This window comes from Triticum aestivum, chromosome 5D (genome assembly GCF_018294505.1).
Source record: "Triticum aestivum cultivar Chinese Spring chromosome 5D, IWGSC CS RefSeq v2.1, whole genome shotgun sequence".
Lineage (NCBI taxonomy): Eukaryota > Viridiplantae > Streptophyta > Magnoliopsida > Poales > Poaceae > Triticum > Triticum aestivum.
In genome coordinates this window covers 111,185,672-111,257,760 of record NC_057808.1, presented here as the reverse complement: position 1 = coordinate 111,257,760, position 72,089 = coordinate 111,185,672, and positions in this window count along the sequence as shown.

Below are 72,089 nucleotides of genomic sequence, written 5' to 3'. Positions count from 1 at the left end.
ACCATCGAAGCGCTCCTCCAGCTTCCTCACCTCATCTACGTAGGCCTCCATCAACGGACTCTGATAATCTTTGTTGACTTTTCTGATGACAAGCTGCGAATCACCCCTGATGATGAGCTTCCTAACCCTGAGGTCTGCCACGATCCTGAGACCGGCAAGCAGCCCCTCGTACTCAGCAGTGTTGTTTGGACATCTCCCTGGGAAAGTGCATCTGGATCACATACTTGAGGTGCTCTCCGATGGGTGCGACAAGCAGCACACCGGCACCGGCGCCTTGCAGCGAGAAAGCCCCATCAAAGTACATGATCCAGTCACGACTTGCTTCCTTGCCGGGGAGAGCGGTCTCCTGGACTTCTTCATCGGGCGTTGAGGTCCATTCTGCAATGAACTCTGCCAAGACTTTGCTCTGGATTGTCGAAGTACTTTCAAACTACAACCCAAAGCTTGACAATTCCAGGGCCCACTCCACAATCCTTCCGGTTGCATCTGGGTTGTGCAGTATCCGTTGCAACAAGAGGCGGGTGACGACAGTGATCTCGTGGGCTTGGAAGTAATGATGCAGCTTCCTCGAGGCCATAAGGAGGCCGAAGAGCAATTTCTGCACACCGGAGTACCTTGACCTAGCCCCCTGCAAGAGGGAGCTGACAAAGTAAACCGGGTGCTGCATCATCTTCTTCTTCGGCACCACTTCACTTGGCTGCGTGGGCCCTATCCCGATGGCATTAGACTCTGCCGGGGGCCTTGCCTTGCCGGCACCAGGCCCTGCCGGGGGAATCTCTGACTTGCCATCCGCCGGTCCTGTCGTTGCCACTGCCTCCTTGTCGACCTCCCTCTACGCCACCAGCGCGGCGCTGACCACTTGACTCGTCACCGCCAGATACAGCAGCAACGGCTCTTGCGGTTTAGGCGCCACCAGTACTGGTGTAGAAGAGAGGTATTTCTTTAGATCCTGCAGTGCTTCTTCGGCCTCCGGGGTCCACTCCATTGGGCCCGCCTTTTTCAAAATTTTGAAAAAGGGAAGGCGCACTCGGCAGACTTGGAGATGAATCGGCTCATGGCGGCAACGCAGCCAGTGAGCCGACGCACATCCTTGATCCGCTTGGGCGCCTCAATCTGCTCGATAGCCTTGATTTTGTCTGGGTTTGCCTCAATCCCACGCTGCGACACAAAAAACCCAAGAAGTTTGCCGGATGGAACGCCGAAGACACACTTCTCAGGGTTCAGCTTGAGGTTGATCTTGCGCAGGTTGGCAAACGTCTCTTCTAAGTCTTGTACAAGAGTCGCCCTGTCTTTGGTTTTGACCACTATGTCATCCATATAACACTAAAAAAAATACACTTCCGTGATGATACGTGTTTGTCACAGTAGGTCGCGTTTTTTGTCATGCATGTACATCCATGACGATTTTATGACAGAATTAAGATAGTCATACCTGTGCTGTCGTAGAAGTGTTCCATGACATTACCAAAATTATCATCACAGAAGTGTCCACTTCCATGACGATAAATCGTGCGTCACAGAAGTGCTTTCGTCAAGGGTGACCGGCACGTGGCATCCAACGTAAGGGAGCGCCGTTAAGCTATCGGGTCAGATTTTGGATCCGATAACCCGTTAACAGCCCTGACCAATGGGAAATTTCCACGTGTAAAATTCTGATTGGCCGAAGGGAACACCTGTCAGCTCGTCAGTGGGCCAGATGTCGCCCGTCCATTGAAGGAGACATGCCTATGATACGTCGACACGTGGCTGGTCCCAACAGAGGCCCATATAGGTTAAAAAGGTCGGCCCAGTCAAAGGCCCGTAGAACTTAATCAGGTACTAGTGGGCCAGCCCAATAACGGCCTGCTTAATAAAGGCCCATTTACGGCCCGAAGCCAGATCTGGCCCGTTAATTGTTCGCCCAATATTTGGGCCCATTTACGGCCCGAAGCCAGATCTGGCCCGTTAATTGTTCGCCCAATATTTGGGCCCATTTGCGGCCCGAAGCCAGATCTGGCCCGTTAATTGTTCGCCGAATATTTGGGCCCAACTACAGCCCAGTGACTTTCGCCTGTTAGAGGCCTGATGTAGACATGGGCCCATTTCAGCCCGGTGTGACTTTCGGCCTGGGAATGGCCCGTGCTGCCCATGGGCCATATATGGTCCGACGGGACATCGGGCCCACTAACGGCCCGTGCTAAAGGTGGCAACAGTTAAGCCCAACATGACTTTGGGCCTGTTAAAGGCCTGTCGCGTAATTCGGCCCGTTGATGCCTGTGCTAAGCTTTCGGCCTCTTAAAGGCCCATGATATCAGTGGGCCAACTAAGGCCCGAGATATGTTTCGGCCTGGTAACGGCCCGTGAGCTAACTGGGCCCAAGACGGCCCGGTCTACATTTCGGCCTGCTGAAGGCCCGTCGACGACTAGTGAAAATTGAGGCCCAACATGCATTTTGGCCTGCTAAAGGCCCGTGGTTTCATCTCGGCCGTAACAGGCCAGTACAATATTCAGCCTGTTAATGGCCCAACGCTACCTGGGCCAAACTAAGCGCTGGGTCGACAAAAGGCCCAACTAAAATATAGGCCGGTGTAAGTTTGGGCCTGGCGCAATGTGTGAAGGCCCCAATCATTCGGGCCCAAGAAAGACGCAGGCCGCCCAATTGTGGCCCGCTAAAAACCTGGCCCGTTAGAGTCGAATGTTTCGGTCCGGTCGACTACATCTGATTTTTTTCAGATAGCGAATGATGGCAGTAACTAGTAGGAATTAAGAACAAACCTACTCTATACAATAAAGAAATTACGGCATAGTAACTAAGAATAAACCTACACTATACAATAAAGGATTTAAGGTATATTACATCCACTGGGCATCGAAGTTCGCCACCAGTGATCATAAAGCGCAACGAAGAAGCAGATTACAAAAACTGGGCACCATTGCAGCGTAACAAAATAATACTGAACCGAGACCACTTCCAAGACAGTTCAAGAAAGGTTAGCCTTGCGGGGGAACTGCTGCGCAAGCTGCTGAGCAAGGCTGTGAGACCGGCCTAGCATGTCGGTCATAGCTTCCAGGTGTAGCTGTTTAGCGATGAGGTTCTCATTGGTGTTCTCCGCAATCTTTCTTAGAGATAGGACTTCAAGTCGAAGTTGAGTTGCAGAATGCCTTTCTGCTAGAACTTGGGACTGAAGAAGTCGAACTGATTCAGACAACGAATTCTGTGAGCTTGTCTGACTGTTAGTCTCAAGTAACTTGAACACTGCATCAAGACAAGACTTTGGGGTTGTCTCGCTATCTTCAAGATGTTTTGCCTTCTTTGCTGCAATATATGTTGGGTTTGTCTCACAGCCTTCAGCAGACTTGTGCATGCCATCAGGCATATCACCCTGAAACAAAGCAGAGAGATGACAGGTTTTGCACGTGTATAAACAAAGATGATAACTGTTCTGTCAATTCTATCCAATTTCAAATTAGAAAATAAAGAGTAAGTTCAAAATATCAATAGCATAATTTGGCATTGTTCATAATGCGGGGAGCTTCACCACACTACTGGATTACCATGTCAACATAACAAGCATAGATGAAGGGCAAAGAAAATCATTGTATCTATTTTGGATAATGTGCATGGCATGTTGTTCATATCATCAGCCACATCAGTAAGATAAAACAGGAGATGACAAGGTGCAAACGTGGGCTGCTTCACCACACACTGGATTATAGATCCACAAAAACAAGCATACATATAGGGAGTATTAAGTAATGTGCATGGTATGAATAAGGAATTTGGTTTTACAAGTAAAACTTAGAACTTACGGTTCTTACGAACATGCATTTTGGTAGAAACAGCAAACTAAACAGCAGTAAACGATAGGGAGTATGAGCAAATTAAACAGCAGTTGAGGATAAAGGCTTTAGAAGGACTGACTTACATTAACAGTTAACACCGGCTTTATAATGCCCTTCTCCATGTCAAGGGAAGGATAACTCAAGAATTTCAGCACAGAATCTTCTTCATAAGCATTGCCTGTACTCTACATTTTGTAGAGAGTAATTATAGATATGATAATACTGGAAGGGATAGAGGATAATGAAGATAAGATGCAGATTGATGCTACATAATCAACTACCAATCCCTGGAAGTACAAGCGTTACAGGACAAAATGTACTGACAAGAGCAATGGGCTACACTTCTGCACTGGCATTGTCTGTGTATTCTACTTGTTGGTAAGATTAAATATAGATCTGATCTTTTTTAGTAAATGGTGGGCGAGGGAGATAAGATGCAGAATGCTACAAAATGAACCAATCCCTCTTCCCATAATACAAGAGTGTTTTGAACACTGGTGTACTGTACAAAACGTTCTTATATTATGGGACGGAGGGAGTAGCTGTTAATGTAAGTACAGTGATAGACCACGTTCAGTCCTTACAAGAGGACTGCAGAGCTAAACCTCTTCAAAAGCATTGGGTTGATTCTAAATTTATGTAAGAGTCCATACGGATCTTATAATGTCCACCAAATGGACGATTACGAGGCTAACATGTGCAGTGATGCTACATAATCAAACAGCTATGAAAGTAAGTATGGTCATACAGGGCAAGAGGTACTCACAAGAGCAATGCAGTGTGCAGTATAGTTGCGAGATTCTGTGGTCCCTTGAGAACGAATGTTCTTCTGCTAACAGTTTTCGTACAAGTGAGACATTAAGGCAAATGCAGAAATGTAGTTCAAATTGTGATGTGATATCATAGACAGTACCTTACGCTGCAGCCGAGACCAATGTGTAACAAGATTATTCCAGTCACCGTCGGATAAATGTAGCACCGGAGACTTTACAGAAATTTCGTTCAGAGGCTTGCCATCGAAGTGCGCTTGCCTCAGGTAGGAACGATACTTCATCAACGAGTGCTTGAAAAGCGCAACCAACCCTTGCTCGTCATCACAATCCAGTTTGCTCCTCGCCTATTTAAAAGAATGAAATCTTGTGTCTTCTGTCAGCAGAAACATATGCAGTAATGACCATGAATAACATTAGTACATTACTTACGCGTAAGTTGCGGAGGAAGACTGGAAATTGTTCTGTGTCTGCGGTATAATCTTTCCATGAAGGAAAGATGCGCACAAAGTTCCTGACAACAACATAAGCTTCGTCTTCTAAACTGGGAAGAAATGGAACAGGGGTCCTATTTGCTGCAATTGGGGCTCTCTCTGGTTCGAAAAGGGATTTGGCAACTGGATTTGGTGTACTCTTTGCTGGAATGGGGGTTTTGCGTCGTACAGCTGGTGCTATGTCAACTGGCATAATCATACTGTTTGCTGCAGTTGGGGTCTGCTGAGTTGGGGCATCAGAAATGACCAGTGTAGTAGGGCTAGAGTCTGCTAGAGTTGGGGTATTTTGTGGGTCAGGTGATATTGCAACTACACCTAATGGGCTATTTGATTTATCAGGTGCCACTACCTTTTCCAAATACTTTGCTTGTGCTCCTCCACGATCAGCAATCGCCCTCTTCCTTTTGAACGTCTGATACACAAGAACAACATTTGAATGGATAAATATGGTATGATGACAGATGGAATATGTACTGAAAATGGATAGGCAGGGCGTATTCACATACACGATGTGTAAACTAAGCTAATGGCAGTTCAACAAAGTAGAAGCAATGCAAAGCATCAGTTGCAAGATATGTGCGAGCAATGTAACCTTGGAAAGTTAGAGCAAGTACCTTGATGGGTGAATAAGATAGGGCATCTTCCTCTGACTCCTCCACTAGGGAGCTACATTGACTTAGGTCTCCCTCTAGCTCAGAATCACTGTTAGGATCATATTCTGAGCATGAATCTGTAGGTGGAGAGCGTTTGCATTGCATTGCATCCAGACTTGATTTCAGTCCCTTAATGCCAAGTTTGACAGCCATGGCATTGTTCTGCTTTATTCTTTTCATGCGCGCAAGCTCATAATCATTATGATGCTGTTCAGAATCTGAGATTCATGAAAACATAAAAAGTAGTCAGATTATCTATGGAATGCATTGCGGATTCAACTCGGAGAGTGTCTCCCTATAAACCCCTGCATATGCAAAGTTCACCTCCCCAACCGTGCTGACCAGACCACACACAGAAATACAAACCCCTTATGTCTCTATAACAGGCAGGCACACATTTCAAAACTGAAGTAGGAACATTAGAATCATATGAAATTCGTATTTGAACAAATAAACTAAGCAATTATGAGTGGCGTAATGTTTAGCTTCAAGGGTGGAGTGTTGGTAGTGCGACACAAAGCAAGTAGGCAGATTGTATTCCATGTAAAAGATCGAAACCTATGTAAAAGCTGGAAATGACACTTTCTTTCTATACAATGCAGTGTTCGTTACCCACACATGATGGAAGAGATCACATAGAGAAATACTATTCACTCATGTCTACGGTTCCAGTATTTAGAAACAGGGTGGTCCACCCTAAAAGAATATTGACAACAAATATGACAAGGCAAGCATAGATGTAGTGAATCAATCATTTACTTGTGAGCTTACTAGGACAAGTATGCAGAATTGTAACTGCAGTAAGAGACCGTCCAAAATCTGAATGAAGAAGTTTGTCTAGCACTTATTGTTTGCAACTAATCGACGTGAATAATTGGATATTATATCGAATGAGTAAGAAAGACAAGTAAAATTGTCAACAAACCTGGCTTGCAGTAGTAATCTGGGTCAATGTCACTACGACCAACAATCCAAAATGACTAGTTTCTGTTCCGAGGGCCAGAATTTTGAAAACCCTGTGAACTTTAGAGGTACTAAAGATTACCGAAATACATCTGAACCATTAAGTGTAGGTAGCACTGAGCACACAACAAACCCTAATGACAGTCCTTCCTAATGAGTAATGAATCAATTAGAAAATGGGTGATGAGGAGTGGTTGCTGAGTGTTGAGGACGTATCTCAGGATAAATCGGGTTGGCTTGGTGGGTGCTGCACGCCTGAGCCCTAAACGGACTGGGAAGGTAGGCACGGCAGTGCGCCCGGGCAGCGGTGACGCTGTTGGGCGAGCGGCTCCTCGCCTCCTGTTAGTCCGGCGTCGCCTCCTAGAGTCATGCCGTCTGGGGACGGCAAGTCGTCGCCGAGGCAGGCGGCTGGGGGCGAGTAGAGATCGGAAGCGCGCAGCAACAGGGAATCAGGCTGGACGACCCAAAATCCCAGGGTGGGCCGGCCCACCGTGGGCACCCTGTAGAGATACACACCCGAGCGGCGAACATGCATTTTCGAAACTAATTTAGGAACATTTAGCTGACCAATTAAACAACTCTGTTTTAATAATATCAGATTCGTATTTGAACAACTAAGCTTGTTTAGCTTGATGGGTGGAGCAGTGTTATTATGACACGAAGCACGTATTCTGATCGTATAGTGATCATAAAAGGGGGAAACTCTAAGCATATTTTTTTAGCAAAAGAGGGTTTCCCCTCCGATTTCTATTAAAGAAACCACCACGGAACCAACATGATCAATTAAACCCTAAGCATGATCAATTAAACCGTATTATGGCTGTGCCATGGCAGATTTGAAGCTGCAAACCGGAGAAATGATATTTAGCATCCATTGTTTGCTTCGAACTAAGAACTAAATTCTAAGAGCTGAAAAGAAAGTAGAGTAACCAAGTTAAGATCTATTTTCTGGTTGAGATCAAAAAGTTGAGGAGATATGAAGTACCACCTCTCTTGCGGCGCCGTGTAGGCATCGGGGGTGCGATGGCTGTCGGTGGCGTTGAAGCAGATCTGCGACGGTAGACGGGTGCATCGGGGGATAAGTCCCGTTGCGGTGGAAGAGAAGGTCGTGTGAGCGGCCCCGGCAAAGAGGACGACGGCGCCGATGAAGCGAGAGGACGCGATGCAAGGCTATTGGTCCGTCGCCGTGGATGAGAAACGTCCATCTCTAGCAGTGGACGACGCGGTCTTGGTAGGCGCTCCGGCATGGTGGAGGACGGTGGCGATGGATGTGGTGGAGGACGGCGGCGATGGATGGGGTGGCGGACGGAGGCTGGTGTGGGGATGGGGTGTTCTAGCGCGGACGGTGTATGAATGGGAAAATGGAGGGAGAGGTACGGGGAACCATGTTTTTGGGACGCGCCTGTCTGAAATATGGGAAAGTTACGAACTTAGCCCCCGTTTAAAATTTGGACGTCTCGTCGGTTGGGGATAGGACGGTAATCTCGCATCTCGCCAATATTTGCCCAGAGCGATTTCGGGCGAGGAGAGGGTGGTTGGCGCCCATGGTTGGCGCCCACGGTGTATGAACGGGGCTGACAGGTAGGGCGGTTGTGTCACGTCTGAGTGAAGTTACAAACCTGCCCCTATTGAAAATATTTGCCTACATCGATTTCGGCCGAGTCGAGTTTGTTTTGCCGCCCACCGTGTATGAATGGGGAATGGAGGGAGAAACAGAGGTCTTTCGGACGAGCTTGAATCAAATGAGTTTTGCCGCCCATGTTTGACGCCCACCGTGTCGGAATGGGCTCAGAGGCGGTCGTGTCACGTCTAATTGAAGTTACTAACCTACCCCTATTTAGAGCAGTGGAAATCGGGCCGATGGATTGTCCGTGTAATGGGTAGACAGTAATTTCCATCTCCCAAACACTTGGCTTCGGGCAGCCGACGTGGGAGTGGACATTTTGCTGCTTCTTTCGAATTTTGGGACAATAAGCATCCACGTTTACCCTGGCAACTAAATTCGAATCCATTTTGTATTCCTATATGAATCTTTATAAATCATTCTATGTGTTTTTATATATCTTCAAAAGGACGACAAAGATGTATTCCACTGTCATATATGAATATGGTTTACAAATGCCGATACTCAAATTCAGAAACTAGAATCCAGTTTAAGGTGAATTCGAATATTTGGAACACTTCATGTCCAACTCAAATGTCACACGCAGCATAATGTGTACTCCCATTTAGATATGTACACAAGCGATGTATCAAGATTCAAATACCGAGTCAATCAACCAAGAATGTACAGAACTAACAGACATATAAACACTTATAGAGTATATGGATCAATAATATCAACTAACATACATAAGCCAGGCCGCTGTACTTTTTTTGGCTACAACAGCATCCTTTTTTAGCCAGCATCTTGGCCCTTTCCGATGCGTGCCACTTATGGTCCATCTATACTACTACTATTGCTGAATGCACATTCAGCCCGATTGGCATATTTGTAGGTCTGGCACAGCAATCCAAATGAAATGTCTCCGAGTCTTATCAATTAATACAGACTTGTGCTCAAATAAAATTACAAACCAAAAACAAAAAACAATTATTACATGATCTCTAAAACAAATGGTTTGATTGATTACATGAACAGACAACACAAAGGTTATTCAACTATGGAAAGAACATTTCACCTATGATTTACCAAGTAGGAATTTAATTTCCTTTTTTCCTTCAGGACCTTAACAATCTGGTCAGTCTCAGCTTGCTTCGTTTTGAAATCCACCAAATATTTAATGGTTGTCTTGAGTACTGCTTGTGATTGTGCTGTTTGCTTCCTCAACATGTCAACTTCATCTCTAAGTGCAGAAGCAGAATCTCTTTCTACCACTAGTTTAGCCTCTAGAGCATCAGCAGTTGGCAATTCATAATGCACGATTGGGCCGGTGCCACTGCTGTGGGATGATGCAACGTCCATGGGGACCTCGCTCTTTGATCTTGGGCTAACCTGTTTTGCCATTAAAGTTCCGATTGGATTCAGAAAAGTTGAAGTTAGCAAAACATCTCAACTGGGAGTTATAACAGCAAACCAGTTAAACAAACAAGGAATTAAAGAGTTTCAATTGGATGCTGAAAAGTAGTTATTAACATCATTGTAACCCGCTGTTGCAGCAGCAAAGCAGTTAAACAAACAAGTAGATATTTAAGTTAAGGCAAACAGGTAATTCTTAACAGTAAGTATCAAACACATAGATAGGCGCAGTCTACAATATGATTAACAGGCTGTGCCATTATGTAATCAGTAGCAAACTAAATTAAGCCAAGCAACGTAATTGAACAATTTTGCAATAAGTGGCTAACTAAAATTCCGAGAAGCAGGTAACTGAACTTACGCTAGTTCTTTGTACAGGCACACTGCAACTTCTTTTTCGCTTACAAGGTTGTACGAAGGAGTCCATGGCATCAATTGCTTGGATACGCAGTCCCAATACTTCTTTCTTCCCACACTGCATGGGTAAGTCGAATGGTTAATCTGGTAAGATGGTGCGTCCTTGATATGTTATATGAGGACGTGTAGTCAGACTAGTTGTAGCCAAACACATCACACTGGCTTTTACTGTATATTTCATGCGATTACTTTTGGCATATCGAGATCTAAGCAATCTACAATAGGATGAAAAGACTGGCATCCTTCACATTATTGGCGAACTCAGTTCATAGAAACAAGCAATTCAACCATTCTGTGGGTAAATCAAAAGCGCCACTGGAATATTTTTCACTATCCAATCATACACGCAAAAAGGGGCGACGCCACCATAGGGGCTGGTATGGGCGGCCGCCTCAGGTGGCTGGAAAGTGTGCACCTAGTTTGAGTCGTCCAGGTTGGCCCACGCTAGTTTTGTTCGTCCCAACGCACGAGCAGGCAATGTAAAAAATGAAGAAAAATGTTTCAATTTGGATGGGCCAATAACATAAGTGCAAGGCAGGCCCTATAGCAGGCTCGCGGCCCAAACGAGCGCCTCCCATATCGATCGACAGCAGGAAAAATCCCAATTCATTCGCTCCAGCCTCCAGTCTGGTTCGCTCCTAACCTAGCCGCCGCTGGACAGACCGACACAGCACTTCCTCGCGCCCTCGTTGGAGGGCGGTCGCCGGGCTTCAAGCGAACGGAAGGACAAGAAGATGAAGATCCAACCCTGGGTGTAGCCTGCGTGGGAGGCAGCGGCGGCAGCACGGGCATGGCATCGAGCTTGCGCAAACGGACAGTCGCAGCTTGCAAGAGTAGCATGCGCAACGAGCAGGTACATCACATCCCTGATTATATCTAATTCAACTCTTCAATTTCTGGCCAATAGTTAAACCTGACGGTGTTGTAAAACTGCTTGTATGTAGGGAATCTATGAGAAAATGAAACCAATTTCTACTTATTTTATAACTCCCCCAATCAATACTGAACTGACTGAATCTGATGTATCTAATCAAGTTTCCGGTGCAAACATACAAGCTCATGTTGTTCTTGAGCCTGAAGTGTCTAATGAACAGACTGCTAATGAAGGATTTGATGCAAACATTTTACATGCTCCTGGTGATGAACATATAGTGTCTAATGAGGGATCTAATGCAAGCATTTTGCAAGCTCATTGAAGGATTTAGTGTCTAATGATGATCTACTATGTTGAGAGAGACAGAGATTTGCAGGCATTGATGACAAGCAAATTATAGTGCATTTTCATAGCTTGAGGAAACGTCGAGGCCATCTACCAGAAAGTCCCCGTATCATGACAACATAGCATAAATACTTTTCTAATCTGTTGTTTGAAACTATTGGCATACTTGTGCAGGATAGATATATTGATATGCAGTTTGCGCACTGGTTATACGTGCAATTACACTTTCGATATTTTCAGCCAGAGAACGAATAATTCAAGCAGGTACAGACCATGTTTGTAGTCCTTGTACACCATGTTGCATTTTGTGTTTTTTGGTGCTTGCATCATTTAGTGTTTATAATCTGAACTACTTTGGATCATTAGCTGGTTTTCAAAGTGCATGTAGCTTCACATTTCTCAAGTTATGTTGATTTCCGGAGTGCAAGTGCCTTCGTATTTTTTAAGTTAAATGTTCGCCCCTGGTAACTTGAATTCGTGGATCAGCCACTGCACACAAATCATACACGAATGCCAGTACGAATTAAATGAAATGCAGGGACTTACGCTAGCTCGTTGTACAGGCTCACTGCAGCTCTGCTTGCGCTTGGGATGTTCCATGTACAAGTCCATGTTACCACTTGCTTGGATGTGCAGGCCTTGTGCTCCTTGCATCCCCCTCTGCATTTTTGACACGGCGAATGGTTGATCAAATAAGAGGAATCGACCTTGATGTTGTACCGGAGGACAGATACTTACAAGGTTATACGGGTGTGCAGGATGTGTACCAGATCCCGTAGCGCCGTCATGCTTCGCTAAAAAATGGATTTGCTTGTTTCAGATGATATCTCCAGAAGAAATAAGAGTTAAAGTCAGAGTTGCATAGGCGTGTAAGCTAAGAGAGCAGTGAAAGGATATCCAAACATCGTCGGAACAGTGCACAAGGGAGTGATGTGTGGATACCTAGTTCGGGCCGGCGTTTGGGCATGCTCGCCTAGCTAGAGTGCGGGTCACTTCAGAGCCGTTGAGGGTGATGCGCTGGCGTTGGCTGGCCGCGCACGGATGCAGATCTTGAGTGGCAGCGGAGCGCTACGATGCGGTGGACGAGACCGTTGGTGAAGCCCCAACGGCCTCGGGGGGCGGAGGTGCGACGATGTGCTCGGTGAAGTAGCCCCGGTGAGCTGGGAGACGGCGTCGGTGAAGCGCACCTGATGCGGTGGAACTCGGTGTCTGTGAGGCACGTCGGTTGCGGCGGCCGACGTTGTCGGTGGACCACCCGGTGCGGTGGACGAGGGCGTAGATGAGGTAGCTCCGGTGCGGTGGTGAAGCGCGACCGTCGTCTTCGTCGTCGTCGTCCGGCACAGAGGTGGGGAACGGTGGGGAAAGAGACGAGACGAGGGGCGATTCGAGGGTTGGCGGCGAATTAGGGATTTGAGCAATCTGGGCGCGGAAGGGGACGGTGGAGAAGAGAGATTTTGCAGGGCTGGAATTGGGGCCGCCAGATATTTCAATCCGAAACGTGGAAGCGCGAACTTATATTGTCGTCGTCCTTTTTTGGGGGGAGGGGGGTGGGTGGCTGGGTGCTACGCGTCCGTCCGACACACGCGACCACCCCGACAGGACTATGCTTCGGTGCCTTAAGGCACCTGCCTTTGTGTCCATGACATGTGGGCCCAACAGGTGGCTGGCCCACATGTCAGTGACCCAAAGGCAGTTGCCTTTAAGGCACCGAAGCAGCGTCCACCCCGACACGACCCTGGTCTGCCTGGTGCGCCTACATTTGAGAATGCAAACGAATCTTCTTTCATTTGCAAACGAATCTGTATGTATTACCATGCCCGTGTTTTCCTTGCAATAATTAGTCATTCGAAACGAGATACTCCATCCGTTCACTTTTGTAAGTCGTTTCAGACAACTTAAAATGAACTGTTTTGCACATTGTCTGAAATGTCTTCAAGGTCTTATAAAAGTGAACAGAGGGAGTACTATAAATTAATTAATGAGGAGTTATTTGAAAAAAATCGAAACGGTACCCACGCTAACGTGGATTAGAGTGTGTGTCACATAATTAGTTATTTGAATTAGAGTGTGTGTCACGTAGTTAGTTATTTGAATTAGAGTGTGTGTCACGTAGCGATCTCCAATTCTAACGTGGATTTCGCATTTCACTGTATCCACGCTACTTTTTTAATACAAATTCATATGTATATGATGAACACCATGGTAGTGAGAAAACTTTTGGATGGATTCAAACATATGACCTACAAAATAGCACAACAAACTGAGTCAATGTCAACTTTTCGAAACTTAGTATGGCACGAATTCGAAATAATTACCCGTATGCCTGGTCCTCGGTTCAAATCTTACAATGTACACCGAATTGAAACATCCATATTATGTATCGTACTATGTACATTCAAATGTTGTTTTTAGCCCCCCCCCTCCCGCACAAACGCTACATACTTCCTGTATCGGTCAATCTTCCTCTCCTAACCACCTTAGGAAGCTATCGGTTTCCAACACACGTTCATTCTTTCTCTCCATGTTTCGATCTCTAAGTCTCTCAACTACACAACCCCTTTTTCCACTCTGTTACCAAATGTATTTACCTCACACACCCGCCATTGCACCCCATGCCGAGCTCTCTCTCTCCCCCCTCTCCCTCTCACCCTCTCGCGCTAAATACATGCATTGCCTATCTAGCCCCCCAACCTCTCCTGCGCACGCACGCACGTTGTATATCTAGGTCACTCCCTCGAGACTGTCTCACTCTTTCTTCCGCACGGCGGGCCACACTCGCTCAATCTCGCTCTCTTTATCTGAGTCTCGTTTAACCTTGTTTTCTTTCACACACAAATGATATATCTCCCTGTTCGGGCCTCGATCGACACACTCTATACTCTCTCACGCAGATTGTCTATCTAGGTCAGTCCATCCAAGCCGCCGCCACTCTTTCGACCTCATGGTGGGCCACGCTCACTCAATCTCTCTCTCTCTCTCCGTATGTCTCGATTGACCTCGCTCTTTCTCGGACAAAAACGATATATCACCATGTTTGAGCCCAATTCGACCTATTCACATTGTATACTCTCTCACGCACATCGTCTATCTAGGTCACTCTCTCCAACCCGTCTCACTCTTTCGATCGCACGCGACCCTATGTGATCGGTTGACCTTGCTTCCTCCCACGCACAAAATATATCTACACGTCTGTGACTGGATCATCTCTCAAGCTCTATCTTACAGCCCTCACCCTTGCCAAAAAGCTCAATCGGACAATATCTCTCCAGAGCATATATATTTGTTCAATGAATGTCGGACCACACTCACTTTGTCTCTCTATCTATATGTCTCTCGATTGACCTCGCTTTCTCACACCGTATCTTCCACGCGTTGAAGCTACTACCTCTCCATCCCTCGCAAAGCCGGAGCTATTTACATTGCGAGGGGCACTCCAACCTTGGATTAATTTGTGTAGGCATTTATTCCGGTCGGTTTAGATTATATTTTCGTAGCATTCGGCCCACAACTACTCCAAACACCGTTGCAACCCACGCAACTCCCCTAGTTGATTTCCCTCTGGCTCGGTCATCGCTCTCTCGCACGTCCTTTCTCGCCTTCAACGTCGCACCATGGTATTATTGAAAAAACTATGTTGTTCTCTTTAATTATTATAAATAAGCTACAAAACTACACACCGATAGTCCACTTGGAATGGAACAAATTTCGACCCACAAATTAAAGTGCTACAAACTACACACCGAGGGGCCCACATGTCATGAAACAAATTTGGACCCATATACAAATTAAAAAATAAAGGACGAGGATCGAACATGCGACCGGCCTTCAAGCCGCACGTCAATAGGCAACATACGTAGAATAGCAATGTTTGTTGTACCCCCTTTGTTCACATAATGTTTTTATATTACCACAGCCTAATTAATGGATAACATGTAATATTATTTTTAGTACTATTCGCCTTCACTTACTGGTGGGTTCCATGTGTGCTCTCTCTCTCCTCCCCTTCTGCGTTTAGACGCACGGGCAAACAGGAAGAACTCGCGGGCGATGTTGCCGTTGACCATATCTGGACGCGTTCACAAGTCACGGCACCAGTTTCACATACTAGCAGCACTAGTCAGTGTGTACGTGCAATGCACGTTAATTTGGAAGTATATTAAGTGCATGTACTAGGATATTATTTGCGTGTTGTCATGTGATTAGCACTATTTTTGGCATGAAATTAACTGCACGCTAAACGTGTTGAGCGCTCGACATTGAAGCAGTCTAGGTCGTTGGATGACAAGGAATACATGTGGCTTGATGACGTTTTATATTTAATTTGATACGGCTCTAGCAGAACATTCAATCGATCAAACCATACATTTCGTTCAGTCTGACTCCGACTTTAAATTATACGACGATCGATATAAAATAAACGGAAATGATAAACGTTCGGATTTTAAGCATGGCAATCCGAACGTTTTTCATGGCAAATTTAGATTACGCGGCGGCGGCGGGGGCGTCTCGCGGTGGGAAGCGGCTCCTCTGCCGTGCTCTGTGTGTCGTAGGGCCACTGACCGACGGCGACGGCGGCGTCTTGCGCCGTTGTTGGAATACTCCTGGACGTTGGCCTAGCTTCAAGGAAGGCCAAAATGTTATGGACTTCGGAGCGAGTCAACTGGCGGGAGGAGGCGACTGGCGTTGGTGCAAGGAAGCGGTCAACGGCGGCCATCCATGCCGCTGAGGGGGGCACTGGCACCCGCGCGGGGACAGGCGCTGTCAACGGCGCGGCGGAGACATTCGTGTGCACGGGCACCGGCACAGGCGCGCACGTCAGTGCACGCGCAGGCGCATGCGCTGGCAGGTGCACGGGCACCGGCACGGGCGTGCGCGTCAGTGCACGCGCTGGCAGGTGCACGGGCATGTGAAAGTCGGCGGGGACCTCGTGGAATCCCGTGGGATCAAGCTCGGCGACAATGTGCGGCTCCCAGCCCATCAATGCCACGGGGATGGGCGCTGGCACAGTCAGGGCGACGGGAGCCGAAACGGGAGCGGGGACAGGCGCGACGTCTTCCCGCAAGGCCAGTTCAAGCTCGTCCCAAAGCGCCTTATGTTCTTGAGACTCCGGCTGGGTGTCTTCCTCAGGAAACTGGAACACTAAGGGCAGACTATCGTGATGTGGCATGGTGTACGTTTAGGTCAGGCTAGTTGGAGGTAGACGACAGGAGAATCGGAGTGGAAGAGAGAGGATTGTAGCGATACCGGGTAGTGCGGGGTTGATTTTAAACTGCGGCGCCGGCGACATTAAAAGTGGGAGCAGTTGGGACGACGGTGGGCGGCGGAGCCTGGTCAAAGGGCTCGCCTCCCGGTGAGCCTACACAGCGGTCTGCTCGCACGCCTCCCTGACAGCCGGCACAGCGGTCTGCTCGCACGCCTCCCGTCGACTCACACGCTTGCTCGGACGGCACCTGCCGATGAGAAGCGGGGACTCGTGGCGGCACGTAAACGCCCACGGTTTCAATAGTGAAAGCGTTCGCCTTAACGTGACAAGTCTTTGTTCCAAAATACCTTGGCTCTTCATTTGTGCAACTTGTCATAAGCAGCTTGTCTCAAATTGAAGAAAAAACTTACGAAGTAATATTTGTGCCATATCACGTGACCATGCTTAGTTTCAAGAATTTACGCTCACTTTTGGATTTTCTGAAATTTAAGATCCAGGATTTGAAACAATATCATAACCTGCATCATGCAATAAATTTTCAAGCCGTACATCTGTCCTGTTGTATTTCTTAAGAAAGGATTTGGTCAAACATTTTGCTTAGTTAGACTTCAGACAAGTTATATATGCAGAGTAAAAGGATAATCCCTCCGTACCAGTGCATTGCCTGATATATTAACTCAAGTACTAGGCACGAACAAACGGGCTCAATTCTGTGCTCATCCTGGTGTAGTAGTAGTAGTACTAGGCAATGCAGTTGACGGGTGACCTTGACGAGCGGCGGCCGAGGGAATTGAATCGTGCTCGGCACGGTAGGTAACGTTGTCTAGTTACTAAAGCATTGCTCTGTTGTTCATTGGTAGTCATTATGGACCGGCGACATGAGGGGAGTTTCCTAGGGCTGGAATTCTGGCCGCCAGACATTTCGACTTGAAACGCTGAGGCTCGACTGGTTGGGGTTGCCTAATGTGCGTACCACGCACGCCACCGAAGGACACGAGCCCGGTTTTTTTAGGATCAACACGAGCCAAGGTGTAGCTGGTACGCCGTTGGGTCCTACCATTCGAGAATACGAAAGGAACCTTTTAAATTGCCGAATGAATCTATGTGTATTACAATACCCGTATTTTCCTTGCAAATACTAATCTCAACGAGGTAATTGATTTATGACGAGTTGTTGAATTAGAGTGAGTTTGTGATATAGTGATCTCAACGTGGATTTCACATTTCATGGTATCCCTAGTAAGTTTTCCAATGCAAATTTAAATTTAAAAGATGAACAATATGGAGGTGAGAAAACTTTGTATGTATCAAGCATATGACCACACAGACACACACAGAGAGAGACACACACGCACGAACACAACAACAATCCAATAAGTATAGTGCATCTATTTTTCCAAACCATGCATGTATGACACGAATTCAAAAATACTCCTTCTATTCCTAAATATTAGTCTTTTAGAGAGTTCAACAAGTGACTACATACGGAGCAAAATGTCAGGACCCCGATTCCAAGTCACATCGATCTAGCCGGTAAGACCTCATATCACTTTGCGGCCTCACGCACGGTATTCCCACGGGTGTCACCTTACCATGGCCCGGGACCATTTGCGTCTTTTGGCCCACGTATATGATAGTGTCGCTAGCATCCATATGACAGAGAACCCGGGCCGACATGACTAGTCGTGAACCCAAAGTGGCACTAACTTACGGGGACAGGCACACATGAATCAACATCGAGCATGTCGGTCAGCAGCGTGCGAATCCGGGCTGTAGCACTGGGCTAACAGGACTCCGGTGAACCGGGCTGTAGCAGGCTAGGCAGGACTCCGGATGTCACCGCGTGACATTTCCCCGAAGGGACAGACACAGGAACGAAGTGAATCACATGCCGGCCAGTCAAGTGTTCCGGAGCAGTAGTGCTGGGCTAGCAGGACTCCGGTGAACCGGGCTGTAGCGGACTACTATGGCTCATGGAAGCACAAGACTACATTTCCCCATAAGAGAGGCTACCAAGCATAAACAACTAGGTTGTCGGATCCCACACATACCAAGCATTTCAATCATACACACAATATGCTCGATATGCGCAAATACAACATGGCATCACAACAAGACTCTACGACTCAGAGTATTTACTCATTAGGCTCCGAAGAGCCAGATATTACAAACATGGGTCTTATGACCCGACATTCAGAGCATACAAGTCAAAGCACATGCGGAAGCTTAACATGTCTGAGTACAGACATCTACAAAAGAAAAAGACTGCGAAGCATGACTATCTACAAGACCCTGCCGAGGGCACAAGATCGTAGCTGAGGTAACAAGCTAAACGTCGAAGTCCACACGGAACTACTAGCGAGACTGACGTCTCTCTGCAAAACATAAAATAAGCAAACGTGAGTACAAATGTACCCAGCAAGACTTACATCAGAACTAGCTATATATGCATCGGTATCAACAAAGGGGGTGGTGGAGTTTAACTGCAGCAAGCCAGCTTTGACTCGGTGGCTATCCTAACTACGACTGCAAGTAACTCTTTTGAGGTGGTGCACACGAGTCCACATATTCACCATATCAATACACCACTATGGATCCGCTCCCGTCTCCCTACGAGAACGCCATCCTTAGCACTCACGCTTATCTTGCGCATTTTAGAGTATCCACTTTCACTTGTCTATGAACTGTACAGGCAACCCAGAAGTCCTTTACCGCGGACACGGCTATTTGAATAGATCATATTAACCCTGCAGGGGTGTACTTCTTCACACACGCTCTCGCCACTTACCACCATGTACACGTCATGTACCTCGGCAACCTTCAAGCGGAAGCCTGGCGAGGGAGTCGGCCACGACCTGACTAACCACACAAGTCTCTCGTCCAGGTTTATCGCCTATTCGGGTTCCATCCGCAAGGAGATCCGGCCGGGGTGTCGCTCACGGCCCCAAAAGATGTGTGCAGGGTTCCCAAGCCCACCTCGACGGATGGATCTATGCTTGGTACACCGTGCCACGGTGCCTAGTCTGTCCCAAGCCCACCTGTACCGGGTGCCACTTGGTAGACTACTAACACTACCTACAAACACTAGAAACTAGTTGCAACTCCTGGACAGAGATCGGGTTGATTAATAAGTCGAGAGGGGCACTTAAGCATTCCAATGTGTGGTAGTAACTGTTCATGGATCACAAACACAAAACTCAGTTCCTGAGGACGGTTTCAATGAGACAACCCACCATGTAATCCTACATGGCCTCTCACCGCTACCTTTACCAAATCGTGTTCACACCCTTAGCTCTCACACAGTAGGACATGTTCACCACTTTCCAATTCATTCCCGATGAATCAGACCTGACACAACTCTAAGCAATAGCAGGCATGACAAACAAGCATGAATGAGTAGGCACATCAGGGCTCAGACAACTCCTACTCATGCTAGTGGGTTTCATCTATTTACTGTGGCAATGACAGGTCATGCAGAGGAAAGGGGTTCAACTACCGCAGCAAGTAACAGATGAAACGTTGTTGTCCTAATGCAGTAAAAGAGAGCAGGAGCGAGAGAGTGGGATTGTATCGGAATGAACAAGGGGGTTTTGCTTGCCTGGCACTTCTGAAGATATTATAGTTCTTCATCGGTGTCATCGAACTCATCGTCGGAACGTCGTCTACTGAGAGGGGACAACACCGGCAATAGAGAGGAAAGACAATCAATGCAATGCAACAATATGATGCATGAATGTGACATGGCAATATGCTGTGAATTGAGCTAATGCAGCTAGCAACAAGTGCAAGGGAGTCCATTTGAACCAAAGGTTCAAATGCAAACTCTAGTTTGAGCATTTAAAATGCCATTTGAATGTTTTCACTTATACAGCAGGTATAAGTTGGTTTTTCATGCATGAAAGTAGCATAAATGGATAGATTGGATTTTTCTGATAATTCTTCATATATAAATTATTTCATTTGGAGTTACGGTTGATTTACTATGATTTTTAGAAGTTTGGGGTATTTTCCGAAATTTATAAATCATTTCTGATTTATTTTAATTCCAGAAAACTTTACTGCGTCAGCATTAAGTCATGCTGGCGTCAGCTGGTCAACAGGACCGTCCAGGTCAAACCTGACAGGTGTGGCCCACCTGTCATTGACTCAGTGCTAACCAGGGTTTAGTTAAATCCTAACTAAAGTAATTAGAAGGGCTGGGGCCCACAGTCAGCGAGTCAGTGGGTTAGCTAAAATTTAATTAGCATCTAAACTAAATTAGCAGGGCCTCGGGCCCACATGTTAATGACCCAGGGGGGTCAAACCCTGGTCAACTCGGTCAAACATGCCGGCGACTCGACGCCGGCGAGGCCAGACGCGGCGAGGCACCTCGGGTTTCACCTACAGGGCACGGCTTGTGACACAGTTGGGTTCTACGGCGAGCTGGGGCTCGTGCGCATCCAGCGGTGGCAGTGAGAGGGCGAGAGGTGGTCTGTAGCGGCGGCAGCGGCAAGTTGGGCGGCGGCCGGAGCTTTGGCGTCGACGGAATCGACGACATGGCGCGCGGGAGGACCAGCGTTTTGTACCTACGTGATCTACGAGAGCTCACGAACCCAACGGAGGCACGCACGGGACCAAATGGCCACCGGAGCCTCGTCGGCGACGCGCTCGTGCGGCGGTGTGCCTCGGCATCAATGGAAAATGCAGCTACAGCGAGCGCTAGGCCGCGGGATTAGGGGGAAACGACGGAAAAGCTCACAGTGATCACGAAGAGGGGCTCGGCTTGCTCGGGGACGGCTTGGCGACGGTGAATCGATGTCGGCGGTGACCGGCTCCCGAGGTTGAAGACGGTGGCGATGACGACGCTACGGAGCATCCCGGCTGGCTTGGCTCAGTGGAGATGACGAGGAAGACGTCGCGGAGCTCGTGGGCACAACAGAGGGCAAGGGGGTAGCTGTGGCCGTGGTGGTTCTCGTTGGCGGTCTCGGGTGCGTACGGTCGGTCACGGGAGAGAGAGTCAGAGAGGGGATGGGGACGAGCAAGCGGGCGAGGGACGCGCGAGAGAGTGCGTGGCGTCCGAAGCCAGCGTTAGGCGTTCGGCGGCAAGCAGGAGGTGGCCAGGCGCGTGCCAGCGCGCCGCGGCCACGCGCTCCTGTCCTCCTGGCGTGAGGAGGGAGATGACTGGCAGTGCCAGGTGGGCTGGGCCCGTAAGCTACGGGTGAGCGCCAGGTAAGTTTCTCTCTTTTCCTATTTTTCTTCTTGTTTTTCTATTTATTTTGCTCTGTTTTGATTTAGTAATAATACTAAACCATTTGTAAAATTCTAAAACTTCTTATGGGCACAAACTGAATTATTTCAGAGACCCTCAGAAAGTTTCAAAATATTTGGAGCTGTAAAAATATTTATAGAATTTTAAAGCTCCAATTCAAATACATATTGGATTAATTCAAAGCCCATTTATGTCCTGGAAAAGTGTCCACCATTTTTGGTTTAGGTTTTCATCTTGTTCCATAAATTATGAACATTTTTGAAGGGCATTTTGGGTTCATTGAAAATATTTTTATTGAACCTAGTTGAATTCATGTGGTGCTAGGGTTTCAACAATCCCCATTTCAAGACTTGACAGCTCACCCCCACTAAACAAGAATCTCGTCCCGAGATTCAAGACGTGAGGTAAGAAGTCAGAGGGGTCACAAGCTAACACGATCTTCATGATCCAATAGCCCTTCTCGAAGATGTTGATTCATTGCACCATCTTGATCTTGACATCTTTTCTTTCGAGAGCTTCATCCAACTATGATGACGGAAGAGAGGGAAACTCTACAGGATCGATCTTCTTGAAGATCGGGCACTCAAGATCAACTCATGGAGTGAGACGTTGGAGCAACTCTTGAGCTGAGACAGTGGATGGAAAGAAAACAGATGACAAAGGTTTCACGTAGCGAGGAGAAATTGACATGACTCCATAACAGAGCACCTTAGGAAAGGTGACTCATAGAATTATTCCCTTAAGTGGCAAAAAGAATTACTTTTGATACAAAGATCGTTGAAACTCTTTATACCAGCCTAAGGCAATCACAAACGATCGTGTGAACGAATTCGAAAGAATGGCATACTCATACTAGAAGGAATGATGTGGACTACCTTGTTGAAGACAACACCATGGATGATTTTGCTTATCATCGGGGATGGATGTGTCCCATAGTAGGACCACTTTTGAAGATGATCCTAAATAGTAATTACTGAGGTGCAAGCTGGGAACAAAATGCAAATGCTGGGTATGATTCTGGTAACTGGGGATAACTCAACGAGAGTGATTCCACTATTGGATGGTTCTAGCATAATCGAGGAAACCGAGAGCACAAGGACCCCTGAGGATCAACTTCTAGAATAAGTTGCACTAAACCCTCATGGAGAAGATGGTTAAACAACTCAATCAAGATACTACAATGATAGATCTTCCGGCTAGGTGTGTCGACCAGAACATCAACCTTGTCGGGACCTACATCATAATCTTGGAAAAGTTCCAACCGTCATAACTGCCTGAGATTCAGATCTAGTTGGTAACAGGATATTCCAGACTACATGTCCGGAAAAGGAAAGTTTGCAACACAAACCGACGAGATGACATTGTGAGATTCTCGGAAGATGAACTACGATAGCAAGCTCCAAAACATGAGATGGTTCTGCTACACACCTGTGAACACACTGTCCTAGACAAGCACGACCACATGGTAGTCTTATAATAAAGCACTACCGAGTTCTGGTTGGGAACCATCATCGCGGATAACGAAGTCCTTGCATAAGTCATATGATTAGCTCTTATGAAGGAACTTCTTCTCCTTGAACAAATCAGTTAGTGGCTTGATGTGCTAGGAACACATATGGAGTGTAGGTAATTAATCTACCAAACCATAGAATACTTCGCACGAATGCATGACTGACTTGGGATGATTCCAAAGGAAGCAAAAACAAGCTCCCTCGAATTCACGGTGGCAACTTGCATCGATTGCACGTGAATTTAGAGGAAGTCACTACTTTCATCCAAACATATACTTCATGAACGGGGCATGAAGAAAATGCTTACACAAGTTTCCAACACTAGCTGGATGTTCAACACGAGTCATGGAGAAGGTAGCAGTGTTGCTGATGGGCTCAACAACAATTCATCCAGGTTTCCATGGAGATGGAATTCCATAATTATGTGAACAAGTGATAGCATTGGTCAGACCCAAAAGATGTAATGGTGTATGCTCGAGGAATCAACCACGAGTAAGACAACATTACGAACATCATTGGTTCTGATTTGATTTGATAATAGCCCATACTCAAATCAAAGTTTGGTTAAGATGATAGGTCCATTAATTGATCACGAGGACCAATCGATGAAGAAATCATCTTTCTACAACAAACACACACACAAGAGATATCCTTTGGAAAGAACTAAGTCAGGCAAGCTTTTATCTTCCAACTCTCCAAGTTGTTGTTTAGCTTAACCAACTAGCTCAAGGTATCCAACACAGATTCTTGGAGAAAGAGTGGTTTATAGGAAAACCATTTAATCACGAGCTCAACATAGCGGTCAGGTGGCAACCTGGTGATACTTCTGAGAAGATATTCGGAAAATCACGAACCACCGATATGTTACTAAGCTCGAGAACAACCTTTCTTTTCAGGGCAAGACGATATGATCAACTGAGCAAGGGTTTGACAAAATCCTAACTCATTGATTGAAGAGTGCACCAAAAATAAGGACTAGGTAGAACGATCAATCGTAGGATGATGATTCAATAACCAGCACGCTAAGAGTGAGAGTATTGCCATTAACTACCAAGCAACGAGTTGCTCAGAGTATTGATTTCACACATCACGGTTCACTTGTCGGTATTCCGGTTGTGACAACACGGGACCGAGGAATGAATAATGATGGCGAGAAGTATCACTGCGTCAAGAATTCATAAGAGGTGGTGCAATTCTCATGACACTCTTGACATAAAGATGGTAACACTCCAAGGTAGAGCAGAGCAAAAGCTGGATTGGCATTTTGGTCTGCGGAATACAATTGCTTTGACCCGATCCTAGATATGGATGAGGTTCTGGAGTTAGTTTCTCCAAGTCATTCTGGAATAGGATGGCTTGATGGACCACAAGAATAATAGGCATAAATGAGCACGATTGCACACATACTCTTGACTATCAATTGATAGACGAGGTCAGAATACAACTAAAGAGAGACAACTCAAAGGGACATATGGTTTTCTGAGTTGCGGATGCATAGATTTAGTATGTCAACAAGTTCCACATATTTCTTCCAGATGATCCATGCAGAAAGGTAGGACTGGCAGATTCACAATGCAGAATGGAGAACTCATCAAGAGCACTCTGGTTGTGATCTTTTGGGTCAAAGGAACTTCTGCCATATTGATTCATGGTATTGGAAGAATGATAAACCACGAACCTCGAGGACTATCGCAAGGTTACTAATATTCTGAAGGAACGAGCAACACTATCTACACGAATTAAGTAGAGTGAATCTTGGGTTCAAGAACCCAGAAATAGAGAGCCTACTAACTAAATGGCATCACGGGATGCTTTCGAGAATAATGGCCAGAATCATCACACCAGGAATACAAAGCATTGCTAGATTACTAGGTGACTCCCTAAGACACCTAGGGTCATAATAATAGCTCCAACATATATGTCGAGGCAATAGAGTACCTCAACTCACCAATTAGTGTGGTTGAACTGGCCCAAAGCGACATCGGAACGGAAAGAAGGGATTTGCAAATGCATCAGACTATTTAGAAACCTGGGATGACTCGGACAGCATAACGGCTGTAAATGCTCAAAAAGATTTGAGACATCCTGCAAAAATGGTGGCATAACCATTCAGAAGCACAATATCAAGGTTCCGAGACCAACTATGATCACACGGAAGTAGTAGAAACTGAACTGAGGCTTCAGACCAACAATCCTACGAGTCTACGGATTAGTAACACATGATCCTGATAGAAAGATGAGAAGCCTAGTTCTTAATCCCCGTAGAGGAGAAGAGGTTGACTCAGATCAAAAGGCAATAAGGTAAAGGAGTAAAAAGAGCCTTACGTTCCCTTCCACAATCAATTCCCTTATATAACTAAAGCATTTCTAGACTCAACTTCGACCAGTTTGGCTTGGTAATCCTACAGGAAGTCAGGCTCTGATACCAAAGCTGTCAGGACCCCGATTCCAAGTCACATCGATCTAGCCGGTAACACCTCATATCACTTTGCGGCCTCACGCACGGTATTCCCACGGGTGTCGCCTTACCATGGCCCGGGACCGTTTGCGTCTTTTGGCCCACGTATATGATAGTGTCGCTAGCATCCATATGACAGAGAACCCGGGCCGACATGACTAGTCGTGAACCCAAAGTGGCACTAACTTACGGGGACAGGCATACATGAATCAACATCTAGCATGTCGGTCAGCAGCGTGCGAATCCGGGCTGTAGCACTGGGCTAACAGGACTCCGGTGAACCGGGCTGTAGCAGGCTAGGCAGGACTCCGGATGTCACCGCGTGACATTTCCCCGAAGGGACAGACACAGGAACGAAGTGAATCACATGCCGGCCAGTCAAGTGTTTCGGAGCAGTAGTGCTGGGCTAGCAGGACTCCGGTGAACCGGGCTGTAGCGGACTACTATGGCTCATGGAAGCACAAGACTACATTTCCCCATAAGAGAGGCTACCAAGGATAAACAACTAGGTTGTCGGATCCCACACATACCAAGCATTTCAATCATACACACAATATGCTCGATATGCGCAAATACAACATGGCATCACAACAAGACTCTACGACTCAGAGTATTTACTCATTAGGCTCCGAAGAGCCAGATATTACAAACATGGGTCTTATGACCCGACATTCAGAGCATACAAGTCAAAGCACATGCGGAAGCTTAACATGTCTGAGTACAGACATCTACAAAAGAAAAAGGCTGCGAAGCCTGACTATCTACAAGACCCTGCTGAGGGCACAAGATCGTAGCTGAGGTAACAAGCTAAACGTCGAAGTCCACACGGAACTACTAGCGAGACTGACGTCTCTCTGCAAAACATAAAATAAGCAAACGTGAGTACAAATGTACCCAGCAAGACTTACATTAGAACTAGCTACATATGCATCGGTATCAACAAAGGGGGTGGTGGAGTTTAACTGCAGCAAGCCAGCTTTGACTCGGTGGCTATCCTAACTACGACTGCAAGTAACTCTTTTGAGGTGGCGCACACGAGTCCACATATTCACCATATCAATACACCACTATGGATCCGCTCCCGTCTCCCTACGAGAACGCCATCCTTAGCACTCACGCTTATCTTGCGCATTTTAGAGTATCCACTTTCACTTGTCTATGAACTGTACAGGCAACCCAGAAGTCCTTTACCGCGGACACGGCTATTCGAATAGATCATATTAACCCTGCAGGGGTGTACTTCTTCACACACGCTCTCGCCACTTACCACCATGTGCACGTCGTGTACCTCGGCAACCTTCAAGCGGAAGCCTGGCGAGGGAGTCGGCCACGACCTGACTAACCACACAAGTCTCTCGTCCAGGTTTATCGCCTATTCGGGTTCCATCCGCAAGGAGATCCGGTCGGGGTGTCGCTCACGGCCCCAAAAGATGTGTGCAGGGTTCCCAAGCCCACCTCGACGGATGGATCTACGCTTGGTACACTGTGCCACGGTGCCTAGTCTGTCCCAAGCCCACCTGTACCGGGTGCCACTTGGTAGACTACTAACACTACCTACAAACACCGGAAACTAGTTGCAACTCCTGGACAGAGATCAGGTTGATTAATAAGTCGAGAGGGGCACTTAAGCATTCCAATGTGTGGTAGTCACTGTTCATGGATCACAAACACAGAACTCAGTTCCTGAGGACGGTTTCAATGAGACAACCCACCATGTACTCCTACATGGCCTCTCACCGCTACCTTTACCAAATCGTGTTCACACCCTTAGCTCTCACACAGTAGGACATGTTCACCACTTTCCAATTCATTCCCGATGAATCAGACCTGACACAACTCTAAGCAATAGCAGGCATGACAAACAAGCATGAATGAGTAGGCACATCAGGGCTCAGACAACTCCTACTCATGCTAGTGGGTTTCATCTATTTACTATGGCAATGACAGGTCATGCAGAGGAAAGGGGTTCAACTACCGCAGCAAGTAACAGATGAAACGTTGTTGTCCTAATGCAGTAAAAGAGAGCAGGAGCGAGAGAGTGGGATTGTATCGGAATGAACAAGGGGGTTTTGCTTGCCTGGCACTTCTGAAGATATTATAGTTCTTCATCGGTATCATCGAACTCATCGTCGGAACGTCGTCTACTGAGAGGGGACAACACCGGCAATAGAGAGGAAAGACAATCAATGCAATGCAACAATATGATGCATGAATGTGACATGGCAATATGCTGTGAATTGAGCTAATGCAGCTAGCAACAAGTGCAAGGGAGTCCATTTGAACTAAAGGTTCAAATGCAAACTCTAGTTTGAGCATTTAAAATGCCATTTGAATGTTTTCACTTATACAGCAGGTATAAGTTGGTTTTTCATGCATGAAAGTAGCATAAATGGATAGATTGGATTTTTCTGATAATTTTCATATATAAATTATTTCATTTGGAGTTACGGTTGATTTACTATGATTTTTAGAAGTTTGGGGTATTTTCTGAAATTTATAAATCATTTCTGATTTATTTTAATTCCAGAAAACTTTACAGCGTCAGCATTAAGTCATGCTGGCGTCAGCTGGTCAACAGGACCGTCCAGGTCAAACCTGACAGGTGTGGCCCACCTGTCATTGACTCAGTGCTAACCAGGGTTTAGTTAAATCCTAACTAAAGTAATTAGAAGGGCTGGGGCCCACAGTCAGCGAGTCAGTGGGTTAGCTAAAATTTAATTAGCATCTAAACTAAATTAGCAGGGCCTCGGGCCCACATGTTAATGACCCAGGGGGGTCAAACCCTGGTCAACTCGGTCAAACATGCCGGCGACTCGACGCCGGCGAGGCCAGACGCGGCGGGGCACCTCGGGTTTCGCCTACAGGGCACGGCTTGCGACACAGTTGGGTTCTACGGCGAGCTGGGGCTCGTGCGCATCCAGCGGTGGCGGTGAGAGGGCGCGAGGTGGTCTGTAGCGGCAGTGGCAAGTTGGGTGGCGGCCGGAGCTCTGGCGTCGACGGAATCGACGACACGGCGCGCAGGAGGACCAGCGTTTTGTACCTACGTGATCTACGAGAGCTCACGAACCCAACGGAGGCACCGGAGCCTCGTCGGCGACGGGCTCGTGCGGCGGCGTGCTTCGGCATCCATGGAAAATGCAGCTACAGCGAGCGCTAGGCCGCGGGATTAGGAGGAAACGACGGCAAAGCTCACAGTGATCACGAAGAGGGGCTCGGCTTGCTCGGGGACGGCTTGGCGACGGTGAATCGACGTCGGCGGTGACCGGCTCCCGAGGTTGAAGACGGTGGCAATGACGACGCTACGGAGCGTCCGGCTGGCTTGGCTCGGTGGAGATGACGAGGAAGACGTCGCGGAGCTCGTGGGCACAACAAAGGGCGAGGGGTAGCTGTGGCCGTGGTGGTTCTCGTCGGCGGTCTCGGGTGCGTACGGTCGGTCACGGGAGAGAGAGCCAGAGAGGGGATGGGGACGAGCAAGCGGTCGAGGGATGCGCGGGAGAGTGCGTGGCGTCCGTAGCCAGCGCTAGGCGTTCGGCGGCAAGCAGGAGGTGGCCAGGCGCGTGCCAGCGCGCCGCGGCCACGCGCTCCTGTCCTCCCGGCGTGAGGAGGGAGATGACTGGCAGTGCCAGGTGGGCTGGGCCGGTAAGCTACGGGTGAGCGCCAGGTAAGTTTCTCTCTTTTCCTATTTTTCTTCCTATTTTTCTATTTATTTTGCTCTGTTTTGATTTAGTAATAATACTAAACCATTTGTAAAATTCTGAAACTTCTTATGGGCACAAACTGAATTATTTCAGAGACCCTCAGAAAGTTTCAAAATATTTGGAGCTATAAAAATATTTATAGAATTTTAAAGCTCCAATTCAAATACATATTGGATTAATTCAAAGCCCATTTATGTCCTGGAAAAGTGTCCACCATTTTTGGTTTAGGTTTTCATCTTGTTCCATAAATTATGAACATTTTTGAAGGGCATTTTGAGTTCAATGAAAATATTTTTATTGAACCTAGTTGAATTCATGTGGTGCTAGGGTTTCAACAACCCCATTTCAAGTTTCATGAAATTTAAACATGATGCAACAACCAAGCTAGTCCAAGTGCATAGCAAGGCTAGGGACGTGACACAAAATGAGTGAATCTAGACTCTAAAATATGTCTATATACATCCGTATGTGCCAGTCCATTTGAAGCCTCTAAAAAGACTAATATTTAGGAACGAAGGGAGTAAAATGTAAGACATCCATGGTCCTCGGTTCAATATTTAAAATGAACATGAAACTCAAACATGAATATTAAGTCTAGTACTATAGTACCTGCAAATGTTGTGTTTAGGCAGAGCTATGATTGTCGGGGGTCAACCCCTCGACCTTAGATAAAATTGTGGAGCTTTGTTTAGGGTTGTTTAGATTATATTTGTCCCCACCCTCCCAACCACCGATTGGTTGTGCACCGCCCACCCCTCCTCCCCGGGAGAATATCATGCGCCCCCATACCATAGATGCTATATGCCGATACGAGTTGCTTGGAGCTTGTAGATCTGAGATATAGCAGCTCACATGATGTGTCTTAATTTTTTTTGCAGGAAACCTTGATGTGTTTGAGAATTGCACACAATGTGTACAAAAACTACTTAGATGCCCTTTGATCCCATATCCAACGACCTCAAAGCTCGTATCACCGTAGCATCTAAGATTAAGGAGGACATCATATTCTCCTGTATGTAAGAATATCATGTGCTACCACACCTTAGATGCTTTGGTGATACAAGCTCTTCGAAGGCGTTGGATTTGTGACCCAACACCTCCTCGGTGGTTTGAATGGTTTTTTGCAGAAAAGGCCTGAAAGAGTTCGGCCACTGCTTACAAGCACAAAGACTGCTCAGATGCCATTGGATCTCGGATCAAACGACCTCCAAGCTCTTATCACCATAGCATCCAAGCTGTGATAGCACCTTATGTTTTCTCGCACGGGAGAGTATGAGGTGCTCCCGCACGGTAGATTCTATGGTGATACGAGTTCACTGAGATCTAACGGCCCACAGTAGGAGATTTGAATGTTTTTGCAATATACGACTGATAGAGTTCGGGAAATGCACAGAAAGTACAAGTACTACGCATGTTCCATCGGATCACTGATCATACGACCTAGATGCTCATATCACCGTAGTGTGTAATTAAGCTACGGGAAGCACCTAATATGAGCAACGGGGAAATGTTGGATCGAAGATGCAGCGGCACACATGCGGCCTGAATGTTTTATTTGCAAAAAAAACCTTTGGAGAGTTTGGAAATTGCGCATAATTACAAAGACTACTTCCAAGCCATTGGATCTCACTTCCAACGGTGTAAAAACTCGTATCACCATAGTATCTAAGCTGCGGGTGGATGTGATATTCTATGCCGCTGTCATTTTTGTTCATAAACTTGCAAAATACATGTAACTCGTGCCGTTACTTGTCTAACCGCGCAAAGTGTTTGTTCAAAAAAACCATCCTACACTGAAATATCGGAACAACACACGGGGGTCCCACTTGTCATTAATCAAATTTGGACCTAAAACTAACAAATCTGAAAGACGAGATTCGAACTGGCAACCTGGACTACAAAGCGTAAGTCGATAGCCTGAAAAAACGAACGGTTGTTGGCTTTGTCCCATAACTTGATTTTATACAGTACTTGCGTTGAGTAGAGTAGAGGGAGTGCCTCGTCAACACGTGCATGACCGTTGTCTCACTTACTGGTGGGTCCAGGTCTGCGATCTCAATCTCTCTTCTCTCCATCGTCTAACCTTTGCACGGGCACACACGAAGAGCGGCGCTAGCTTGCCGTGGTGTTATTACAACTAAAAAAAGCTTGGAAAATAGAAGAATCGCCTAGAACAAGAGACGTTGTGGCTGGTTGAGACAGAGCTAACCACATCTATCCTCCGTGCCACGTTTGCATGATGAAGTTGTGTGGCTAGTGGGGTGTTTTCGACCGACTGGCTGGGTCCCGAGGTCGAACCATAGGTACTATGTCTGATACAGTATATTTTTACACGCACATTTTTCCTCCGTGCCGAGACGTGGCACACCCTACCGCGCGGTTTCGGGGTCCTCCCGGGTGGTGCACGCATATATTCTTCATGACATGGGACGCCCTACCGCGCATTTTCTGGGTCCTCCTCGGTCGTAGCGCCGAAGCAAGTAAATGAGTCGTCAAATCACGAAAGACCACCTTTCCCGCCGAGTACATCAGTGAAGCACGGTGGCTAGCTAGTTGGGCTAGTTCGACCGATTAGCTAGGCCGCCGCCACATTTGTTTTTTCACCCCTTTTTTATCTACTTGCCGGCAGGTAAATTTAAATATCCACCGCGGCGTTGCTCTGGTGTTTGGGTGCGGCAGGATTTTTAATTTTTTGATTGACGGGAGCAGGCGCGGCAGGATTTTTAATTTTTTGATTGACGGGAGCAGGCGCGGCAGCAATTAGTCACGATGACTCCGCCTGTAAAAACCCACTGCTCCCTGATGTGAGAAGTCGTCGACTGGTGTTTTACCGTGGTGAAAACCAAAAGATTCCCCGCTCCCTCCGCCTTCCCGTAGATTGCATTGCCTTTCAGCCGTTTCGCCCCCTTTGCTTCCTCTCCCCATTGCTTCTACCTGGTGCCATGGCGGCGCAGCAGATCACGGAGTCCGAGGTGAGGCGCCTGACACAGGAGCTCCATGCCAAGGATGCGGAGCTCAGGGCCAAGGACGTGGAGCTCCGTGAGCTCAAGGAGGAGAGGAGTGCCATGCTCCTCCGTTATGTGCGGGAGTTCATGGAGCTTCAAAAGCGGCAGGCGTCCACCACAAAGATGCTCGAGGCGTCGGCGGCGTTGCTGCAGAAAGCGGGAGATACGATAGGCCGTCAGGGGAGCCGGCTGGAGCGCGAGCGGGCCGATCGTGACGAGGTCCAGGATCGCCTCAGCCACTTGGTGAACCAAGTTGCCACGCACGTGTTGCGGCTGCGCGATGCCTACCGTCGTGCCAGCGCGACGATGCCGGCCGTCGGGCTAAACCCGTTCGACCACCCGGTCGACTTCAACGAGCTGCGGCTTCCTGACCTGGTCTCCTTCTTCACCTATATCTCCGAGGAGCTGAGCCGTCTCCGCGCGATGGTGGGGGCTGAGCTGGACAAGGAGGGGTTGCGGGCTGCCGTCGCCGTTGCCGGGCGAATCCTTTCAGGGCTCCGTCACCGGAATCCATTCGTGCCATTGGACGCCGTCTTTGACGAGCTGGCTCCCGTCGACCGGGAGCGGGCTCTGCGGGCGGTTGCACCCTGCATCACCAACGTCGTGCGCCTCGAGAAGCAGAGGGACTTCGGTGGTGTTTAGGCGCCCTCTGCATGGGCATGTCCATGTCTCGGCGCAACATGACCGTTGGATCAAACTCAGACGGTGCAGATCAGTCACTGTAGCACAAAGCGTGTGGGTGTGTTTGGTTGCATTCTCATCTCAATATAGTTGTTTCCTCTTCGTGTATTTTTGTCAACCTACTAGTGTGGACTCATGCACCCTTCATGCACTCTGCCAAACACCCAAAAGTGGGTCGAGAAGGGAACTTTTGCTCCCATCCCGTGCACCCTTCATACACCCTGCCTAACACTATTCGTGCTTCATATGGTTCATGTTTCGTGGAGTACTGTAGCACCGTACTCTCCGTGCGCTGTGGACCTAGTTCTGTTAACATTGATCTCACCGTTCATTCTCGACCGGACAGTCGAAAAAGCGGTACTATGTTACATATAGGAGTAGTTGACATGCGCACAACATCATTTGTTATCGTCATATCTTACTACACTAGCAACAAGATTGTGTAGTACTGACGTATGAACCACTGCACATGCCTAGTAGTAGGAGCACTGTGTATGTTCAAGTGGCTGCCGTGTTTCGCACTCCTCCGTCGTAAGAGTGGAAACGCTTGCTGTAATCATTTTTTTCTTCAGAAAAAACAGTGGACACGCTCTACCGTGCGGATCCTCCTCCAGCCATGCACTAAATTACTCACTTTCGCCGACGTGTGGGACAGCCAGCACCTGGGTCCACCAGCCATGCACTAAATTACTCCGTAGTAGAGTGACGGTAGACTACCCCGATCGAACCGCCGCAGTAATGCCCAATGAGCCGTCAAATCACAAAACCCCCTCCTTTCCAGCAGTAAGTTGGACGGACGAAGCAACCATCATTTCACTCTTCTCTCTCAGCTTCCTCTCTTGAAGAAAACCCCCACTCGCTTCGCTTCTCCCTCATCTCGTTCCTCCTTTCACTCTTCTCTCTCAGCTTCCTCTCTTGGATGGACGCCGGAGCACCGGCCGACGTGATGTCTATGGCTCTGGCCAAAACCGTCGAGGCTCATGGTACGAAGAAGCGCAAGCACCCCGCCGAGACTACCGCAGACAAGCTCAAAGCCATCGCCCTGTCCAAGCCCCCCTCTCCGGGATCCCTCATTAAGCAAGTCCAGGTAATGTCTCTTGTTGACGATCTTTTTCTCGATCTTGATCGTGTTTTTTCATCTAACACGCAGTACTAGTACTGGTAGTACAACTTTCTGGGTGATCTTGCATGTGATTTTAGTGTGCCAAATGACGGTTCTAAATTCCTCTTTTGACCAAAACATGCGAGAGGTTGACACTGATTTCTTATAGATTACTTTCAACTACTCCCTCTGTCCCAAATTTCTTGTCTTAGATTTGTCTAGATACGGATGTATCTAATACTAAAATGTGACTTGATACATCCGTATCTAGACAAATCTAAGACAAGAATTTTGGGACGGAGGGAGTACTTTATGAACATCAATGCTACCTTTTAAGAGGGTATATTTGCCTCAGTAACTTGTGTTATGGATATTGCATGTAATCCCTCTGCTCTCATGCTTTGAAGACATGTTCTAGTGTCTTTGTTCACTCATTTCTGTGCGTATATGTAGTCATATATGGAGTATAATATCGAAAATCATCTTATATTTCTGAACGGAGGTAGTAATAAAATATGGTTTCTGTTTGAATTAGAACCAGGTCCGCGGTGGAGATGAAGTTCTCAAAGTCATGCCGTGTGAACTGGAAGACCTGATGATGAGTTCTACTGCTGAACTATCCAGCTGTTGTGTCCTTGTCGCCACGTGTCCTGAACTAGTGTTTTCATGTAGCATTGTTGTCAGGCGTGTTCTCGAGGCTGTACTTGACCACAACAATTTCCTGGCTGTGCCTTCGATTACGAAGGGTGTGGTTCTTGTAAAGCTTCCCAACAAATCTGATGTGGCCTGTCTTCATCATCATGTTTATGAGTGGAAAGACCACTCTGTTAGGTTCTCCAAGGTTGACAAGATGGTGATGGTGCATGTAGACATCTCACACGAAGTCCATGGCCTAGTCAGTTATGCGGGGTTCATCTCGTAGGTCGGTGGCAAGAAATAGTCTGCAGAGTTTAGTTAGTGCAACTTTGCTTGTCTGTAGTAAGTACTATTATTCAGTACTTGATTTGTGTTTGTGAACCCTGTATTGTTTATTAGTACTTCCGCTTTTGGTGTGTGAACGGTCTATGTTAATGTCTGTCCACTCAATTCAGTCTCTATATTTTGAAGTATCAAGATCATATTTTTTGTGAGGACGGTTTATCAATTATGGTTACACTCCAATATCTGTATGCATTGCAGGGTTTATCGCACCCACCAGGATTTCCAGTCCCATGGATGTTCGGTCCATACGATTTGTCACGACCTTTGGACTGTCCTGCTTGTGGGAGTAGGCGGGGCCCCTGCATGCCACACATAGTTGGACGATCAATCTTCTGTTTAGTACTTCAACATAGTGATTTCCTGGTAAGGATTCACTCATGTCACATCAAGTAAATCTTATTGATTTACTGTCTAAATCTTATTAATTTAATGTCATGTTTTCTTTCTTTTCCTGCAATTTTACGATGCAGGTTTTGCCATGTGACATTCATCACAGAATAAACCGTTTGGTTTGCTCTACGATGGCTATTTTTGCAGGTTTCACTTCTTATGTCGTGTCAGTAACGAAGGCACTGTCCATCACTTATATTACTGGAAAAAATTGGATCAGTCTGTTGTCTGAGTACAAGCTGAATCCCTATGATGAACTGCGGTTTGGTTTAACAAAAATGCCACAATTAGTCCTTCTCGCGTTTAAAAGAAATGAAGAAAAAAACTGGATCACGGTCACGGATCCTAGTCAAGTTAGAAAGCTGATCATAGCAGACCAGACACGATCGCCGCTATCTCGCACAGATCGAGCACCGGCAGTTGCTCTAGCACTGACAGCGGCAGCAGCTCAGTCTGATCCAGCTGAGGATTGGGCACCGACCGTGTCAGCGGATCAGTCTGATCTACCGAAGGATCGGGCATCGACACCGGCACCTGCTCCGACACCGGCACCAGCTCTACAAGGAGCACCATCTCCGGCAGCAGCAGCGGCTTCGGCACCTGCACCAACACTTGCACTTGCATCTGCTCCGGCCCGTGCAGTTGCACCGGCAACAGACTGGGCTGCAGTTCGCACTTCATATACCAAAGTCCTTACAAAAACCGACATGTCCACCTTCTTGGTAAGCATTGGCCGCCCAAGTGCTTCGTTCTTTTTCTTTCCATGTTGTTTCACATGATTCACTGTGTTGATCTAGCTGTTTGGGTATGTCTTCTTGTTTGCAAACAGAGAATTCCTAGAGCAACGAGGGAGTCGTTCAACAATCTGGGCGACCGCGGCCAAGTTTCTCTTACCATGCGCAGCCTTGGTGTGAATGAACCTGCTCAATATACCGTAAGTACAAAGGATGGTCGCATGATGATTGATGCTAAAGGATGGTCAAGGTTCAAACCTAAATCATATCTTGCGGTAGGGGATGATGTCAAAATCGCACTTTCTCGGCAAGGAGAGCTGGTCCAAATCAACTTTGAAATTCTTCAGTAGCAGCACGCAACTGCCGAACTGATCTATCCTCCGAGAGATTTTGATGTAATAATCTGGCATGGTGAAACAAGTGTCCTGTGTGTATAAGTAGTACGACAGTATTATTTATCACATGGTATATCGTTGATAGAATTGCAACTCTGATTGCTGGTTAGGAACTGTCGTTCGATTTCATTCCAACAGCTGTCGTGCTTTATTCAATTTTGTGTATTCGCCTTGCGACAGCATCTAAAACCAGCGCCGTACCGATCGCTTGCAATATGAAAAGCGCTGAGGTAGAACACATGGGCCCCCAAACATGCAGGGTCGGCCTGCGGCCCAAAGTCCAGAACCGTGAGCCTATCTGAGTATTATATTCTCAGCTGAACCCCCATAAAAAAAGCTGAACCCCCATAATGCCCGTGCGTTGCAGAGGGAGTATATTTCTCGGCAAGGTGAGCCTGTGATATAAAAGATTTGTATATTTCTTTACAGAGGGAGTATCTCTCTGTCAAAAAAATATTTATGTGTAACTAGTTACTCCTGTCTTTCTACTTCCTTTCGCTGATATGTGGGGCAACCGGCAACGGGGTCCACGTGCCATATGCACAAATTAGAGTGCACAACTTCACGGTAGACACACCCCGGTCGTAGCGCCACAGTAATGCCCAATGAGCCGTCAAATCACAACCCCCCCTTTCCAGCTTTAGCAGTAAGCTGGACGGACGAAGCGGCAATATTTCACTGGGCCTGAATCCCCTTCTCCCTCGTCTGCTTGTTCAGAGAAAACCCCCTCTTGGCGATTGCATAGGGTTTTCTCATGGAGAACCAGGTATGAATTCTTCATCCATCCCCGATAAATCCAAGTCCCTTGGTCGCAGGTAATCCTAGGATGGCAGCCGCCGCCGTTGATGCATTTTTCTTCCTACTGAATCTAGTGTGTTTCATTTGCAGTGCCCAAAGTGCGAGTACCCTACAGGTTTCTGCGCCCTCGGCGAGACGCCACACTTGTTCCTTCTCATCCTAACATAGCATTTTGAAACGCCCATAGTATGTTCCTAGAATCCTCTTTTCTATCCGGGAGGGTGGGGGGTTTTGAACATGCTGTGTTCTCATATTATTTTTCCTGCAGTGTATTATTTGCTCTGCCAGAACACATGTACTCAAGATGCTCGGCCTTGCCATAACTGAATACACTAGTTTAATGGTCACAGTGAAGACAAGCCATGGATATAAGTTCCGAGTTGGGTTCATGAACCAAGAAGATCGCTGCTTTTTTTATGGCCGAACTTGGATAAACTTTCTCAAAGTGTTACAGACTGAAAGTTGGCGCACGAATGTTGATGGAAATAGCAGAACCTGGTCTCATCTTCACTGCGATCTTCCACCCCGACGTCATTCCAATTGTTCATCCACGTTAGTTTTGTATCTGGTTCTTGCTTGTTGCCTCGATTACTTCTTAATCCACCTATTCTGTCTAACTAATCACAATTTAACTTTAGAAGTAGCAACGAATCTCTCACGAAGATGCTACTTCTAACTAATATTTTCTTATAATTGGTGGCACGTGTAGGTTTTTTCAGAGTTAAGCAGTCTGCTCGTTTGTTACTCTATAATAACTCGGCTGTTACTAATGGCACTGAAGTTGACTGGATCGACATCCACAAGTTCCTACACTTTATTGATCGTCTTGAGGTCCTTGTGGGACGTTTCAATGGTGGAAGGCCACGTGGGATATGTGTGCCACTACTGCACTCGTTGAACGGGTCCAACTGTGTCGAGAAACTTATGGTACGAGCTGTTTTCTGTTATATATGTTGTTCATAAACTATTGCTTATACATAGTTTTACAGCTGTGATCTTCTTGAAACAGGAACTACCGAGTTATACTGTTCCTATACAGATGCCTGACCATGGTCGGGTCAGACTTGCGCTTGGTCACAACATGATGTTTATGTCGACCTACTCAATTCTCCTTGGAGGTGAAAAGATACTTATTCATGGGTGGTCTCAAATAATGAAGGCCCGTCCATCTTGGAGAATAGGACAAAAGATTATGTTCATGATTTTCCATGGCTCTAAAGCGAATATCCTGTTTATTGACCACGTTGCGAGATGAAGCCACTTTCAGAAGGTTGTGGATGCGCGGGGTGGCGCCTGGGCCTTGTCCTGGGGCTTGGCGGCCTCAGCCTTGGTTAACTGTAGGCAAAGTAGCACTGTTCGAGGCGTGCTTTGTACAGTTGAACCTGTATAAGTACTCATACTGCTTTCAGCTTTGGTTGTTAAGTGCCCCTACTGGTTTCAGTTAAGGTTGTTAAGTACTCCTGCGGCTTTTACAGTCTGTCAAGTTTCTTCAGTCCTGTCTTCCTCCAGCCGCCAAAACCAAACCAGCGCCGGCGGGGCCGCCTGCTTCTGCCTCCCACGGCTGGCTGCGCTTCAGTGCACACATCGCCGCCCCACCGTCTCCTAAATCGTTAACGCCGACGTCCTGCGCGCGCTTTGGTGCGCTCGCCGCGGCGCCGCCCTCTAGCGTTGTCAACATGGTCAACAAACAATAGGAATCGGCAGAAGTACGTGGAGAGGATGACAGTAGGGGCCCACCACGTCAGCGTATGGAAAAATAAAATGCTTCCTCCTAGTGTTTTCCTGACATCTGGGACCCACGACATTGTGAGCGTATATAGTCAATAGACAAGAGAACAGCACAAGATCGGCTGACACCTGGGACGTAGCTACTCGAGCAGTATTTTTTTTGTTTGGTATTGTTGAGACGGAGCAGGGTTTGAACTGGGCTGTGGCCCGTCTAGCCCAGGCTTATATTTTATGTTCACCATGTGGCCAGCCCAGCTATTTTTTCTTTGTGAAAATGAGCCAAGTTTATTTTTTCTGAAGAATACCCAATCCAGGCCTACTTATTTTTCTACGCCCTGATGGGCTACAACTCTTTCAAGACGCCTGCAAATCTTGAAAGTAATATGAAATGGGTTGTAAATATAAAAACAGATGACAAATTGGCAATTACTTTATAATTTCTGATTTTTTCACATTTTTAGATTCCTATTTCACTGGGCATTAACCTAATTTAAATATATCTTCAAAGTACTTTAAATCTGGCTCGACATTTCGGTATTAAAAATAGTTTGGAACCCACAGAAATATGCGAAATTGGCCCTGGCCAACCAAAAAACGACTGCAATAAATTGCATAAGAAGTTGCCATGAGCTATATATAAATTATTAAAAAAAGAGGGAGTGGTCTGACTTGTGGGCCTATTTAGTTGACGCGTATGCAAGATTTTTTTAGTTATTATATACGTCAACAAACGATTCTAGCAGACGTAACCGTTGGATGTCAATCCAACGGCCGTCGTATTTCTTGATTCTCTGATCTTCTTGCTCCAGCCGCCAAAGCAGCGCCGGCGGGACCGTCTACTCCCGCCTCCCGTGGCCGGCTGTGCTACCGCGCAGGCCTCAGCGCCCCCTACTACTCCCACCGCTGGCCAGGGCATCCATCTACTCACCCACACCCCCTGTTATTCTACGGCGACGGCAGCCTCACACCGCAGCCGAACCGGTGAACCCTCGTACTCCTCTCCGCGCGGGCTTCTACTGCCGCGTCTTCCCCGGCTCCGCGTCGTCCCCTTCCTAGGCCTCGCCGTCATCCACCGCTATGGTGCTCTCGGCGCGGCGTGGTCAATGTGGTCAATGACCGACTTCCATCGGAAGAGTACTGTACGTGGAGAGGCTGACAGCTGGGTCCACGGCAGCCGCAAGGAAGTGCCTCCTTATTACGCGGAAAATAATTATTCCTCCACCGGACGGGCCACCAGTATTTCACGAAAAAAAAAACGTTTCCCCCTGACCGCTGGGACCCACAGGACGGGCCACCGTATTTCACAAAAAAACGTTCCCCCCGCTGTCAGCTCGGACCCACCGGAAATGCCTCCTTATTACGCACAAAAAAATGAATACCCCCCTGCTAGCTGGGACCTACCTTGGTGGGAGGCTGACTTGTGGGCCTGCTAAGTTGACTGGGACGGAGGCCTTTGTCAACTTTAGTCAATATATGAACGATTCTAGCTCCAGTGACCGTACGATGTCCATCCAACGGCAGTAGTGCTTCTTCAACCTCTGGTCTTCTTGCTCCAGCCGCCCAAAGCAGCGCCGGTCGTGTCGCCTGCTCCTGCCGCCCGTGGCCGGCTGTGATGCCGCGGAGGCCTCACCGCCCCCTACTACTCCCACCGCTGGCCAGGCAATCCCTCTACGCACCCACACCCCCTGTTATTCTGCGGCGACGGCAGCCTCACACCGCAGCCGAATGAGTGAACCCTCATACTCCTCTACGCGTGGGCATCCACTGCCGCGTCTTCCCCGGCTCCGCGTCGTCCCCTTCCTAGGCCTCGCCGCCGTCCACCGCCCTGGTACTCTCAGCGCGGCATGGTCAACGTGGTCAAGGAATGGCTTCCATCGGACGTGGACTGTACGTGGAGAGGCTGACAGCTGGGTCCACGGCCGCAGCAAGGAAGTGCCTCCTTATTACGCGCAAAATAATTATTCCTCCACCTGACAGCGGGGACCCACCGGACAGGCCACCGTATTTCGCAAAAAAACGTTTCCCCCTGACTGCTGGGACCCACCAGCCACATCTTCGCACGCAAGGAAGTGCGTCCGAAAAAACGATTCGCCCCCCTGACTGCTGGGACCCACCAGCTGAAGGAAATATGCCCTAGAGGCAATAATAAAGTATTATATATTTCCTTATATCATGATAAATGTTTATTATTCATGCTAGAATTGTATTAACCGGAAACATAATACATGTGTGAATATATAGACAAACAGAGTGTCACTAGTATGCCTCTACTTGACTAGCTCGTTAATCAAAGATGGTTATGTTTCCTAGCCATAGATATAAGTTGTCATTTGATTAACGAGATCACCTCATTAGGAGAATGACGTGATTGACTTGACCCATTCCGTTAGCTTAGCACTCGATCGTTTAGTATGTTGCTATTGCTTTCTTCATGACTTATACATGTTCCTATGACTATGAGATTATGCAACTCCCGTTTACCGGAGGAACACTTTGTGTGCTACCAAACGTCAGAACGTAAATGGGTGATTATAAAGGTGCTCTACAGGTGTCTCCAAAGGTACTTGTTGGGTTGGCGTATTTCGAGATTAGGATTTGTCACTCCGATTGTCGGAGAGGTATCTCTGGGCCCACTCGGTAATGCACATCACTATAAGCCTTGCAAGCATTGTGACTAATGAGTTAGCTGCGGGATGATGTGTTATGGAACGAGTAAAGTGACTTGCCAGTAACGAGATTGAACTAGGTATCGAGATACCGACGATCAAATCTCGGGCAAGTAACATACCGGTGACAAAGGGAACAACGTATGTTGTTATGCGGTCTGACCGATAAAGATCTTCGTAGAATATGTGGGAGCCAATATGGGCATCCAGGTCCCGCTATTGGTTATTGACCGGAGACGTGTCTCGGTCATGTCTACATAGTTCTCGAACCCGTAGGGTCCGCACGCTTAACGTTACGATGACAGTTTTATTGAGTTTTGATGTACCGAAGGAGTTCGGTGTCCCGGATGAGATCGGGGACATGACGAGGAGTCTCAAAATGGACGAGACGTAAAGATCGATATATTGGACGACTATATTCGGACTTCGGAAAGGTTCCGAGTGATTCGGGTATTTTTCGGAGTACCGGAGAGTTACGGGAATTCGTATTGGGCCTTAATGGGCCATACGGGAAAGGAGAGAAAGGCCTCAAAAGGTGGCCGCACCCCTCCCCATGATCTGGTCCGAATTGGACTAGGGAAGGGGGGCGCACCCTTCCTTCTTTCTCCTTCCCCCTTCCCTTCTCCTACTCCCACAAGGAAAGGAGGAGTCCTACTCCCGGTGGGAGTAGGACTCCCCCCTATGGCGCGCCTCTCCCCTTGGCCGGCTGCCTCCCCCTTGCTCCTTTATATACGGGGGCAGGGGGCACCCCAAAGAGACAACAATTGATCCTTGAGATCTCTTAGCCGTGTGCGGTGCCCCCCTCCACCATATTACACCTCGATAATACCGTTGCGGAGCTTAGGCGAAGCCCTGCGTCGGTGGAACATCATCATCGTCACCACGCCGTCGTGCTGACGAAACTCTCCCTCAACACTCGGCTGGATCGGAGTTCGAGGGACGTCATCGAGCTGAACGTGTGTAGAACTCGGAGGTGCCGTACGTTCGGTACTTGATCGGTCGGATCATGAAGACGTACGACTACATCAACCGCGTTGTGATAACGCTTCCGCTGTCGGTCTACGAGGGTACGTGGACAACACTCTCCCCTCTCGTTGCTATGCATCACCATGATCTTGCGTGTGCGTAGGAATTTTTTTGAAATTACTACGTTCCCCAACAGTGGCATCCGAGCCTGGTTTTATGCGTTGATGCTATGCACGAGTAGAACACAAGTGAGTTGTGGGCGATATAAGTCATACTGCTTACCAGCATGTCATACTTTGGTTCAGCGGTATTGTGAGATGAAGCGGCCCGGACCGACATTACGCGTACGCTTACGCGAGACTGGTTTCACCGTTGCGAGCACTCGTTGCTTAAAGGTGACTGGCGGGTGTCTGTCTCTCTCACTTTAGTTGAACCGAGTGTGGCTACGCCCGGTCCTTGCGAAGGTTAAAACAGCACCAACTTGACAAACTATCGTTGTGGTTTTGATGCGTAGGTAAGAACGGTTCTTGCTAAGCCCGTAGCAGCCACGTAAAACTTGCAACAACAAAGTAGAGGACGTCTAACTTGTTTTTGCAGGGCATGTTGTGATGTGATATGGTCAAGACATGATGTGATATAATTTGTTGTATGAGATGATCATGTTTTGTAACCGAGTTATCGGCAACTGGCAGGAGCCATATGGTTGTCGTTTTATTGTATGCAATGCAATCGCCATGTAATGCTTTACTTTATCACTAAGCGGTAGCGATAGTCATAGAAGCATAAGATTGGCGAGACGACAACGATGCTACGATGGAGATCAAGGTGTCGCGCCGGTAACGATGGTGATCATGACGGTGCTTCGGAGATGGAGATCACAAACACGGTGCTTCGGAGATGGAGATCACGAACACGGTGCTTCGGAGATGGAGATCACGAACACGGTACTTCGAAGATGGAGATCACGAACACGGTGCTTCCGAGATGGAGATCACAAGCACAAGATGATGATGGCCATATCATATCACTTATATTGATTGCATGTGATGTTAATCCTTTATGCATCTTATCTTGCTTTGTTTGACGGTAGCATTATAAGATGATCCTTCACTAAATTATCAAAGTATAAGTGTTCTCCCTGAGTATGCACCGTTGTGAAAGTTCTTCGTGCTGAGACACCACGTGATGATCGGGTGTGATAGGCTCTACGTTCAAATACAACGGGTGCAAAACAATTGCACACGCGGAATACTCAGGTTAAACTTGACGAGCCTAGCATATAACAGATATGGCCTCGGAACACGAAGACCGAAAGGTCGAGCGTGAATCATATAGTAGATATGATCAACATAGTGATGTTCACCGTTGAAACTACTCCATCTCACGTGATGATCGGACATGGTTTAGTTGATATGGATCACGTGATCACTTAGAGGATTAGAGGGATGTCTATCTAAGTGGGAGTTCTTAAGTAATATGATTAATTGAACTTAAATTTATCATGAACTTAGTCCTGATAGTATTTTGCAAATTATGTTGTAGATCAATAGCTCGCGTTGTTGCTTCCCTGTGTTTATTTTTGATATGTTCCTAGAGAAAAATTATGTTGAAAGATGTTAGTAGCAAAGATGCGGATTGGATCCGTGATCTGAGGATTATCCTCATTGCTGCACAGAAAAATTATGTCCTTGATGCACCGCTAGGTGACAGACCTATTGCAGGAGCAGATGCAGACGTTATGAACGTTTGGCTAGCTCAATATGATGACTACTTGATAGTTTAGTGCACCATGCTTAACGGCTTAGAATCGGGACTTCAAAGACGTTTTGAACGTCATGGACCATATGAGATGTTCCAGGAGTTGAAGTTAATATTTCAAGCAAATACCCGAGTTGAGAGATATGAAGTCTCCAACAAGTTCTATAGCTAAAAGATGGAGGAGAATCGCTCAACTAGTGAGCATGTGCTCAGATTGTCTGGGTACTACAATCGCTTGAATCAAGTGGGAGTTAATCTTCCAGATAAAATAGTGATTGACAGAATTCTCTAGTCACCATCACCAAGTTAGTAGAACTTCGTGATGAACTATAGTATGCAAGGGATGACGAAAGTAATTCCCGAGCTCTTCGTGATGCTGAAATCGACGAAGGTAGAAATCAAGAAAAACATCAAGTGTTGATGGTTGACGAGACCACTAGTTTCAAGAAAAGGGCAGAGGGAAGAAGGGGAACTTCAAGAAGAACGGCAAGCAAGTTGCTGCTCAAGTGAAGAAGCCCAAGTCTGTACCTAAGCCTGAGACTAAGTGATTCTACTGCAAAGGGACTGGTCACTGGAGGCGGAACTGCCCCAAGTATTTGGTGGATAAGAAGGATGGCAAAGTGAACAAAGATATATTGGATATACATGTTATTGATGTGTACTTTACTAGTGTTTATAGCAACCCCTCGGTATTTGATACTGGTTCAGTTGCTAAGAGTAGTAACTCGAAACGGGAGTTGCAGAATAAATAGAGACTAGTAAAAGGCGAGGTGACGATGTTTGTTGGAAGCAGTTCCAAGATTGATATGATCATCATCGCACACTCCCTGTACTTTCGGGATTAGTGTTGAAACTAAATAAGTGTTATTTGGTGTTTGCGTTGAGCATGAATATGATTTGATCATGTTTATTGCAATACAGTTATTCATTTAAGTTAGAGAACAATTGTTGTTCTGTTTACATGAATAAAAAACCTTCTATGGTCATACACACCAACGAAATTGGTTTGTTGGATCTCGATTGTAGTGATGCACATATTCATAATATTGAAGCCAAAAGATGCAAAGTTAATAATGATAGTGCAACTTATTTGTGGCACTGCCGTTTAGGTCATATTGGTGTAAAGCGCGTGAAGAAACTCCATACTGATGGGATTTTGGAATCAATTGATTATGAATCACTTGATGCTTGCGAACCATGCCTCATGGGCAAGATGACTAAAACGTCGTTCTCCGGAACTATGGAGAGAGCAACAGATTTGTTGGAAATCATACATACTGATGTATGCGATCCGATGAGTATTGAGGCTCGTAGCGGGTATCATTAATTTCTGACCTTCACAGATGATTTGAGCAGATATGGGTATATCTACTTAATGAAACAGAAGTCTGAAACATTTGAAAAGTTCATATAATTTTAGAGTGAAGCGAAAATCATCGTAACAAGAAAATAAAGTTTCTACGATTTGATCGTGGAGAAGAGTATTTTAGTTACGAGTTTGGCCTTCAGTTAAAACAATGTGAAATAGTTTCACTACTCACGCCACCTAGAACACCACAGCATAATGGTGTGTCCGAACGTCATAAACGTACTTTATTGGATATAGTGCAATCTATGATGTCTCTTACCAATTTACCACTATCGTTTTGGGGTTATGCATTAGAGACAGCTACATTCACGTTAAATAGGGCACCATCAAAATCCGATGAGACGACGCCTTATGAACTGTGGTTTGGCAAGAAACCAAAGTTGTCGTTTCTTAAAGTTTGGGGTTGCGATGCTTATGTGAAAAAGTTTCATCCTGATAAGTTCAAACCCAAATCGGAGAAATGTGTCTTCATAGGATACCCAAAGGAGACAGTTGGGTACACCTTCTATCACAGATCCGAAGGCAAGACATTCGTTGCTTAGTATGGATCCTTTCTAGAGAAGGAGTTTCTCTCGAAAGAAGTGAGTGGGAGGAAAGTAGAACTTGATGAGGTAACTGTACCTGCTCCCTTATTGGAAAGTAGTTCATCACAGAAATCTGTTCCTGTGACTCCTACACCAATTAGTGAGGAAGTTAATGATGATGATCATGTAACTTCAGATCAAGTTACTACCAAACCTCGTAGGTAAACCAGAGTAAGATCCGCACCAGAGTGGTACGGTAATCCTGTTCTGGAGGTTATGTTACTAGACCATGACGAACCTACGAACTATGAAGAAGCGATGGTGAGCCCAGATTCCGCAAAATGGCTTGAGGCCATGAAATCTGAGATGAGATCCATGTATGAGAACAAAGTGTGGACTTTGGTTGACTTGCCCGATGATCGGCAAGCAATTGAGAATAAATGGATCGTCAAGAGGAAGACGGACGCTGATAGTAGTGTTACTATCTACAAAGCTAGAATTGTCGCAAAAAGGTTTTCGACAAGTTCAAGTGTTGACTACGATGAGAGTTTCTCACTCGTATCTATGCTTAAGTCTGTCCGAATCATGTTAGCAATTGCCGCATTTTATGAAATATGGCAAATGGATAAACAAAACTGCATTCCTTAATGGATTTATTAAAGAAGAGTTGTATATGATGCAACCAGGAGGTTTTGTCAATCCTAAAGTGCTAACAAAATATGCAAGCTCCAGCGATCCATCTATGGACTGGTGCAAGCATCTCGGAGTTGGAATATACACTTTGATAAGTTGATCAAAGGATATAGTTTTATACAGACTTGCGGTGAAGCCTGTATTTACAAGAAAGTGAGTGGGAGCACTACAACATTTCTGATAAGTATATGTGAATGACATATTGTTGATCGGAAATAATGTAGAATTATTCTGCAAAGCATAAAGGAGTGTTTGAAAGGAGTTTTTCAAAGAAAGACCTCGGTGAAGCTGCTTACATATTGAGCATCAAGATCTATAGAGATAGATCAAGACGCTTGATAAGATTTTTCAATGAGTACATACCTTAACAAGATTTTGAAGTAGTTCAAAATGGAACAGTCAAAGAAAGAGTTCTTGCCTGTGTTACAAGGTATGAAATTGAGTAAGACTCAAAGCCCGACCACGGCAGAAGATAGAAAGAGAATGAAAGTCATTCCCTATGCCTTGGCCATAGGTTCTATAAAGTATGCCATGCTGTGTACCAGATCTATTGTATACCCTACACTGATTTTGGCAAGGGAGTACAATAGTGATCTAGGAGTAGATCACTAGACAGCGGTCAAAATTATCCTTAGTGGAATAAGGAAATGTTTCTCGATTATGGAAGTGACAAAAGGTTCGTCGTAAAGGGTTATGTCGATGCAAGTTTTGACACTAAATCTAGATGACTCTAAGTCTCGGTCTAGATACATATTGAAAGTGGGAGCAATAGCTAGAGTAGCTCCGTGCAGAGCATTGTAGACATAGAAATTTGCAAAATACTTACGGATCTGAATGTGTTGACAGACCCGTTGACTAAAATTATCTCACAATCAAAACATGATCACACCTTAGTACTCTTTGGGTGTTAATCACATAGCGATGTGAACTAGATTATTGACTCTAGTAAACCCTTTGAGTGTTGGTCACATAGAGATGTGAACTATGGGTGTTAATCACATGGTGATGTGAATTATTGATGTTAAATCACATGGCGATGTGAACTAGATTATTGACTCTAGTGCAAGTGGGAGACTGAAGGAAATATGCCCTAGAGGCAAAAATAAAGTATTATATATTTCCTTATATCATGATAAATGTTTATTATTCATGCTAGAATTGTATTAACCGGAAACATAATACATGTGTGAATATATAGACAAACAGAGTGTCACTAGTATGCCTCTACTTGACTAGCTCGTTAATCAAAGATGGTTATGTTTCCTAGCCATAGACATAAGTTGTCATTTGATTAACGAGATCACCTCATTAGGAGAATGACGTGATTGACTTGACCCATTCCGTTAGCTTAGCACTCGATCGTTTAGTATGTTGCTATTGCTTTCTTCATGACTTATACATGTTCCTATGACTATGAGATTATGCAACTCCCGTTTACCGGAGGAACACTTTGTGTGCTACCAAACGTCACAACGTAAATGGGTGATTATAAAGGTGCTCTACAGGTGTCTCCAAAGGTACTTGTTGGGTTGGCGTATTTCGAGATTAGGATTTGTCACTCCGATTGTCGGAGAGGTATCTCTAGGCCCACTCGGTAATGCACATCACTATAAGCCTTGCAAGCATTGTGACTAATGAGTTAGTTGCGGGATGATGTGTTACGGAACGAGTAAAGAGACTTGCCAGTAACGAGATTGAACTAGGTATCAAGATACAGACGATCAAATCTCGGGCAAGTAACATACCGGTGACAAAGGGAACAACGTATGTTGTTATGCGGTATGACCGATAAAGATCTTCGTAGAATATGTGGGAGCCAATATGGGCATCCAGGTCCCGCTATTGGTTATTGACCGGAGACGTGTCTCGGTCATGTCTACATAGTTCTCGAATCCGTAGGGTCCGCACGCTTAACGTTACGATGACAGTTTTATTGAGTTTTGATGTACCGAAGGAGTTTGGAGTCCCGGATGAGATTGGGGACATGACGAGGAGTCTCGAAATGGCCGAGGCGTAAAGATCGATATATTGGACGACTATATTCGGACTTCGGAAAGGTTCCGAGTGATTCGGGTATTTTTCAGAGTACCGGAGAGTTACGGGAATTCGTATTGGGCCTTATTGGGCCATACGGGAAAGGAGAGAAAGGCCTCAAAAGGTGGCCGCACCCCTCCCCATGATCTGGTCCGAATTGGACTAGGGAAGGGGGGCGCACCCTTCCTTCTTTCTCCTTCCCCCTTCCCTTCTCCTACTCCCACAAGGAAAGGAGGAGTCCTACTCCCCGGGAGTAGGACTCCCCCCTATGGCGCGCCTCTCCCCTTGGCCGGCTGCCTCCCCCTTGCTCCTTTATATACGGGGGCAGGGGGCACCCCAAAGAGACAACAATTGATCCTTGAGATCTCTTAGCCGTGTGCGGTGCCCCCCTCCACCATATTACACCTCGATAATACCGTTGCGGAGCTTAGGCGAAGCCCTGCGTCGGTGGAACATCATCATCGTCACCACGCCGTCGTGCTGACGAAACTCTCCCTCAACACTCGGCTGGATCGGAGTTCGAGGGACGTCATCGAGCTGAACGTGTGTAGAACTCGAAGGTGCCGTACGTTCGGTACTTGATCGGTCGGATCGTGAAGACGTACGACTACATCAACCGCGTTGTGATAACGCTTCCGCTGTCGGTCTACGAGGGTACGTGGACAACACTCTCCCCTCTCGTTGCTATGCATCACCATGATCTTGCGTGTGCGTAGGAATTTTTTTGAAATTACTACGTTCCCCAACACCAGCTACATCTTCGCATGCAAGGAAGTGCGTCCGAAAAAGAAACGATTCGCCCCCTGACTGTTGGGACCCACTAGCTACATCTTCGCACGCAAGGAAGTGCGTCCGGGCAAAAAAACAAAACAATTCCCCCCTGACTGCTGGGACCCAACAGCTACACCTTCGCACGCAAGGAAGTGCGTCCGAGCAAAAAAAACAAAAAAAACAAAACGATTCGCCCCCTGACTGCTGGGACCCACCAGCTACATCTTCGCAGGCAAGGAAGTCCCTGACAGTCGGGACCCACCTGGTCGAAGCGTACGTAGCGTTGTCATTCTGGTCGCGAACGTGTACGTACATATATACTGGTCGATGTAGAGGCGCGCACGTGTCGTAGTAGAGGCGCGTACGTGTCGTAGTAGAGGCGCGCACGTAGCATGTACACGTACGTACAGCGGCCAGGGTGCAAGAAAGAAAATACGGCCACGTACGTACATACGGGCAGGGTCTCGAACGCCTACTCGCGCATACGTACGGCCAGGGATCGTGTACATGGCTGGGTCGGAACGGAGAAACAGCATCGTCGTCGTGTTCATGGGGAGGCAACGGAATGCATCGTGTTCATGGGGAGGCAACGGAATGCGTCGTGTTCATCGGGAGGCAACGGAACGCGTGGGAGCCAACCGGCTAGGTCGGAACGGAATGCGTGGTCGTGTTCATCGGGAGGGCTTGGATGGAACAAGCGATGGAAACGAGGCCTGGCGTACCGCAAAACGGAGGAAACGGCCTTGTGTTCGGTCGGCCACGTTCGAAACGGGATCCTGTTCATCGGGAGGGGTCTGGCGTACCGCAAAACGGAGGAAACGGACCTCCTACGGTCGAAACAGGGGTCCTGTTGATCGGGAGGGGTGTGGCGTACCGCAAAACGGAGGAAACGGACTTGTGTTGGAGCGCTACGGTCAAAACGGGGGTCCTGTTGATCGGCAGGGGTATGGCGTACCGCAAAACGGGACTCCACGGGATACTGTTCATCTCCACCGTCGACCTCCCACAGCCTCCACGGGCTACCATTGACCTCCTCCAGCCTCCACGGGCTCCTGTTCATCCAGCCTCCACCGCGCGCTACTCCACCGGCTACTGTTCAACCACCCCTCCACGGGCACCCCTCCACCGTCTACTGTTCATCCAGCCCTCCACACCACGGGGTCCTGTTCAACCACCCCTCCACGGGCACCCCTCCACCGTCTACTGTTCAGCCCTACACACCACGGGGGCCTATTCATCCGGAGGCAATGCCACCGCTCACTGTTCATCCAACCCCCCGCCCCCCAACACTCACTATTCATCCAATCAATCGGCTTCAGTTAGCAGCAGTAGCGAAGGAATCGCTCGATCGGGTTCAGTTAACAGCCATCGATCGATCGCTCGGGTTCAGTAACGCGTAGTCTGCAGTGCAATCGCTCGGGTTCAGTTAGAGCCCAACTCCTCGCACACACACGCGTACGTGTACGAGAGAAACGCGCATCGCTCGGCCCCCTACCTCCCACCGTAACCGGGAACTCCCCGAAATTTTCTTCCCCCTCGCTTCTACCACGGTTTTTCCGTCATGGACGGCCCAAAGAATGCCATGCAGCTGCGTCTCCAGCCCGCCCAGGACGAAAAGCCCATTTTCTGTCATGATTTTTTGTCATAGAAGTAGGAGCCCACCACATCTATGATGATACCGGGTTTTGTCACAATTATCGTCATAGAAGTGTCATATGTATGACAGAAAAAATTTCGTTCGGCCCAAAATGTCATGGATGTGTCTTTTTTTTGTAGTGTAAGCTTCCATATTTCTATGTAGCTGGGGCTCAAAACCAATTTGGACCGCCCTTGCAAACATCGAGCCAGCACTCTTCAACCTGAAAGGCATCCGTAAAAAGCAGTACATACCACATGGGGTGATGAATGCTGTCTTCTCTTCGTCTTCTCTTGTCATGAAGATCTGGTGGTAGCCCGAGTAGGCGTCGAGGAATGATAACAGATCACACCCGGTCGTGGAGTCAACAATCTGGTCGATGCGCGGCAACGGGAAGGGGTCCTTAGGACAAGCCTTATTGATATCTGTGTAGTCAATACACAGCCTCCACTTCCCGTTTGCCTTGCGCACCACCACCGGATTGGCCAACCACGTCGGATGGAGCACTTTCCTCACCAAGCCTGCTGCTTCCAACTTCCTGATCTCCTCTGTGATGAACTCCTGCCGTTCCAAAGCTTGCTTCCTGACCTTCTGCTTGACGGGTCGCGCGTGGGGGCAGACAGCAAGGTGGTGCTCAATCACTTCCCTGGGAACGTCGGGGATGTCAGATGCTTGCCACGCAAACACATCGACATTCGCCCGCAGGAAAGTGATGAGCGCGCTTTCCTATTTGTTGTCGAGGGTGGAGCTTATGGTGAAAGCCCCTCCCGTGCCATCCTCCTTGACGGACACCCTCTTGGTCTCTGGTGGTGCAGCTTTGGATTTCTTGCTCTTGCCGGTGGAGCTCTCGGGCACGTCCTCAACGGTAGCACAACACTCCAAAGAGGTGCGCTTGTCGGAGTGGGTGCGAGAGGTCTTGCCGGTCTTCTTCTTCCCTCCCTGGGCTACAACGGTAGGAGCAAGTGCCTTGGCAGCAGTTGCTACAACTGCTTCCCGGTAGAGTAGGTCGGCGCAGATCAGCGCATCCTTCTTGTCACAAGGAACGGTGATGATGGTCATCGGCCCAGGCATCTTCAGCGTGTTGTAGGCATAATGTGACGCCGCCATGAACTTGGCTAGTGTCGGGCGGCCGAGAATCCAGTTGTAGGGCAAGGGGATCTCGGCTACGTCGAAGACGATCCTCTCTGTCCTGTAGTTCAACTCGCCCCCAAACGTCACGGGCAGCGTGACCTTCCCCTTCGGCTGACTCCTTCCCGGATTGACCCCTTGAAACGTGCCCGTTTCCTCGAGGTCTCCATCAGGAACTTGCAGCCTCTTGATCACAACAGGCGAGATCAAGTTCAGACCAGCCCCGCCATCGACTAACATCTTGTTCACCTTGAGGTTGCATATCGTTGGTGAAACCAACAACGGCAAGCACCCGACCGCAGTTGTGCGGTCAAGGTGGTCCTCGGCATCAAAGATGATAGGCGTGCTGGACCACTTCAGTGGCTTCTGAGCATCGAATGATGGCTCCGCTGATGTGATCTCACGCGCCCACTGCTTGAGCTAGCGGTGAGAGGTCTGTAGCGAGGCCCCACCATCGACGCACATGGCCTCTGTAGCCTTCTGGAACTCATGCTCGCCGGAATCATCGTCTTCGTCATGATCATCGTCTTCCTGCTTCTTGTCGCGGCCCCGAGCGGGCCTCTCTTGCTGGTTATCCTTGCCGCGGCGACCGGCTTGGCCGCCACGCTTCTTGCCGGATCCCTCGGCACCATCCCGGCCCTTCTCCTTGTCCCGCATCTCATACTCAGCTTTTTGCTTCTCAGCAAGCAGCTCGACTTGTCGGCAGTTCTGGAGGTCGTGGCCCTTGGTGCGATGGATCTTGCAATACTGCTTGTCGGAGCCCCCCGGCTTGTCGGCAGCCGCCAAGGCCCGGCAAGCGGCGCACCCAGCAATTTCCTTGCCGGGGTCGTCTGCCTTAGCCTTCTTGGCGGTGCTGGTGCTGTCGGATCCCTCGAAGGCAAGCACGGTCTTGCCCTTGTGTTTCCTGTTGCGACGCCGGCCCTTCTTCGTCGGGGCGGCGGTGTCTTCATCAGTAGAGTCGGTTGGGTTGCTTGCCGTCGGCGTTCTCGCCGGGGTACTTCCTTCCCTCTTCAGCCCGGGCGCACCTATCGGCCAGAACATAAAGTTCGGCCACATCCTTAACCTTGTTCGTCGCCAGCTCTTCGTGCATCTTGCAATTGCGCATGTTCTGATGGAACGCGCTAATCACGGCGGCGGGATGGACATCAGGGATGTTGTACTGCACCCGGCTGAACCTCTGGATGTACTTGCGCAGGGTTTCCCCTTCCTTCTGGGAATGATATGCAAATCACTGGCTTGGCCATGAGCTTGGTGGCCTCCGGTGAAGGCACCAACGAACTCATGGCACAGATCCGACCAAGAAGAAATGGAATCCACCGAAAAGTGCATCAACCAAGACATGACGTTGGACTTCAGTGCCAACGGGAAGTAATTGGCAAGCACCTTGTCGTCGCGAGCTCCGGCAGCTTGCATCGCGATGGTGTAGATGTTGAGGAACTCTGACAGGTGGGTCTTGCCATTGTACTTCTCGCCGACGTCGGGCTTGAACGTGCGGTGGGACGGCCACTCGAACTGCTGCAGCTCACGGGTAAAGGCTGGGCGGCCCACCTCGTAAGGTAGGCCGCCGGAGCCCCCCGGTGCTGGGTGGTCCATAGCGGGTCCCGCCCGCTTATCCGACTGGTGGCGTGTATCGCGCTGGCGCTCGATAGTGGTTCGAGCATCTTCGTGGGCTCGTTCTCAAAGAACTTGGCGCTGGTCGCGGTGGGTCCGTGGGTCAGACGACGCTATGGAAATGTTATCACATGCATCATCACGACGGATCGACACCGGCGGTGGCTGGCGCGGGGGAGGAGAGTGTACTGTGGCTGCGGCTCCCCCGGTCCTCCCACCGCTGACATGTGGTGGCTCGACGGAGCGCCAGCTCGAGGGCCCTGCCGACTGTGGATCATCTTTATTGGCGACGGCGACGAGGCTCCCGATGGTGGCTCTCCACTCGTCGAGCTTCTCCGCAGCAGGAGGGAAGTCGAGGAGCAGCTGCGCACGCGCCAAAACTTCTGCTGGCGTGGGTGGTGGCGACAGCTGCATGGACTGTGGCGCGCTTCGACTTCTAACCACGTTAGAAGGAGCTCTATCACGGCCCAGCGGCTGTGTGCCATTTTTGCCAGCACTTCGGCGGGCATGCTGGACTCCTTCGTCCTGTAGATGATGCATAGGACTCTTCCCACGGCGGCGGCCGTGGTCTCCGGCGTGGTGGCGCTGCTCGTTGCGCGCACCCTGGGAAGAGCGCGCTGCGGGCACCGGCGTGGGCGTCCTGGAGGCTGCTGCGCCGCCCGCAGGGGGCACAGTGACACCCTTGGAGGGCCCCACGCCGCCTGCGGGGGGCCCAGCCCCATCTTTGGTTTTGGCGATGTGCGGCCCGTCGTCTGGCGCACGAACGATGTCGCTCGCCAGGCTCTGACTGCCAGAGCGATGCTGGTGCTCGCGGGCCACGGCTCGGGTTCTGTCCGCGACCGGCCCGCTGCTCGTCCGCACTGGCACGGGCCGTTCGGCTCCCGACGAGTCGATCGCTGTGATCGTCTTCTTCTTGGGAGCCATGGCGATGAAGAACCGCTAGGCTAACTGCTAGATCAGATTCTCACGACCGTGCCACCTACTTGGCGCGCCAAAGATGTCGGTGGAAACGACACCTATGGGATCACTGGAATCCCTTCTACGGTTGGCGGGCACGGGGTTGTGAGAAGAGCAGGTCTAACAGGAAGCACACAGATCGTTTACCCAGGTTCGGGCCGCGAGGATGTGTAATACCCTAGTCCTGCTTTGGTGGATGTATTGAGAGTTCTTGTGTTCTTGAGCTAGCTACGGGGTGTAACTTGCCCAAAAAAGCCGAATCCCTCTCCTGGTCGCCTCGGGCCTCCTTTTATAGGCAAAAGGGGTCGCCACAGTGGCACACAGGAGGTGGAAAGGTCTACAGTGCGCAAGCTTATCGCCTGGCATTAGGGGACAAAACACATTAAATGCGCTACTTAGGTGTCCATTAGCTTTATCGGGGACGGGAACGAGGCCCGTCCCGTCCGTCGCCGCCCCGCCTTGCATCGACACGCGCGCGGGCCAGCGAAGTGTGCGGTGCCATGTAGGCAGGCAGGCTGCTGTGGTGGCGCGGTGGTGGAGCCTTCACGAAGATCTGCATGCCACCACGCAGGTGCTTGCTGAGTTGGTTTAGAGGCTGCCCGTCGCCACGCAGGTGCCTGCCCAGCTGGTTAAGCTAGCAGCTGCTTGGGGACGGCGGTGGAGTCTTGGTTGGTGCGGGCCTGGTAGTGGCCCTGCTGGCGTCCTCGGCAAGTGCCTTGCCAGGGGCCCGACAAGGGTCTTGCCGTGGCATTGCAGTTGTCCCCGGCAAGGCGCTTGCCGGGGGTCTTGTGGATTCCCTCGGCTGGGATCCCGTCGAGAGTCGCCGTCTTCTGGTCCTCATCTAATTGTGTGTGTTTATGATCTTGACAAAGATCTGCATGCCACCACGGAGGTGCCTCCCAAGCCTTGGTTCCAATGTAGCTGTTGACGACGTCCGGAACCCTTGGGCTCAAGGGTGGCTCACTCCGCTGGCGTTGGGCGAGCTGCCCCGGCAAGGCTCTTGCCGGGGCTACTGAGGCTGCCCCAGCAAGGGTCTTGCCGGGGGAGCCTGCTTCGCCCCTCTGCCCTTTGTGTTCTTGGTCTTGGCGTTGCCTCGGTTGTCTTGTGCTTTGGCTTCTCTCCGGCTCCCCTCCTCTGCCCTGCTTAGTGTGGCCGCGGCGCGCGGCTCCGACTGTCCGTGCACAAGTAAAGGGGTACAAAGGAGTGCCCCTACTTTTGTACACCGACACGGACAAGAAAAGTACAGTAAACAATTTACAATCTATTTTCCAGGTGAGATCAATAACTTAAGCACATACGGAAGAGTACCACCTCTCTTGCGATGCCGTGTAGGCCCCTGCTGATATGTTGAGGGTGCTACGGGTGCGATGGTTGTCGGCGGCGGGGAAGAAGACTTTAGATGGTGGACGGCCGGCTCGGGGGATAAATCTTGTTGTCGTGGACGAGGCGGTCGTATGAGCGGCACCGGCAAGGTGGACGACGGCGCCGATGAAGCAAGAGGACGCGATGAAAGGATCCTGGTCCGGCGCCGTGGATGAGAGACGTCCATCTCTTGCAGTGGACGACGGGGTAGGGGTAGCGGCTCCGGCAAGGTGGAGGATGGGGTGGCGGGCGGAGTAGGCTGACCGCAGTGGGGAGGTTGTCGTGGTGCCAACGGTGTATGAATGGGGAAATGGAGGGGGAGGGGGGATCTCAAACTTTGGGACATGTTTGTCTGAAATGTGGGAAAGTTACGAACTTATCCCCCGTTTAAAATTTCGGACATCACGTCGGTTGGGGATAGGATGGTAATCTCGCATCTCCCAAATATTTGCCGGTAGCGATTTCGGGCGAGGAAAGGGTGTTTTTCCGCCCACAGTTGGCGCCCACGGTGTATGAACGGGGCTGACAGGTAGGGCAGTTGTGTCACGTCTGGGGCAAGTTACACGTCTGCCCCTATTTAAAATATTTTCCTACATCAATTTTGGACGAGGAGAGTTTGTTTTGCCGCCCACCGTGTATGAATGGGGAAATGGAGGGAGATACACATGTCTTTCGGACGAGCTTGAATCAAATGTGTTTGCCGCCCACGTTTGGCACCCACCGTGTCCGAATGGGCTCAGAGGCGGTCGTGTCACGTCTGATTGAAGTTACTAGTCTACCCCTATTGACAACCGTGTAAATCCGGTCGATAAGGATGTCAAGTGTCGGGGGTAGACATTAATTTCCATCTCGCAAACACTTGCTTCGGGCAGCCCACAAATGATAGTGGGTGTTTGGCCGCTTTGTTCAAAACTTGGGAGAATTAGCATTCACGTTTGCCCTGGGCCCTGTCAACTAAATTCAAATCCAATTTGTATTCGATTACGAATATCCACAGATAATTCTATGTTTTGTTATTTATTTCTTCAGAACCACAACAAAGATTTATTCCACCTTTATATATGATTATGATTTAGAAATGTCGTGATCTTCGAATTCAGTAGGTTGGATACACTTTGAGTCAAACAGTTATGTCATCCAATATAATATGCTCACACGAAAAACAGTTCACCTTATGTCAATCATACAAGTACTGAGGATTACCACGCCTAAAAAATTCGGGTCATTACAACACATGGACACTACATGCAAGTACAATAATCTAATGACAATTTCAACTGGTATCTAAGGAAGAAGTGGGATTACCCTGGGCTTCAGATAGCAGAAAAAGTAGGACCTCCTCCATCTTCAAATGCAACATTCTTACTTCCTCCAATTCTTGGGTTGCTTGCATAATGCGTGCAGGTAATTGCATAATTTCCAGCCTCAAGATCAAGATTACCTCATTCATGGCAGCCACACCATCTATTTCTGCATCTAGTAGAGCCTCAAGAACTATAATATATGTGCTCAGACTACTCTCCGGCGGTGTTGCCTCTGAACTGCTACCATCTGGTAACATGGATGGCGCACTACTTCCACAAATAGATTCTGGGGTTGTACATTGTGTCCTAGTGTGAACGGCATCCTGAAAGGTTTCCGCTGGACATAAGTAAGAGATAGTTATCGCATGATCTAGGCAGTAAGCTTACATGATAAAAGACATACGAATTATTGCCGAGCATGGCAAGCTATATTTAAATGGTTCGAAACAGCATCGGCCGAAAAGAAATTAAAATGGTAAGATGAAACTAGGGATGTAAGTGGCAAATAAACAACATCCGCCAGTCCCATCTAGTTAGTTTTTGCTAGCTCCCTAGTTCATTTTCCTCAAAAAACAAAAAATATTTTGAACTATCATACCACTAGTGGACTTTAATCGGGATTAAACGGGACCTAGTTGGCATCCCTAGTTGTCGCGGGATATCCGTGGCCACCTATGGGACCGGGTGGCCCCTTGCTGGTTCGGTAGGGGGATGTTGCATTGCACAAAGAGCAGATCAGCGTGCAGCAGCACGGCAGAGAGCACACAAGCAATTTACCCAGGTTTGGGCCGCCGCGAAGCGTAAGACCCAACTCCTGCTTTGGTGGATTGATGGTGGAATGAGTGTGGAGGCGCGAAGTACACTTGCCCGGCAAGGTTTTGCCTCGGGCCGCAGCGACTACGCGCGTATGGTGGCTTGGGTTCCTCAACTTTCCAACCCTTCCTACGAGTGCCATGGGCCTCCTTTTACATATTAAGGGGTCACCACAGTGGCAAAGTGGTCATTATCCCCTGATATGATAACGAACAGTGCTATCATACCTAACTCTGCGGGCTGACAGGGTGCATTAAATGCGCCGCTCAGTGTCACATCACTGGTCACCGGCAAGGCCTGCCGGGCTATCTTGCCAGCTCTGCATCTGTTCTCTTGACACGTCGCAGGACGGGTGTCGTCTGCGGGTTTCTTCTGTAGGAAATGACTGCCATGTGGCGAATGGCTGCCACTTAATCATCTTGCGGCTTGACACCGCACTGATTGACGACGCGAGTCGTGTTTGAGTGGTAGGTGGCATGGTTCTGCCCCCGCGAGCCCCGGCAGGCTCTGCCGGGAGCCTTGATTGCTTGCTTCTGGTGGTGGCCTCGCCCCTTGCCGGGCTCGCCTGCCCGGCAAGGTAGGCCCTTCTCTTGCCGATATCTTGCTCCTCTGGCCCGATCTTGGTCTCTCTGGGCTGCGTGTTGGTTCTTCAAATCTCTTGGTTCTTCAATCTCTGACTTAAGCTGGTGCTTCAATCTTGATCTTGTGCCTGGGCACAGTTGGGCAACAGACCCAGGGTTTGTTGCACCGACACTAGTTGAAAGGGAGTGTACCACCTCTATATTTAAGTTGCCAAGGCATCTAAGTAGTTGAAATAATCTGAGAAAGCACTTAACAGTGTGGCCTCATATAAACTACAAAGATAGTCTTGTGATGAAGTTCAGAGGAAAAGTTAAGGACTCAAATGAACTAGGCATGCATTTCTTTACGATAGTACAGCAGGCACTGTTGACATATTGGCCAACTCAGGTATAGCCTAACAAGTAACAAACAAGCATTCGAATCAAGCAATACAGCAAAGCAGACAATTGAACTATTTGTAATTCTGTGGGATTACAGGTTGAGGGCAGAAGCCAAGAAAGGAACCCACACGCATTACATTTCACATGTACTAAACACACTTGCTTACCATATGTTGTTGTGAAGCCTCACTGCTGTTGCAATGTTCTTTGTAGATATCGTCAGCATCCCGTGGTTGCAAATCTAGTTGTTGTAGTTTATTCTGCACCTTCTATTTAGGTAAAATTAATTTTAATCGCATGCACTGGTTTGAATTGATCACCAATGGTTCATCTAAAGTAATGAAAGAAGGGTGTGTGCTTACACGACAATATATCTGCTTCACTCTATTTTTATGCTTGTTCTAGGTGCCAGCCCCAAAAGAACAAATATTTTGCTTGATGAGGTTGGCAGCTCCATAATTAATAGAAGCGTCAAATTAGTCATGCAACTTGGGAAGATCAAGAACACACAAAAAAGCAATGAACAGAGGCTCGGAGCAGTGATGTAATAGCTAGCATCAAAAAATATAGGGTAAAACGAACAAAAAGCAGCGGAATCACATGCTAGTTTGCTGATGTGTAAGTAAGCATAGAGAACATGAAGCAGTCTGATGGAACCAACAGGTGGCATCAGGACAACACCATTATCATAAATATAGCATGCAAGAAGTAAAATAGTAGGCAGTGATATCTAGGAAGTACAGTAATACTTAGGACAAAACTAAAGCATATTAACTATATGTGCACTGGTATGTAATTTAGCACATGTAACATGTTCACTGCCAGAAGTATGGCCCTACAGGTGCAAGCAGAATAATGTGTCTCATGAAAAATTGAATGATGCCCTAAAGAAATTCAAAGGTGCGGTGCTTATGCTAAGAAAGTGAACGTAGGCGCCGGCCGTTGGATAATAGTACCTGATTCTCGGCGGCGTATGGGTATCGTTGTCATACTTGATAGCTAAGGGTCATCGATGGTGCTCGTATTTCGGTTGAGTTTGGGCCGGCTGTAGCCGTCGCTGAAGCGGCTCCGGTGCTTCGATTGCAGCGCCTGTCGACATACAAGAAAGCTCATCTGTGGTAAGTGAACAGTTGCACGATAAAGAAGAGAAAAAGCATAGGAGTACAAATCAAAATAACCTGATGAGGCTGCGGCGTTAGTAAAGCAGGGCCGATGGAGTTGAATATGGCGTTCGTTGAGCGGGTCCAGTGTAGTGGATGAAGGCTTCGGCGGGCGCGGTGTACAGTGCTTTCAGTGAGGCGGATCTGTTGCGACGGACGAGGGCTTGTATGAAGGGCCGGCGATGGGGTGGACGAGGGAGTCGGTGAAGGGCCTACAATGTGGTGGACGAGGGCGCCGGTTAAGCAGATCCGGTGCGGTGGACCATGATGGCGGTCAAGGAGATCTGGAGCGGTGGACAAGCCAGTCGTTGAAGCGGCTCCGATGAAGTGGTGAGTTGGCAGTTGGGGGTTCCAAGGTGCGGAAGGTAGATCCGGCGGGGTATGAGGTCCACCGCTGCGGCGGAGGACTAGATTCGGCGGCTTGTCATGGTTGTGGGTCGGGGAGGGGAAGGGGAGGGGCTTTGGGGAAGAATGTTGGGGGCCAAGAGCAGAAAACAATGGAGTTACCAAAGCAGCCCTTTTCCGTTTATGTGGTAGGGGTAAAATAGGAATATCGCAGGGCTAAACTTTTGGGCGCGAGATATTTCGATGTGAGCCGGAAGTTTGAAAGCTTTTGGCGCCTGAAATTATAAGTGTTCTGCTCTTGTACGACCGACTATGATATCATGGCCGAGAATTTATTTGTTTTGCATGCAAAAAAGTGCATGTTTTGAAAATCAATGTCTCCAACTCGAAACTTAGATAGTCCATTCAATTCAAATATGTATCATTGAGCTAGTACAAGCAAATACCATCATACGGTCCAATTCAAATGAAATTCCAAATGTGTTTATCCTAAATATGATGACAAAAGCAAAAATGTGTATGTGTATGAATAAAGTGGATGATTATAAAGTTTGAACATGCCCGTATGTGTATATCTCTAGGTTTGATATATGAATTTGAAATCATGAAATCCCGGCTTAAAAATGTACCTCCGTTTAAATGAATTACAAAATCTAATGATGGAGTCGAATTCCAAAATTCCAATCTTAGGTTTGTAATTCTGGTACATCAAGGTATATCACGCATGTTCAAAAGTATCGTTATCTCATAGTCCAAACTGTGAAACAAATTGATCAACCATGAGTACACACTATTGACCATATGTATCTCAATTACGCTAACGTCCCTCAAATATAGACACCTCACTCTTTATCTGAAGCCAACCCCCCCCCACCCCCCCCACACAAGTCGTTCTCTCCCCTAGACACGAACACACGAGCGGGTTAACACCCCCCTCTCTTCTAAAGTCACTACAAGAAATATGGTCGATGGTGACTGATGCGGAGCATCCCTCGACCATCCCCAGGGACGTCACACCGCCACCGCAAGCACGGAGAGGACCTACGATGAGAGCTCGTGCACGCGCCATCGAAACCGAGGTGAACTCTTTCCTCTTCGAGTTTCATTCGAATTCACTTGAGAATGGGATTCTACCTCAAATGGAAACGTTGTGCATTCTTAGGTACTTCGGAGATGACCGCGAGAAAGCACAGAGGGATCACCAAGTTCACCGGAGACCTACGGAGGAGGATAAGGAAGAAGGCCGCGCGACAAGAGAGAAGAAGGAGGAGCCCTCGACACCCCGGGTGCCCGGGCACTTTGGCCCCGGAGGCCCGGCCCCTCCCCGGCGCCGCTCCCAGCCGGCCCCGGGTGCCCGGCCATGGAGGGCCCGGGTGCCCGCACCACCCCGGGCGCTGCCCCAGCCACCCCCCGGGTGCCCGGCCTCGGAGCCCCGGGTGCCCGGCCCCCTTGTCCCAGTCGCGGCGCCACCCCGGGTGCCCGGGCCTTGGACCCCGGGTGCCCGATCTCCCTTCAGCCGGTGCCCCTGACCGGACCGGGTGCCCGGTCCTCCGCACCCCGGGTGCCCGGACCCGTCTGAGTGTGTCTACGTTTTTCAGGGTCATTTTAGACCTTTGAATCCCCCTCTCCCTCTATTTAGTCCCTAGACTATAAGTACCTCCCACCTAGCTCATTTAGAGGACAGCAAAGTATATGATAGACATATGTGAGCTTTGCTCCACGGATCCACTCCACTAGGAGATCAAGACCTCCTCTTGGAGTGACCAACCTCAAGACCCCCTCATGGGTGGCCCCCTTCAAGACCTCATTCCTCATAGGATTGGGATGAACTAGTACCTTGTATCTTTCCTTTGTTGTCCTTGAATCATTGTATCTCTCTTTGTGTGATTGGATCTAGCATATGTGTGATTGGATCTAGTCAATTTGAGTGTTTCCCCTCTCTTGTGTTCTTCGTGTTCTTGGGGATTTCCCCTCCAATTCGTGAAAGATCTCCATCTAGGGTTCCACCCTACAACATCTTGGTATCATGAGCCATGGTTTCTCACGAAATTGGAGCCCCCCTTCTTGTTCTCTAGCCTAATTTTGTTGTGTTCTTCCCCAATTCGAAAATTTCCCCACCAAAAATAGCCCCAATTTTTTTTGTGATTTGTTAGTTTGATGAGGTTTTGTTGGATTTAATCCATGGATTTGCTTGGTTTCAAGTGGATCTAGCCTTCCCCCATCCATCTCCACCTTTCCCTCCACAAAATCCACCAATTTCTCCCTTTTTCCCACGAATTTTTCCGCCCAAATCCGTCACCCCCGGGCACCCGGACTTCAAACCCCGGGCACCCGGAACCCCCCCCCCCCCCCCCCGCCCACCCCGCTGACCACCCCGGGTGCCCGCACCCCAAACCCCGGGCACCCGCACCCCCGGGCTGTTTGCCTCGGACCACCCCGGGCACCCGCACCCCCAAACCCCGGGCACCCGCACCCCCCAGAATCAGCCGCGTGCACTTTACATTTTCACTCATAAGTTTCACTCCCGAACTCCGATTTGGGTGTTCTTTGGCTCGTTGAAAAGCTAGCGACGTGCCCGAGCTGCTAATCTTGGTTTTACCACCATTTGACTCCATCAAAAGTTTGGCATTTTTGCATCTTTGCATAGGCCATCCACCATATCATACGCAAAACCACCATCGCTTTCCGCAACCTAACCCGTTTTTGATCCATATAGAATTTGTGGTTGCTTGAGTGGTGACTTGAGTCTCCTAAGGTGTTTCGGCTACTTAGGGACGGTCGCTTAGTCATCAACCACCACCACCACCTTCGCATTGCTAACTCTGGAACCACCAACGCTTTCCGCTACCACCATTTGACATTTGCCTTTGGAGATTTTGAGTTTGCGGTTTTTACCGTTTCCTAAGGTGTTTCGGCTACTTAGGGACGGGTCTACATCTTCTTGGTATCTACGTCAAGAACACCGCCACTCATCATCCCCACGAGGTCGTCTTCGACATCGACCACTTCACCATTTTGACACCCTAACCATAAGCAAGAACGGTAACCTCTATATCATCTTGGTATCGTGGTATCCCATCATTGTACATTCTTGCCATTACATTGTTAACCCCTTAGCCCATTTTGCGTCACTTGCCTATCGAGACTAGCCATTGAGTATTGCCGGCAACGTTACTTGTGCACATTAGTGATCCGTACCTTCCATTGCATACATACCATATCATATTGGTATCATATTGGTATCATCATATCATCACTTGTGTCACAAGATTGTTCCCGCATATACACAATTGCTATCTTGGTTTGTGCATTTCGCATAGTGGCCATATCAAAAAAAAGAGAATAAGCTTTTAAGCAAAAAGGAAAAGAGAGCAAAGAGCTTGTAAGCAAGAGCCATAGCATCGCCACATTGCATACCATACTGCCATATTGATCATCTTGGATCATCGTGTGCGAAACACCGGAACATCATACACATAGCATACTTGGGATAGAAAGCTCATACATTTTGCATCTTATAGGTTGTGCACAAGTGTCGTATCCGCCTATTGAGCAATCATGCTAGCGTCTCTCTTGAGTTGTGCAACACGAGCGTTTTCCGTGGATTCCACATTTTGTGCTCATTCCTTGGTTGCACGACCCCATTTATCTATCCGTGTGTGTGTTTCCGTGTGCCACATATTGCTATTGGTCTACTTGTTTCACTTGCGAATTTGTGAATCTTTTCCAACATTATTGACTCTTGCTAACATTTTGCATCAAATTTTTGTGCCACTATCCTCACCGAGCTCCACCATAAGCCTTACTTGTGTAGGTGTGAGAATTGACAAGATCCGGTACCAATTGTGCTATTTCCTTGTTACATTATTGAGTGATCATTGATCCATCTTCAACATTGGATAAGGTACATTGGTCTAGTTCTTTCCTTTCTTCCACTCACATTTGCTCGAGTCTTGTGATGGATAGGCAAGGCATTTCATCTCCGGTCTTCCACGACAACGACAACGCGAACAACTACATCACCAAAACGTCCATCTTCGGACTACAACGAGCAATGCAAGGCATTGAGCGACTCGCCATCGACATTCGCCAAAACGAAGCAAGGATAAGGGACTACCTCGACACCAAGTTGGCCGAACAAAGGGATCAAGTACGAGACATGGTGGCCAACTACAAGTCTTCTTCCCCTTCGTCATCTTCAAGGCGGCGACGCTCAAGTGGCCAATCTTCGGAACGTCATCGAGCTCAAGCACTACAACACCATCAAGATGAAGATGCTCGCGATGCGTACACCTACAAGTCCCAAAAAGCTCTACATCAAGCTACGGCCAAACTTCATGAGCACAAGAGAAGACCGCGAGACAAGCACCACCAAGACGGAGCTACGACTACTACGACCACTTCGGCATCTTCGCCAAGTGTCATCAAGGCATCTTCGCCTTTGGACGTATGGCATCTTCGCCTACCTCCGACGAGTACGCCTACATCGGCCTTCCTCCACGGCGACGGTGACGAGATGATCGAGCATGGGATTTTCCCTTCGGTCATGGAGGAGAGCGATGATGTGCCATCTTCGGCCTTCATCCACGGCGACGACGACGAGATGGTTGAGCATGGGATTTTCCCTTCGACCACGGCGACGTATGATGACTTGAGTGACTTTTGCTACCATATGGAGAGTGAGAGTGACTTCACCACTAGCCCCATATATGATGAGTTGCCACAATTCCCATGTGAGGAGAGCCACAACCCCACCACTTGAGTGAGATGAGTGACTCCACCATATGTGACATTGCGTGCACCTACCTTGAGGGAGTGAGTGAGCCACCACCACATAGAGAGAGTGAGGAAGTTGATAGGGCACATGAGGCCATTTGCATTTTAACAACTTGACCTCTACCTCTATTGTGTCTTCTCATTTGGTGCTAGGTCCCATATATGATGATGCGCCGATCCGCGACGACTTCGTCCTTCCTATGGACAAGACGATGGCCATGGTGGAATATGATGCACCCCCCCCCCCCACATGGTTCCATCAAGTTGATGATGATGACCACCATTTGGTCTTCGCCACCTCACCTACACCACTTGAGTGGAATGAAAAAGGTAACATAGGTGAAGGTGATGCTCTAGTCCCACTAGTGGACATTCTTGACATTGATTGCTTGCATGATGTTGATCCACCTATTTCCATGCTTCATGCTAGTTCGACTTCCCCATGCGATGATTTACCCATTTATGATGAGTTTGATGATTACCATGTGGAGTCTATTAGTTGTGATGCCATGTTACATAGGATTTCTTGTGATAATTCTCTTGGTCACATCATGTTTGAAAATCCGCTTGACTTGTCATATGCTATGCATGATATCAACAATATGTCATATTTGCAATCTCATCGTAGTGACTATGCATATGCCATCAACATAAACCCAATTTGCACTTATGGCCTAAATGACAAGCCCATGGTTATTGGCATTTGTTTCTCTTGTGATGATATTGATATGCTTCCTTTGCATCATTTATCTACTATGCCATGCCATGATCGCATTGTTCCAAATATGCATTGTTTGGGATGTTGTCAATTTTCTCCATATGATGTTTCCAATATTGCTCATGAGGAGACCCCCATAGTTTCCTCATCCATGTTAGGAGATTTTGATCCATCCCATTCATTGCATGATCCCAATAATTATGTGCATAATATGCTCCCCATGAATCATAATGATATTGTGGTGCCATATACTTGCATTCTCAATTTGTGTCCCCATCGTGTCATACATAACAACTATTCTTTCATGCTGGATGACATGTTCTTATATCACGCATCAAATTTCTTTGAGCGATGCTTATCTTGTGCTAACTCACACGTGCACATACACATCATGATGGATGATGTGTACATTTACCATGAACACAATTTCTTTGGTTTGTGTCTCTTTTGTGTAGGTACCCATGAATACTTGTCAACCTCACAATCCCATGAGTTGACAAAACAAGCTCTAGAGAGCAACGATGACTTGGGATCACATGGATTGCCTTTCCCACCACTCTCTTCGCGCAAAGACTTCGCGCATTTCTTCTACATGGCTCTCACATGGTTATGGGTTATCGTCCATTACATATTATATGCCCATCTTGCCATGTTCACTTTGCATGATATGCCTTTGCCATGCATTTGTGACCCATGCTTTGAATTACACATGATGATTGATTCTACTACTTGTATGTGTATTTGCAAGCTTGGTGGAGATATTGCTTATTCTTGCCATGTTTCCTTTGTGATCCTTTCCTATGATGATATCTTGCTTTGTAATCGTGCTTGTGATATGCCATGTGCATTGCCTATGTCTATTATTTGCTCACATGACATGATTGCCATGATTTCCTCTAGTGTGTTGCATCTTCGCTCCACTAGTTTGCACGACGTGATTTCTATGCTTTCTCATGTTGCATCTAATTCTTGGATTACTTGCTCCTATCATATGTTTGGTTGCAACAATGTCATTACTTCACATATGCCATGTACCATTGCTTGTCACATGATTGATTTCATTGCCTCACACATGATGAACAATTGCTCTTTCTATTGTGTTGAGTGCCACACGATTTTCACTACACCATATGCACTTTATGCTTGGATTGTATTGCACTTACTCCATGTGTTTAGACATCTTCTCTTATTTGGTGTTGTGAATGACTCTTATGCCTACCATAGACAATTCATCGAGAGTCTTATGCATGCTTGCTATGAGCTTGAGGTAGATGGTAATTCTCTTGACACACATATTTGCATCGCTACCTCCCATTTACATACTTGTTTCCATGATGTCCTTGACTTCGATCAATTTATGTGCTTGCATGACATGTCACAATCCATTGTCACACCATATGCTATGCTTGATGACGACACTTGTTTGGCGAATCACCTCTTGAATGATTGGCGTTGCACTAACGCTAACCACATTCATTTTTCCAAGTGTTTGTTGTTCTTGCTCCTTTTGAAGGAATCACAAGACGGTGCGACATTGGAGAGTGCCCATTTTGAGCTTGGAGATGATGAGTCCTTGGTGACGCACTCTCTTTCTCATGGGGATGACGATCACGATCTGTGGACGGATCTCTCCCAAGGGGCGGGGAGATGATGCGGAGCATCCCTCGACCATCCCCATGGACGTCACACCGCCACCGCAAGCACGGAGAGAACCTACGACGAGAGCTCGCGCACGCACCATCAAAACCGAGGTGAACTCTTTCCTCTTCGAGTTTCATTTGGATTTACTTGAGAATGGGATTCTACCTCAAATGGAAACGTTGTGCATTCTTAGGTACTTCGGAGATGACCGCGAGAATGCACGGAGGGATCACCAAGTTCACCGGAGACCTACGGAGGAGGAGAAGGAAGAAGGACGCGCGACAAGAGAGAAGAAGGAGGAGCCCTGGACACCCCGGGTGCCAGGGCACTTTGGCCCCGGAGGCCCGGCCCCTCCCCTGGCGCCGCTCCCAGCCGGCCCCGGGTGCCCGGCCATGGAGGGCCCGGGTGCCCGCACCACCCCGGGCGCTGCCCCAGCCACCTCCTAGGTGCCCAGCCTCCTGCGCCCAGCCGCCCTCCGGGTGCCCGGCCCCCTTGTCCCAGCCGCGGCGCCACCCCGGGTGCCCGGTCTCCCTTCAGCCGGCGCCCCTGACCGGACCGGGTGCCTGGTCCTCCGCACCACGGGTGCCCGGACCCGTCTGAGTGTGTCTACGTTTTTCAGGGTCATTTTAGACCTTTGTATCCCCCTCTCCCTCTATTTCGTCCCTAGACTATAAGTACCTCCCACCTAGCTCATTTAGAGGACATCAAAGTATATGATAGACATATGTGAGCTTTGCTCCATGGATCCACTCCACTAGGAGATCAAGACCTCCTCTTGGAGTGACCAACCTCAAGACCCCCTCATGGGTGGCCCCCTTCAAGACCTCATTCCTCATAGGATTGGATGAACTAGTACCTTGTATCTTTCCTTTGTTGTCCTTGAATCATTGTATCTCTCTTTGTGTGATTGGATCTAGTCAATTTGAGTGTTTCCACTCTCTTGTGTTCTTCGTGTTCTTGGGGATTTCCCCTCCAATTCGTGAAAGATCTCTATCTAGGGTTCCACCCTACAACAGTGACCCACCATTTTGGTCAATAAGTCGTTGTTATTTTGAACATATGACCTTTTTTTGACCAAACTGAGAAGGTCAACAGTTGGCCGTCAAGAACAAACATGACCTTTTATAAATTTTAGTCTTAGTTTTTAAGACCAAAATTATTAGGTCATAGTTTTTAATGACAAAATTTTTGATCATTACCTGTGTGCCTCATCCACATAGGATCTGATGTGGCATCATCCACGTGGCCAACAGATCTGATGTGGCATTGGTCAATAAATCGTCATAATTTCTAGCAATCCAAGCCCAATAAGGCTGGCCCATAAAAAACAATAAGGCTGGCCCATAGAACTACACATCCATTTTACTGGGCCAAAGCCCATGTCCGATCAATTATGTATTATTAGGTCATTTAATTTTTTTAGCTTACCTTAAAAAACGTTTTTAGCTCAAAAAGGTCATTTAACCATTTTAGACGAGAAAAGGTACTACAAGTACAGTTCAGTGAAGAATACACCGCAGATTTAAATTAGACAGATAGCTTTTTGAATATCCCAACACACACAAAATCATATTACACAGGCCAGACAACATAACACAGATTTAAATTACACAGATAGCTTTTTTAATATCCCAGCACGCACAAACTAAGATTACACAGCCCAGACAAATGGTATCACGAAAAACATAGCCTGTTGCACAACAACAGCATGGCTCCATTGTCTTCCTCTTTAAGAATTCAGAGAAGTGTTTCGTCCTGCCATCGGGAGGGATAACACATGAGAAGCTTATTAAGAACAACATGAAATAAGAAAAATGGAGCAAGCTCAGAGTAGAATGCAGACAGTGTATATAAGCAAGTCACAGGGATGCAAGCAGTGAGCATTTTAGAGGGTTTTATGTGGCTGCATGGCCTAGCTTTTGTTTCTTCCATAAATCAGGTTAGAAATATTAAACACTAGTAAGTTAAAATTCATATTATATCATATTGTGTAGGCTCTCCACCTCCTAAAGAGACTCCAACATCAAAAGATCATACTAATTAGTAAAGGCCAGTTCTTTTGCTGCCTTCTAGAATAAGCTGGAATAGTTTCCCCATACCCAGCTTATTCTAGAAGCCCAACCAAATTATTTACTTAGAAGCCTACTCCCTCTGTTCCATAATATAAGAGAGTTTTTGACACTAGCGTAATATTATGATCTTCAATGCTTTAAAATAGAGAAAGAACAAGTTTATGAGCATTGATTCTCCCGCATCCAGCTAAGAAGAAAATGAAGAGCATGTTGGCATCTTGACAATAGTTCACGCCCAGTACAACAAACTGAAGCAAAAGTTGCATACAACACATGAAGGGCTTATCTAATTACTTAACTTGTAGCATTAATAGATGCAAGAAGCACATACACAAGGAGATTAAGCAAAAATAGAATCTCCTCCTATTTTGGCGGACATCAATCAAACGAGACCAAATGGAGGATTACCAGGTTGGACGAGTAGACACACATATGGTACTTGTCATGTCGGCAAACCTCGTAGTCGATGTGCTCCTAGATCTGATTCGCCCTCCCTACACACACAACCCCAGATCATTACTCGGTAACAAATAATACATGGTAAATAAAATATCCTGGTTTATCCTTATGAAACAATAGAACATTCAGCAATTTACAATAATTTGTTACAGCCACAGTGACATACATTATATATCCACATTCCCAGTATTTACATCACACATTTTCTAAAAAGGTGAGCGGTGTGCATCTAAACAAGATCATAGTGTGAAAGGGCAGCATGATAGAAGGTGAATACAGAGAAGCCTGTGGGATGTGGGGTTCCGGCAAACCCTTAAGGTTCAAACTCTGGGGTGCGCGAAGTCTTTCCCTCCTACCGATCCATGCCCTAGCTCACTAAGATCTCGCGGACAACTCGACGAACTCGCAACACAGAAAGACACGAGATTTATACTGGTTCGGGCCACCGTTGTGGTGTAATACCCTACTCTAGTGTGGTGGTGGTGGATTGCCTCTTGGGCTGATGATGAACAGTACAAGGGGAAGAACAGCCTCCTGAGGTTGAGGTGTTCTTGTAGCTAGGGTAGGCTCTTGATCAGATCAGACCGAGCTGAAATGCCTCTAGTGTGGTGGCTAGTGCTACTTATATAGCCCCTGGTCCTCTCCCCAAATATTGAGCGGGGAGGGAGCCAACAACGGCGGGCAAATTTGAAGGGGGACAGCTAGTACAAGCTATCCTGACAGAAGTGGTCTTCGCCTGCGAAAGGCTCTGGTGGTGACACCGTCCTAGGCTCCACGATGACCTCCGTCCTGCCATCCTTCTGGTCTTGGTCTCGTTGCACCGATATGGCAACCTTTGCATGATGCCTCGGTACTCCTCGCCTGCGCTTGCCTCCTTAGCACCAAAGAGGAAACAAGGACGCTACGTGCGCTGGTGCCCGCCTGGCGCCTGTCTGGTCCCGATCGTCATGGCTCATGTCACGAGAGCCTCGTGAGGTTTACCCCGCCTTGATATCTCCGCTCCTCATGAGCCCGCCTAGAGGGGCTGTCGGGGGAAACGACACATATGGGATCACAAGAATCCCTACTACGGTTG